Source organism: Ceratotherium simum, chromosome 13, assembly GCF_057802395.1.
Source record: "Ceratotherium simum simum isolate JZ-2026a chromosome 13, ASM5780239v1, whole genome shotgun sequence".
NCBI classification, from domain to species: Eukaryota; Metazoa; Chordata; class Mammalia; order Perissodactyla; family Rhinocerotidae; genus Ceratotherium; species Ceratotherium simum.
The window spans coordinates 29,374,890-29,446,978 of record NC_141912.1 but is presented as its reverse complement, the minus strand read 5'-3'; the positions used below and the strand labels follow the sequence as shown (position 1 = coordinate 29,446,978).

The window sequence follows — 72,089 nt, the reverse complement described above, 5'->3', positions numbered from 1 at the left end:
GTTTCAACTGAGGGGTCAGACAAAAAGGATGAATAAGTAGATACATGTCTCTTTCAGAAGGTAAAACACATGGAATGTAAGGAATAATCAGCATACCAAAGTGGTCACTCTTTTATATGGTTGGGTCAATGAAAGCTTGTGAAAGACATGACATTTGAGCAGAATGCTGAAGGAAATGAGGGAGTTAGTTACGCAGACATACGAGAATATAACATTTTATGCAGAAACAACAGCAAATGAAAGAGCATTGGTACAGAGTGTGCTTCTCATATATGAGGAAAAGCGAGATGTCCAATGTGCTTGGAGCCCAGTGGGTACTGAAGAGAATGGCAGGAGGTGAGGACAAAGAACTGGTGGTAGTCATGTCATGGGCATCATGTTGCTCATCTGAAGGTTTTCAGTACATACTGTGGGTGATATAGTATGATATTGGGACATTTGAGCAAAAAACGGACTTGAAATAACTTCTGTGGTGAAAGAATCACAATTTTTACTACATTGAGAATAGAGAGTAGGGGAGAAAGACAGAATCTGTCAGCATTCCCTTATGATCCTTTGAATGAGAACTGGTAGCAGCTTAGACCAGGGTGATAGTGGTGAAAGAAAGAGAGGTAGTTAGGCTCTGGATGTATTTTGAACACAGAACTTTTGATACGTGCTGATAGCTTAGATGTGTGATATGAAGACGAGAAGCATCAAGGATGATTATCAAATTTTTTATCAGTGTTAACTCCAAGACATATCTATAGTATAGATAAATTAGGCTATAAACATAGCAAGGGAGTGATAAAGCTTTCAATTTGCTTTTCTCATAATAGGAGTGGTTTGAACTATTTTCATTCCTATTAATTAATCCTCTTTGTGTCCAGAACAATATATTTTTAAAACTTAATCTTGAGGTAGTATGCAGGCTTTACTGTCAAAGACAATCTCATTTGTGACAATTGATCCTCTCAAGGCATGATTCAATTCCATTTTTCTTGTAATATGAGAAATAATAACTAAAACATAACCTTCACCATTGGAGAGTTTATACTTTACTAGAAGAATTAGATAAGAATGTAAACAACAAACAAGTAAGGAAGAATATGGCAGGTGAAGAAGATACTATAGAGGGTAATTGGAGGTAAAATCTAGGATGAATAGAAAGTGTTTGTCTAAAGTAGAAGCCATATTTTATTTGATACTTGATATGATTATCACAAAGATATAAAACTCCAAGTGTGCTGGCCCGCAAGATAGTACTGATGTGAAAATAACAATGTTAGGAGAAATGAAAAATTCTCAAATGTTAATTGTGATCTTTTTTCTTTCAATTTTATTTTGATATAGTCGGCATACAACAATGTATAAGTTTAAGGTGTATAGTATAATGACTTGACTTACATATATTGTGAAATGATTATCACTATGAGTTTAGTTAACATCCATCATCTCATACAGATACAAAAAGAAAAAAAATGTTTTTTTCCTTGTGATAAGAACTTTTACGATTTACTTTCTTAAAAACTTTCAGTATACCATACAGCAATGTTAACTATAGTCACCATGTTGTACATTACATCCCCAGTACTTATTTATCTTAATATTGAAAGTTTGTACCTTTTGTCCACCTTCATCCCATCCTCCCACCACCCTTGCCTCTGGTAACCACAAATCTGATCTCTTCTATGAATCTGAATTTTTAAATTTTATATTCCGCATGTAAGTGAGATTATACAGTGTTTGTCTTTCTCTGTGGGACTTACTTCACTTACAGTAATGTCCTCAAGGTCCATCCATGTTGTCACAAATGGCAGGATTACCTTCTTTTTATGGCTGAATAGTATTCCATATATACCACGTTTTCTTTATCCATTCATCTGTTGATGGACACCTAGATTGTTCCATGTCTTGGCTATTGTAAATAATACTGCTATGAACATGGGGGTGCAGATATTTCTTTGACAAAGTGATTTCATTTCCTTTGGATATATACCTAGAAGTGGAATTACTGGATAATATGGTAGTTCCTTTTTTAGTTTTTTGAGGAACCTCCATACTGTTTTCCATAGTGGCTGCACCAGTTTACAATCCCACCCATAGCACAAAAGTGTTTCCTTTGCTCCACATCCTTGCCAGCATATATCACTTGCCTTTTTGATGATAACTCTTCTAATAAGTGTAAGGTAATATCTCATTGTGGTTTTGATTTGCATTTCCCTAATTATTAATGATGTTGAGCACCTTTTTATGTACCTATTGGCCATTTATATATCTTCTTTGGAAAAATATCTGTTCAGGTCCTTTGCACATTTTTAGTTAGATTTGTTTTTTTGCTGTTGAGTTGTATGAGTTCTTTATATACTTTGGATAATAACCTCTCATCAGATATATAATTTGCAAATATTTTCTGACATTCTGTAGGCTTTTTTTCATTTTGCTGACCATTTCTTTTGCTGTGCAGAATCTTTTAATTTGATATAGTCCCCCTTGTTTATTTCTTATTTGTTGCTTATGCTTGAGGTACCTATGCACCCCCATGTTCACTGCAGCATCATTCACAGTAGCCAAGAGGTGGAAACAACCCAAGTGCCCATCAACTGATAAAGGGGATTTGGCATATATATACAATAGAATTCTTCTCAGTCACAAAAAAAGACAAAATCGTCCCGTTTGCAACAACATGCATGGACCTTGAGGGTATTATGTTAAGTGAAATAAGCCAGACAGAGAAACATAAACACCGTATGATTTCACTCATATGTGGAAGATAAGCAAACACATGGATAAAGAGAATAGGTTAGTGGTTACTAGAGGGGAAGGGCGTGGCGTGGTGGGCGAAAGGGGTAAAGGGGCACATATGCATGGCGATGGATAAAAACTGGACTATTGGTAGTGAGCATGTTGCAGTCTATAGATAAACTGATATATAACAATGTACACCTGAAATTACACAATGTTATAAACCAATATGAAGTCAATAAAATAAAAGATAAATTAAAAAAAGAGGTGTCATATTCAAAAAGTCATTGCCAAGACCCATGTCAAGAAGAAATTTTCTTATGTTTTTTCTTGGAGTTTTATGGTTTCTATTCTTACATTAGGTCTTTTATACATTAAAAGTTAATTTCTGTGAGTGCTGTAAGATAATGGTCTAATTTCTTTCTTTTGCATGTGAATATCCAATTTTCTCAACAACATTTATTGAAAAGATTGTCTTTTCTCCATTGTATATTCTTGGCTCCCTTGTCAAATATAATTGACTATGTATGCATGGGTTTATCATGGGGCTCTTGATTATGTTCCGTTGGGCTTTGTGTGTTTTTATCCCAGTACTATATTGTTTTGATTGCTAGTGTAGCTTTATAATATAGCTTGAAATCAGAAAATGTGATTCTACCACTTTGTTCTTCTTTCTCAGGATTGCTTTGACCATTCAGGGTCTTTTGTGATTCCATATAAATTTTAAGGTTGTTCTCCTACTTCTGTAAAAAAGGTCATTTGAATTTTGGTAGGGATTGTATTGAATATATGGATGGCTTTGGGTAGTATGGACATTTTATTATTAATTGTTCCAATTCATGAACATGGGATACCTGTCCTTTTATTTCTGTCTTCTTTGGTTTCTTTCATCAAAGTTTTTTACTTTTCAGTATAGAGATCTTTTACCTCCTTGATTAAATTTATTCTTTTTTTTTTCCTAAGGAAGATTCCCCTGACCTAACATCCATTTCCAATCTTCCTCTTTTTTTCCTTTTATGTGAGCCACCATCACAGCGTGGCTGCTAATAAACAAGCGGTGTAGGCCAGCACCCAGGAAACGAACCCAGGCCATCGAAGCGGAGCATCCTGAACTTAACCACTAGGCCACTGGGGCTGGCTCAATTAAATTTATTCTTAAATATTTTATTTATTTATTATTATTAGTTTTTTTTTAGAAAGATTGGCCCTGAGCTAACATCTGTTGCCAATCTTCCTCTTTTCTTCTTTTTTCCCCCCAAAGCTCCCAATAGGTAGTTGTAGATCCTTCTAGTTCCTCTATGTGGGATGCTGCCTCAGCATGGATTGATGAGCGGTGAGTAGGTCTGCACCCAGGATCCAAGTCAGCGAACCTTAGGCCACTGAAGTGGAACATGTAAACTTAACCACTGCACCACCAGGCCAGACCCAAATATTTTATTGTTTTTGATGCTATTGTAAATGGGATTGTTTTCTTTATTTCCTCTTCAGATAATTCATTATCAGTATATAGAAATGCAACTGACATTTGTATGTTAATTTTGTATTCTGCAATTTTACTAAATTTGTTGATTAGTTCTAGCAGTATTTTTGTGGAAGATTTAGCATTTTCTATATATAAAATCATCTGCAAATAGAGACAATTTTGTTTCTTCCTTTCCAATTCTGATACATTTTCTTTGTCTCTTTTTACCACTTTTAGTTTAAAGTCTATTTTGTCTGATATAAATATAGCCATCCCTGGTTTTATGGGTACCAGTTGCTTGAAGTATTTTTTTCCCTCCCTTTGCTCTCAGTTTATGTGTGTCATTAAGGCTAAAGTGAGTCTCTTGTAGGCAGTATATGACTGGATCTGGTTTCCTTATCCATTCAGCCATTCTATGTCTTTTGATTAGAGAATTTAATCCATTTTCATTTAAAGTAATTACTGATAGATATGGACTTACTATTGCCATTTTGTTAATTGTTCTCTGGCTGTTTTGTAGATCCATCATTCCTTACTTCTTATCCTGCTGTCTTTTTTGTGTGTTTTGATGTCCTTTGGTATCAGTATGCTTAAATTTCTTTATCATGTTTTTTTGCATAACTACAGGTTGTTCATTGTGATTACCATGAGGTTTACATAAAATAACTTAACATTATAACATCCTATTTTAAATTGATAACAACTTTACTTCACTAGCATTTCTAAACTTGACACTTTAACTTCTATTCCCCCTCACATTTAGCTTGTTGATGTTCCAGTTTACATATTTTTTTATATTGTGTGTCCAATAACAGATTATTGTAGTTGTGGCTATTTTTAATACATTTGTTTTTTTAATTTTAAACTAGAGTTGTAAGTGCATTATGCACACAATTACCATATTACAGAATCTACCTTGGACTATATATTCCCCATTACCAGTGAGTTTTATGCTACCTTCTTATGTTTTTATGATGTTAATTAGCACCATTTTACTTCCATTCAAATAATTCCTTTTAGCATTTCTTGTAAGGAAGGTCTAGTGATGGTGACTTCCCTCAGTTTTTATTTGTTTGGGAAAGTCTTTATTTTCCCCTCATTTCTGAAGGATAGATTTGCCAGGTTAGAATTCTTGGTAGACAGTATTTTTCTTTTAATATTTTCTATATATAATACCATTCTCTCCTGGCCTGAAAAGTTTCTGTTTAGAAATTCACCCATAGTCTTACATGGATGCCTTTGTATGTAATTTCTCTCATTTTTTGTTTTTGCTGCTTTAAAAATTCCTTCCTTATCTTTGAGTTTTCCCAATTTAATTATAATGTGTCTCTGTGGGGAGATAAGTGTTGGGAACTCCTAGTCTGCCATCTTGCTGACAACTTTCCAGGTCAGAAGGGAGTGAGATATATATTCAAACTGCTGAAAGAATTAAAAACCTGCCAACCAAGAGTACTATACCTAGCAAAGGTGTCCTAAATAAATGAAAGAGAGATAAACACATTCTCAGACAAACAAAAGCTGAGGGAGATCATCACCATTAGACCTGCCTTACAAGAGATGCTATAAGGGAGTTCTCTGAGTTGAAATGAAATGACACTAGGTAACAGCATGAAAACATATGAAATTATAAAACTCACTGGTAAACGTAAATGTATAGTCAAATTCAGAATACTCTAATACTCTAAGAGTAACATTCATGTATAATCCACTTTTAACTTTAGTAGTATAAAAGTTTAAAGACACAAGTACTAACAATAAGTATAGCCACAATAAATTTTTGATGGATACACAATATAAAAAGATATAACGTAACATCAATAGCATAAAATGCATGAGGGAGTAGAAAAGGTAAAATGTAGAATTTTTGTACACAATTGAAGTTAAGTTCTTATCAGCTTAAAATAGACTTGTCAAAACTATGAGATGTTTTATGTAATCCTCCTCAGGACCACAAACCAAAAACCTATAGTAGATAAGCAAAGGATAAAGAGAAAGAAATCAAAGCATACCATTATGGAAAATCAACAAATCACAAAGGAGGACAGCAAGAGAGGATGAAAGGAAGAAAAGAATTATAAAACAGTCAGAAACAATTAACAAAATGGCAATAGTAATTCCATACTTATCAATAATTACTTTAAAGTAAATGTATTCAATTCTCCAAACAAAAGACACACAATGACTCAGTGGATAAAAAGAAACAAGATCCAACAACATCCTGCTTACTCAAGGTTCAATTTAACTTTAAGGACACACCTAAGCTGAAAGCAAAGGCATGGAAAAATACTCATGCAAATGATAACCAAAAGAGTGCAGAGGTGTCTATACTTATATCAGACAAAATAGAATCAGTCAAAATAAGTCACAAGAGGAAAAGATTACTATAAAAAAACAAAGAGTCAGCTCATCAAGAAGATATAACAATTGTAAATACACATGCACCTAACATTGGAGCATCTAAAAATAAAAAGTAAATATTAACAGAACTGAAGGGAGAAATCAATACAATAATAGTGGAGGACTTCAATATCCCACTTTTCATCACTGCATACCTCATTCAGACAGAAAATCAATAAGGAAACAGTAGACTTATAATATTGTAGGCCAAATGAACCTAACAGATATATACAGAAAATTCCATAAAACAGCAGCAGAAAACATATTCTTAAGCACACACAGAACATTCTCCAGGAGAGATTGTATGTTTGGCAACTGAACAAATCTTAACAAATTTAAGAAGATTAAAATCAGATCAAGTATCTTTCCCAACCACAAAGGTGTGAAACTAGAAATCAATAATAGGAGGAAAATTGGAAATGTCCAAATACATGAAAATTAAACTACATTCTAATGAAAAACAAATGAGTCAAAAAATACATCAAAAGAAAAATCAGAAAGTATCTTGAGACAAATGAAAATTAAAACATCACATTCCAAAACCTATTAGATGCAGCAGAAGTTGTTCTAAGAGGTAAGTTTATAGCAATACATGTTATATTAAAAAAAAAGGAAAGTTTCAAATAAATGACCTGTATTTACACCTCAAGGAATAAAAAAAAAAAAAAAAAAAAGAAAAAACTAAGCCCAAAGTTAGCAGAAGGAAGGAAATAACAAAAAGCAGAAAATAAATAAACAACAGAAACTAGTAAGAGAATAGAAAAGTCATTGAAATTGAGTTGAGATTTTGAAAAGGTAAACAAAATTGACAACCTTTGCCTAGACTAACCAAGACAAAAAGAGAGAGACACACAGTCAATAAGTTTCCTTGGCACTTATCCAGAGTAGCTATATGATTCTCTTGATCGATTCAGAATGTATGACATACTAAAGTTGATAAGGGATAATAAATCAAGAGATAATAAAATATCAAGTCAGAGAAAAATATCAGGATATAATCAATCTGTACCAAAGTCTCTTGAATAAGATTTTGAAGGCTGTTTTTAATTAAGTCTTTGCTGACAGCTAGGGCCCTACAGAGATAAAAAACAATTCTATGATGCATATGGACCCAAACAAGTCACTTAAGCTCTACTGTCATTTTCCTTGTCATAAAGTGGAAATAATGGGAGAATTATCTCATATATTGTGAGGATCAGATGAAAATTTCTGTAATTCATAGTGTAGCTATTGGAACATAGTAAAAACTGCCTAAATTAATATCTTTACTTATTATTTTTCATTATTATGACTAGATACAGATGCACAAAAATTTGTAGACTTCTCAGGGTTCTAATTTCATAAAGACCCTCACTACACAGTATTGAGCCAAGAATTTGGAGATCACTGGAAAATTTAACATTTGAACACGGTACTTGGGATACATTGCCAAGAATTTTTAATTTTTTTCTTGTTATTTTTTACCAGATCCTTCGCTAGGGATATTTAACATCTGAATGCTCCCATCTTATTTTTCTGCGAACATACTTGACAAAGCCCATGAACTGAGGTTTGAAGATGAGATGCATCTTGACCACAAACACCAGCTTGATCGCACAGTTGTATTAGTGATGAAGATTCTCGGCTTCCTCATCCAAGGATATTTACCCACAAATTTCATTTGCCTGCATCTTCTTAAATAATGCTTTTTAATAGAACTTTTTTTTGTGGTGGGAACAATCTAAATCTGAGCTGTACAAAATGATAGCAGTAGCCACATGTGACTATTGAGCTCTTCATTTGTGGCTAGTGTGATAGAGGAACTGAATTTTTTATTTTATTTAAATTTAATTTAATTTAATTTAAAATGTGGCTAGTGGCTATAACATTGGACAATAAAGCTCTAAAATATCAAGACAGTACTAACCTAAGAAATATTAGTAATGAAACTGATGTCAAGTAGTGGCTGTAGGTCCTAATAATTGAACTCGTAGTAGTAAGGCTGTTCATTGTTCTATGGTCTTTACATGTATTATTGCATCCTGAAAAAATCCCATTGAGGAGTTAAGTGATTATTGGCATGTTTTAGGACCAACAGCTGATAGCAAGGACTCATGTTTTGAGGACTCCTGGCTTGGCTTGAATGTGTATTTCTCCTCCTCCAGGAACAAAAGAGGGGGTGAGGAGCTGGCCTGATGGCACAGTGGTTAAGTTTGGCGCTTTCCGCTTAGGTCGCCCTGGGTTCACAGGTTCAGATGCCAGATGCAGACCTACACCACTCATCAAGCCATTTTGTAGCGTCCCACTTATAAAATAAAGGAAGATGGGCACAGATGTTAGCTCAGGGCCACTCGTTCTCAAGCAAAAAAAAAGTGGGAGTGAAGTAGACACAAATGTAGCAACTTGTCCACTTTGCTTCTGAGCTTTGGGCTTCAGATATTTATGCCTGTGTCTAACAGCAGAATTGTAGAATTGATTCATATCCAGATCTATTCTAGGTCTGGATAAATAGTTGGAAATAAATAGTGTACTGGACTTCTGACAAAGTTTTTTGTTGTAGACATGATTTACACTGATATTGAGTTATCACGCTTTGTGAGGCCACCATTTCTAGAGCTCTGTGCTGTCAGGAAGTCTTAGTAATTGTTTCAGTCACAACAGCCTAGGTTATATTTTCACATGTTAGAAAATAGCAAAAATCTATTTTTTGTTCACACTACCTGTCCAGAATGGTTTGGTGAGGAGCTCTGCTTTACGTACTGATACTTTGTCTAGTTGTTATATTGGTAGCTGAGATGGGAGTGTTATAGAATCTTCTACTATCAAATTTACTTTGTATAATGGGAGGGTATGTTATAATTACATACAAATTTAGAATTATTATGCCTTTCTGGGGAATAAGCCATTTTATTCATATGAAATATTCTTCCTCATCTTTAGTAGTAATGCTTTTATCCTTACAGTTCACTTTGCCTGTTACCATTGTAGCTCCATCAACTTTATTTTGAGTGCTGTTGGTATGATAGTTGTTTCATTCCTTTATTTTTATTCATTCCACTTTTATCCAGTTAAGGTTTATATCTTACAGACAAAATAAAATTTGTTATCAATGATGTATTCTAAAAATCTTTGTTTTGTTTTGTTTTTAAGGAAAGGAGGCCACCTTGTCCCTTCCTTTCACCGTTTCTTTAATTAATTTATTTTTTTGAGGAAGATTGGCTCTGCCCTAGCATCTGTTGCCAATCTTCCTCTTTTTCTTTTTTCTCCCCAAAGTCCCAGTACATAGTTGTGTATCACAGTTGCAGAGTTGTAGCTCTTCTATGTGGGACAATGCCTCAGCATGGCTTGATGAGCGGTGAGTAGGTCCACACCTGGGATCCAAACCAGCAAATACTGGGCTGCCGAAGCACAATACGTGAACTTAACCACCACACCATCAGGTCGGCCCCAAAAATCTTCATTTTTCAATTGAAGTATTTATTCTCTTTACATTTAAAATATTAACAGATATGTTTATATTTACATATATCATTTCCCAGTTCACTTTGTATTTGTCTTTCAAGTTCTATGTTCCTTTCTCTGTCTCTTTTCTTGTATTCTTTAGAATAAACTGTGTATATTTTATAAATTTATTTTTATATTTATTTGGTATTTATTATACACCTGTTAAAATTTTTTTCATTCAGTAGTTATATATACCCTCTTAATTATTCTTTTAGTAGTTGTCCTAGAAAGTATATCATTCATCTTTTTCTTATTTAAATATTGTATGAGTTAGTATCTTCACCACTTCCTTGATAACAAAATTATGTTAGCATACTTTAACTCTATTTGTCTCTATCCTGATGCATGTGTTATTTTCATCACTTAAATTTTGTCATTTAAATTAATCGTATATGTGATTATGGACATTATTACGTGGACATTATTATAATTTATATGTCATTATTAATTTACATTTCCAATTGAATTTCCTATTATTTTTATTCATTCCTGTAACTATGAGATTCCTTCTGGGATCATTTCATTTCTTTTCTTAAAAATCCTCAGAAGCGTGGGTCACTTGTTGGGATATTTTCTTAATTTTTGTTTGAAAATATCTTAGTTTGCCTTCATTTTAGACAGTTTTTTGTGGGAATAAAATTAAAAATTGGCAATTATTTTCTCTCTGCATTTTGTAACTGGCAACAATTGCCTCTGCTTTCCATTGTTTCAAGCCAAAAATTTCTGCTGTTATTCTAATTGTTGCTCATTTGTAAGAGCAACTTAGTTCTACCATATTAACACTGAAAGTTTTATTTGTGGATTGAGATGGTCTCTAAGATAATTTCCATGGTTAAAGTTCTGTGAATATAAAAATAAATTTCTTTACCATGAAAACTATCTGAGATTTAATTGGCTACAAATATCTACAGAATGACTGGAACTATGGTACGTGTTGCTTGACATTATCATCCGTTGATTACAGTGGCTATGGTAACATTTTACAGAGGGAGGTAAGGAGCAAAACTTTCAAATATTATGCTGTCTTTTATGGTTTAACTTAGTTGAGCCTCTCTTATATCTTTGTACTTATCACAATGACCTAGTCTGTCACTTCTTGGATGGAAAACAACGAGAGTTGCAGAAGGGTAACCACTGCTTTGGTAATAAGTTGAAATTGGAGTGAAGTCAGCTATGGTGTAGTGAAAGGAGTGCTAGACTTGGAAAAGTGTTTGGAACCTGATTCAGTGGACTATTACCTAGTTGATTTTAGATAAATTTCTTAATTTTTTTCTGGGTTCCAGCTTGTTTGTTTTTATTAATTTATAAATAGAATAGCCTTCTCACAAGATATCGGGAAATATTAAGATAAAGGTATATTATAATGTAAAGTGCTATGCAGTATTGCGTTATTCCTATTAAGAGTTATTAAAATCTTATCAAGATTTATATGGTAATATAAAATAGATAACATTGGTGCTTACTATATTGTAGTTCGTGGTTTTAGTTTGCTATGATGTCATTATCTCAATTTACAGTGGTGAAAGCCAGAAATTGGAGATGTTCAGCAACTAGCTCAAAGTTGCAGTGCTAGCAACTGGGGGAGCTGGGATTTCAAACCCAGACAGCTGACTACAAATGCTGTGCCCTAAGCGGCCACATTATACTGAGAGAGACTCTGGAGAGTCAACAGAATATTGAAAGTGTGAAATCATGTAATTTTGAAATTTCATCAGTTTAATCCAGATTATTTAATAACAGTGAAAAGGAGGATCTTGAGTTTGTGAAGTCAAATCTCTCTGGGCCAGGAGAGAAAGGAATGTGTTTAACTGTCAAGGTCCTTACAAGGCATATTCTCTCTGCAACCACGCACCGCAGCAGTGACCACTGTGTTGCAGGCTTTTGCTTCTTGAGACATGAACTAAGCTATGATGTCCTGAAATTGGACAACTATTTTGTGTGAAGACCTGTTGTCTTGTAGTTTCTGTGCAACTAAAGCCAGAATATTATTGTATGTCACACAGCCTTCATTAGAAAGGAAGTATGTAACTGTGTATTATACAATTGTGTATTACAAGTTAATTGGTTTCCACAAGGTCATAATATCAATCATTTTCAGTGTTAAGGCTGTTTACTCTGAAGAGAGCCATCAGCCTACTGGTCGCACTAAACTCCTTCTCAAGACATTTTACAGAAGTTACTGAAATTTCCCTCATGGTACCAACCAAAGTCTGACTAACAGTTTAACCAATCTCTGCCTCTATGGGGAAGGCTACATAACAAACAACTTCCTGAATAAGGGAGCAAGCTCATCACTTGCACACAGCACACATGTTTTGTAATTAAGAAGAGAGTCACGCTGTTAAAAAGGGAGAGAGATGTGAGAACTTTCCTAGACGTGTATTACGTCTCTAGTCAGATCCTAAAAGCTCCACAACATGCTGATAATTCTTAGAATACACCTTGACTTATTGATATATTGAGTTTTGTCTGCTCTACCAGATCATTTTTATAATGATGCTATTACAAAATAGCTTCTTATTTGTTTTGCTCTAATTGAATTAAAGACTAAATTCTGTCCAGTTAACACTAGACAAATATTTCTTGTGTTTTTCTTTTGATGTTTATATTGTAGTATTTACAATATGAAAAGTTACTGTACTCTCGTTCGATAAATCACTTCATGCTGTTTCAAAATTGTGGAGGAGAATTTTCAAACTCGTTTATATCGTTTTCTCTCAACTGTTCTGGTCTATGTCTAATGACGGGTCTGGTCTATTCACAAATGATTGCCAATGACTTCTATTTAGCTGAGAAAGCCATATACATGTTATAGATTTATGCATTCATAATTATACAAGTCAGAGTCAGATTCAATGTTTGATGTTTTTAAGGTCTTAGGCTAATAATAATGTGTCTTTTTCAGACACCAAGAAATTTGATGGAGGAAGATAATATAAGCTCTTTTAGGATTATAAACAGTTAGTAGTGTTAAAGTACTTTTATTTTCCGATGACAATGTTATATATAAATATGTCATAATGTTGCATATAATATTTAATTACATATATATGACGTGTCTTTACACATATATTGTTTTATATATAATATAATGTATAATATATATATAAGTCCTATGTATTTCAATACTTGTATTACAAATGTATTTATCCTTTTACAATATAGAGTAACTGTAAGCTTTTCAACTCCAAATAAGAGGCTTTATGTCAAATGTCTGCTATTTGATATTTTTTAATTAAACTTACTTCTGACATTTGTCTAATGAGATATATATCTATTTAGAAAGAGAGAAAATAGTTTATTCATTGTAACTGTTACACAGAATTTTTTTTGTGTGTGTGAATAAACAATTGTCTTTTCTAGGTAGGAGGTTGGTTATTTCCATTTTCTTCCTGTGATAAGCATTGCAGCAATGAGGCTCTTTGTGCCCTTGTGTAAATATATAGGAGTTTCTTTAGAACATGGTCTTAAATGCAATCACTGAGTTTTAGGGTATGCACAATTCTCATCCTCTTAGATATTACTGAAATGCTCTCCAAAGTAATCAGATCAGTGTGGGCCCTGCCAAGAGTGTATGAATTCTTATCATTCACTTCTATCACTTTTGATTTTCACTAAACTTATGGACATTAAATCATATTTCAAAGCTGTTTTAATATGAATATTTCTGTTTTCAGGGAGTTAAGTCTATATTCATATATTTATTGGTCATTTGGTTTCCTTTCTCTGAATTGTCTCTTTGTTGTTCTATGTAAGCTTTTTCCATTTGTTGGTTTCTTTTTTATTAATTTAGCCTAGCCCTTTATATATGTAATTTCCTTTGCATTAGAAAGAATACTTTGTATATTCTAGTTCCCAATCTTCCTTTTTTGCTGTATGTACAGCAAATATCTTTTTTTATTTTGTCTTTTTACCTTTGTTAATGATGTCTCTTTTATAAGAGAGATTTTTGTTTAATTTTATCGTGGTTCAAATGTAGCCATTTTTTCCTCAATGATTTTGATTTTTTTGTACAATTAGGATATTCTCCTATGTATCTTTCAAAATATTTAAAACTTTTACTTTTTACGTTCACATCTCCAATACATCTTATTTTCATGAGAAGAGAAGAGATGATATGAAACAGTAATCCTTTTTTAAAAATTCTTTTTGTTTTTTAATTAAATAGTATCGATTTTTTCAGCACAACCTTTCCCTACACAGCCACCTCTGATATACAATACCATATCTCTCAAATACCAACATTTAAAAATAACTATTTCTGTTTCTATGCTACATAATCTGCTTTCTTGGTTTTATTGCCCACACCTATGTTTATAGCAAATGGTTTTGCTCACAACAGCTTTGACAGGATACAAAGAATAAAAAACCCCTTCCACCAATTATTATTAATTTTTATTAAATCGCTTTGATATTACTTGGATCTCTATTCTTTTCTTATTGACATAAAATTGACATATAATGTTGTATTACTTTTAGATGTACAACATAATGATTTGATACACATATATATTGTGAAATGACTTCCACAATAAGTTTATTTAACTACCATCACCACTCCTAGTTATCATTTTTTTTCTTGTGATGAGAACTTTTAAGATTTACTCTCTTATCAACTTTCAAATATACAATACAGTATTGTTAACTATAGTCCCCATGCTGTAAGCTACATCTCAGGACTTGTTTGTACCTGGAAGTTTGTATCTTTTGACCACCTTCACCCATTTCCCCCACCCCCTGACCCATGGCCTCTAGTAATCACCAATTTTTTCTCTTAACCTATAAGTTGTTTGTTTCTTTTAAATTTCACATATAAGTGAGGTCATACAGTATTTGTCTTTCTCTGTCTGACTTATTGCACTTAGTATAATGCTCTCAAGGTCCATCCATGTTGTCACAAATGGCAGGATTTCCTTCTTTTTTATGGCTGAATGATATCCCATTGTACGTATATACCACATTTTCTTTAACTATTCACCCATGGATGGACACATTGTTTATTTCCATATCTTGGCTACAGTAAATAATACTCTGATGAACATAGGTGTGCATATATCTTTTCAAATTAGTGTTTTCATATTCTTCACATAAATATTAGAAGTGGAATTGCTGGATCATATGGTAGTTCTATTTTTAATTTCTTAAGGAAACTCCATATTTTTGATAGTGGCTGAAAAGATTTTTATTCCCACCAACAGTGGACAAGAGTTTCCTTTTCTCTATATCCTACACAATATTTGTAATTTCTTGTCTTTTTGATAATAGCCATTCTCACAGGTGTAAGGTGATATCTCATTTTGATTTGATTTGCATTTCCTTGATAATTAGTGATGTTAGCAACTGTTCATGTGCCTGTTGTTCATTTGTATGTCTTCTTTGGAAAACTGTCTGTTCAGATCCTCTGTCCATTTTTAAATCAGACATTTTTTAGTAAGTTCTATGCATTCTTTATATATTTTTGATATTAACTTCCTATCTGATATATGATTTATAAATATTTTCTCCCATTCCATAGGTTGCCTTTTCATTTTGTTGATGGTTTAATTTGCTCTACAGAAATTTTTTAGTTCTATGTAGTTCCACTTGTCTATTTTCTGTTTTTGTTGCCTTTGCTTTTGGTATCAAATCCAAAAAATCATGTCCAAGGCCAATGTAAAGGAGTTTGCCATCTATATTTTCTTCTGGGAGTTTTATGGTTTCAGATTTTCCATTCAAGTCTTTAACCCATTTTGAATTGACTTTTGTGTGTAGTGTAAGATAGTGGTTCAGTTTCATTCTTTTGCATGTGGCCATCCAGGCTTCCCAATAAACACCATTTATTGAAGAGACTGTGCTTTTCCAATTGTATATTCTTGTCTCCTTTGTTGTAAATCAGTTGATCATATTTGAATGCCTGTATCTCTGGGCTCTCTACTCTGTTCTATTGATCTCGGTGTCTGTACAGTACTGTTTCTTTTTTTTTTTTTTTTTTTAAATTTTTTGTTTATTGCAGTAACATTGGTTTATAACATTGTAAAAATTTCAGGTGTACATCATTGTACTTCTATTTCTGCATAGATTACATCATGTTCACCACCAAAATACTAATTACAACCCATCACCACACACATGTACCCAATTATCCCTTTCACCCTCCTCCCCCCCCCCTTCCCCTCTGGTAACCACCAATCCAATCTCTATCCCTATGTGTTTGTTTATTGTTGTTATTATCTACTACTTAATGAAGGAAATCATACGGTATTTGACCTTCTCCCTCTGACTTATTTCACTTTGCATCATGCCCTCAATGTCCATCCATGTTATCACAAATGGCTGGATTTCATCGTTTCTTATGGCTGAGTAGTATTCCATTGTGTATATATACCACAGCTTTTTTATCCATTCGTCCCTTGATGGGCACTTAGGTTGCTTCCAAGTCTTGGCTATCGTGAATAAGGCTGCAATGAACACAGGGGTGCATGTACCTTTGCAAACTGGTGTTTTCAAGTTCTTTGGATAAATACCCAACAGTGGAATAGCTGGATCATATGGTAGTTCTATCGTTGATTTTTGAGGAATCTCCATACTGTTTTCCATAGTGGCTGCACCAGTTTGCACTCCCACCAGCAGTGTATGAGAGTTCCCTTCTCTCCACAACCTCTCCAACACATGTTGTTTCCTGTCTTGTTAATTATAGCCATTCTGACGGGCGTGAGGTGATATCTCATTGTAGTTTTGATTTGCATTTCCTGATAGTTAGTGATTTTGAACATCTTTTCATGTGTCTGTTGGCCATCTGTATATCTTCTTTGGAGAAATGTCTGTTCAGGTCTTTTGCCCATTTTTAATTGGGTTGGTAGTTTTTGTTGTTGAGATGCATGAGTTCTTTATATATTTTGGAGATTAAGCCCTTATCAGATGTATGGTTTGCAAATATCTTCTCCCAATTGTTAGGTTGTCTTTTCGTTTTGTTGATGGTTTCCTTTGCTGTGCAGAAGCTTTTAGTTTGATGTAGTCCCATTTGTTTATTTTTTCTATTGTTTCTCTTGCCCGGTCAGATGTGGTGTTTGAAAAGATGTTGCTAAGACTGATGTCGAAGAGCGTACTGCCTATGTTTTCTTCTAGAACTTTCACAGTTTCAGGTCTTACATTCAAGTCTTTAATCCATTTGGAGATAATTTTTGTGTATGGTGTAAGGTAAGGATCTACTTTCATTTTTTTGCATATGGCTATCCAGTTTTCCCAACACCATTTGTTGAAGAGACTTTCTTTTCCCCATTGTATGTTCTTGGCTCCTTTGTCAAAGTGTACAGTACTGTTTCAATTTCTCTAGCTTTGTAATATAGTTTTAAATCAAGAAGTATAATGCCTGTAGTTTTGTTCTTTCTCTAGATTGCTTCTTTCATTTAGGGTCTTCTGTGGTTTCACATTTTAGGACTGTTTGTTTTATTTTTATGAAAAACGCCATGGAAATTTTGATAGGGATTGCATTCAATCTATAGATTGCTTTGGATAGCATGGATATATATATATATATATATATATATTTTTTATGAGGAAGGTTAGCCCTGAGCTACCATCTGTTGCTAATCCTCTTCTTTTTGCTGAGGAAGATTGGCCCTGGGCTAACATCTGTGCCCATCTTCTTCTACTTTCTATGGGACGCCGCCACAGCATGGCTTGATATGTAGTGCATAGGTCCACGCTCAGGATCTGAACCTGCGAACCCTGGGCTGCTGAAGAGGAGCGAGCAAACTTAACCAGTATGCCACCAGGCCAGCCCCCGGACATTTTAACAATATTAATTCTTCCAATCCGTGAGCACAGAATATCTCCATTTGTGTCTTCTTCAATTTCTTTTATCAGAGTCATAGTTTTCAGTGTACAGGTCTTTCACCTCCTTGGTCAAATTTATTCTTAGATATTTTGTTCTTTTTGTGTGTGTGTCTGTGAGGAAGATTGGCCCTAAGCTAACATCCATTGCCAATCTTCCTCTTTTTGCTGAGGAAGATTAGCCTTGAACTAACATCTGTGCTCATCTTCTTCTATTTTATATATTCGATGCCACCACAACATGGCTTAACAAGTGGTGCATAGGTCTGCGCCCGGGATCCGAACCAGTGAACCCTGGACCGCCACAGTGGAGCACGCAAACTTAACCACTACACCACAAAGCCAGCCCCCTATTCTTTTTGATAATACTATAAATGGGATTGTTTTCTTAATTTGTCTTTCTGGTAATTCATTGTTAGTTGTAGAATTGCAACTGATTTTTTTATGTTGATTTTTTATCCTGCAAATTTATTGAATTCATTTATTAGTTTCAACAGTTTTTTGGTGGAGTCTTTAAGACATTCTATATGTATGATCATGTAGTCTGCAAATAGAAACAGGTTTACTTCTTCTTTTCTGCTTTGGACCACTGTGATTTTTTGTTTTTTCTTTTTTTGTCTTGCAGTGTCTAGCACTTCTATGTATTATGTTGAAAAAAGTGATGAGAATGGGCATTCTTGTTTTATTCCTGATCTTAGTGGAAAAGCTTCTAGTTTTTCACCATTGAACATGAGGTTTGCTGTGGGCTCGTCATATATGGCCTTTATTTTGTTGAAGTATGTTCTCTTTATACTCATTTTGTTGGGAGTTTTTATCATAAATGGATGTATGATTTTGTAGAATTCTTTGTCTGCACTAATTGAGATCATCATATTATTTTTATCCTATATTTTGTTACCTTTGTGTATCACATTGATTGATTTGCAGATGTTAAACCATCTTTTCGTCACTGGAATAAATCCTCCTTCATCATGTTGTATGATCCTTTTATATATTGTTGAATTTGGTTTGCTAATATTTTGATGAGGATATTGGATCTATGTTCTTCAGGGATATTGGCCTGTATTTTTCTTTTCCTGTAGTGTCCTTTTCTGGATTTGCTATCTGAATAATACTGGCCTCAGTGAAGCCATCTGGTCCTGGACTTATGTTTGTTGAGAGTTCTTTGATTGCTGATTCAATCTCCTTACTACTAATCAGTCTGTTCACATTGTCTTTTTGTTCATGATTCAGTCTTGCTAAGTTGTATGTTTCTAGGAACTTATCCATTTTGTCTAGGTTGTCCAATTTGTTGGCATATAATTGTTCATAGTATTCTCTCATGATCCTTTGTATTTCTGTGGTATTAGTTGTAATGTTGCCTCTTTCATTTCTTATTTTATTTATTTGAGTCGTCTGTTTTTCTTGGTGAGTCTAGCTAAAGTTTTGTCTATTTTATTTATTTTTTCACAGAAACTTGCTCTTAGTTTTATTAATCTTTTCTAGTGTTTTTTTTTTGTTTGTTTTTAGTTTCTATTTTATTTATTTCTGCCCTGCTCTTTGTTATTTCCTTCTATCTACTAATCTTGGTCTTAGTTTGTTCCCGTTTTCCTGTTTCTTCAGATGTAAAGTTATGTTGTTCATTTGACACCTTATTTCTTGATATAGGTGTTTATTGCTGTGAAGTTCCCATCTAAAAGTGCTTTTGCTTAATCTCATAATTTTTCAAATGTGGGATTTCCATTTTCATTTGTCTCAAGATATAGTGAATATCAGATATTTTTTATTTCTATTTTAATCATTTCCTTGACCAATTTGTTGTTCAGAAGCATGTTGTTTAATCTCCACATATTTGTGAATTCTCCAGGTTTTTTTTTTTTTTCCTGTCATTGCTTTCTAGTTTCATAATATTGTGTTGGAAAAGATCCTTGATATGATATCAGTCTTCTCAAGATATTAAAACTTGTTTTGTTGCGAAACAAGATTTATCCTGTAGAATGTTCCATATGCACTTGAGAAATATGTGTATTCTGCTGCTTTTGGATGGAATGTTCTGTATAAGTATGTTAAGTCTATCTAGTCTAATGTGTTATTTAAGGCCATTATTTTCTTATTGATTTTCTCTCTGGATGATCTATCTATGGATGAAAATGGGGTATTAAAGTTCCCTAATATTATTCTATTTCTGTCTATTTCTCCATTTAGATCTGTTGATATTTGCTTTATATATTCAGGTTCTACTATGTTGGGTGCATAAATATTTATGAATGGTATATCCTCTTGTTGGACTGAACCCCAGATGAGACCTGCCCCAGATTGGAAGGCACTCAAACAGTTACCGGGGAAGAGCAAAGAACAAGTACAAATAGCATTGTTGCTCCTGATGCAAATAAACTAAAGCCAGAAGAACATCTATTGGCTGAATTGCACAAAGGTAAAAGGAAAATCTGATGCTGTACAATGCATACAATTAGAACACAGAACATGAGAAGCATGAACCAAGGTAAACTAGAAATTTTAAAGCAAAAATCGGAATGTTTAAATATTGCAGTGCTTGATGTTAGTGAACTAAAATGGACTAGAATGGGACATTTTCAGTCACATAACTACAAATTGTTCTACTCTGGAAATGACAAACTCAAAAGAAATGGAGTGGCTCTAATACTGAGGCAAGATTTAGGACAGGCACTGAGGGGCTACAATGCAAGATCTGACTGAATGATATCAGACTTATGAAAAAAACTGCTAATATAAATCACTATTCAAGTCTATGCTCCAGCTACAGATGCTGAAGAAGATAAAATTGAAAGTTTTTACACAAGGATCCAAGAAGAAATTGATCATGCACCAAAACAAGAGATGCTGACGATTTTAGGTGACTAGAACACAAATGTTAGAAAATAAAGTGGAATCAAATGTGATAAAAAATTTTGGACTAGGGGTCAGAAATGATGCAGGAGATTGGCTTGTGGATTTCTGCAAAGCCAACAATCTATCCATCGCAAATACATGCTTCAAGCAAACCAAAACATGACTACATGCATGGATAACACCAGGTGGCCATTATAAAAATCAAATAGTCTGTGTAATTGGAATCAGGAGAAGTAGAAGCTCTAGTTTCTCTGCCAAAACAAGACCAGCAGAAGATTGTGGAACTGATCATAAACAATTAGTGTCAAATATCAGAGAAAAGCTGAAGAAAAGCACTAAAAATCATAGTCCCAAAGTATAATGTAAACAGCATTCCCAATGAATTTAAAGTCCATAAAAAAAAAAACAAAACCAGGTTCGCATTGTTCAACTTAATTGACCAAGAATCAGAAGAACTATGCACTGAAATAAGAAATATTACTAAGGAAGAATGTGAAATGACAATGCCTAAAGTAAAAAGAAAAATAAGAAAGAAAGAAAGAGAAAGAAAGGAAGGAAGGAAGGAAGGAAGGAAGGAAGGAAGGAAGGAAGGAAGGAAGGAAGGAAGGAAGGAAAGAAGGAAAGAAAGAAAGAAAGAAAGAAAGAAAGAAAGAAAGAAAGAAAGAAAGAAAGAAAGAAAGAAAGAAAGAAAGAAAGGAAGAAAGAAAGAAGAGATGGAGGACAGACGAATCGTTAAAAATTTTTAAGTGAGAAGCAAAAGTAAAAGGTGACAAAAATGGGACTAGAGTCCTGAACATAGTTTTTCAGTGACTATCACATAGAGGTAAAGAAAACTACTCTAATGGCCAATGCAAATAGTTAGAACAACACAAAAGGAAGAACAAGAAGTCTCTTCCAGAAGATTCAAGAAATCAAAGGGAAATTTAAACCTAGATTAGGACAGCTGAGCTACCAAAGGGGAAGCACACTATCTCATCAGGAGAAAATAAAAGGAAGTTGGAAATATTATAATGATGATCTACACAGAGGAGACAAAAGGGTGACAGATTCGTTTGAAGAAGATTGCTATGAGGAAGAACCTGTAATTCTAGAAAGTGAAATGAAAGCTGCCTTAAAAGCACTGGGAAAAAAAATAAGTTACCAGGGGTAGATGGGATATCAATAAAATTATTTCAAGCCATAAAGACTCAATCTGTCAAAATCCTAAGAAGAATATGTCAACAAATATGGAGAATAAAACAATAGGCTACAGACTGGAAATGCTTGATCCCAATCCTAAGAAAAGAGATGCCAAGGAGTACAGTGACTTCAGGACCAATGTTCTAATTTCGCATTCAAGTAAAGTGGTGCTCAAAGTGCTGCAACAAAGATTTTTATCTTATATGGGGAAAAAAATGCCTAATATTCAAGCTGGATTTTGAAAAAGGAGAGGCACATGAGATCAAATTTTGACTAATCATTGGTGACTGGAGTGCTCCAAGAAGTTCAGAAGAAGGTTAGTCTATGTTTTATAGACTACCATTGAGCCTTTGACTTTGTGGTTGATTAAAAAACTATGGGTTGCTGTGAAAGAAATGGGTGTGTCTCAGCACTTGATTGTCCTGATGCATAACCTATACTGTGGACAGGAAGCCACTGTCAGGACAGAATATGGAAAGACAGAATGGTTTTCTATTGGCAAAAGTGTCAGACAAGGGTGCATTTTACCTCCCTGTATGTTCAATATGTATACTGACCATATTAAATGAAAAACTGGGGTAGACTCAGATGAAAGAGGAACAAAAATTGGTAGACGTATCAGCAATTTAAGATATGCAAGTAATACCATCTTACTGGCAGAAGGCAGCAATGACTGGAAACAACTTCCAACAAAAATGAAAGAAGGAAGTGCCAAAGTTGTACTGAATTTGAACATCAATAAGACAAAAATCATGACTACAGAAGAACTATACAACTTAACATAGACAACGAAGACGTTGAAATTGTTAAAGATTTTGTTTACGTTGGTTTAGTCATCAATTGAAATGGAGACTGCAGCCAAGAAATCAAGAGAAGACTAAGACTTGGAAGAGCAGCAATGAAAGAATTAGAAAATATCATCAAGTGTAAGGTAGTGTCATTAGACACTAAGGCCAAGATTATCTACACCCTCATATTCCCAGTTACTATGTCAAGTGTGAAAGCTAGACAGTGAAGAAGCATGACAGGAAAAAAAGATTAATTCATTTGAAATATGGTGTTGGATGAGAATTCTAAGAATACCCTGGACTGTTAAAAAGACAAAAAAGTGGGTTCCAGAGCAAATTAAGTCTGAACAATTGCCGGAGGCAAAAATGATGAAACTGAAGCTGTCTTATTTTAGGCACATCATGAGAAGGAACGGTTCTTTGAAAATGACAACAATGCTGGGAAAATATAAGGCAGCTAGAAAAGAGGAAGACCAACTATGAGATGGATTTACTCCATAAAGAAAGCCACAGGCATGTGTCTATAGGAGCTGAGAAGGGCTGTTGAAGACAGGGCATTGTGGACATCATTAACGCTAGGGTCACCAGGATTTGGAGCCAACTTGATGAAATGTAACAAAAATGAGTATACTTAAACCAGTTTTCTTTTGGTTCCACTTCCACAGCATGTTTTTCCATCCCTTCAATTTCAGTCTGTGTGTGTCGTTACATCTGAAGTGAGTGTCTTGTAGGCAGCATATGGATGGGTCTTGTTTTTTATCCATTCAGCCATACTATGTCTTTTGATTGGAGAATTTAGTCCATTTACATTTAAAGTATTTATTGATAAATATGTCCCTATTGCCATTCTGTTAATTGTTTGATGACTGTTTTGTAACCTTTCTTTCTTTCTTCCTTCCTTCCTTTCTTTCTTTCTCTCTATCTCTCTTTCTCTCTCTTTCTTTCTATCTCTCTTTCTCTTTATTCCCTTTCTTTCTTTCTTTCTTTCTTTCTTTCTTTCTTTCTTTCTTTCTTTCTTTCTTTCTTTCTTTCTTTCTTTCTTTCTTTCTTTCTTTCTTTCTTTCTTTCTTTCTTTCTTTCCTTCCTTCCTTTCTTTCCTTCTTTCTTTCTTCCTTCCTTCCTTCTTTCCTTCCTTCCTTCCTTCCTTCCTTCCTTCCTTCCTTCCTTCCTTCCTTCCTTCCTTCTTTCCTTCCTTTTCTTTCTTTGTTTCATCTTCTCTCACCCCTTTCTTTTGTGATTTGACAATTTTCTCTAGTTGTATGCTTGGAATTCTTTATCTTTTGTGTTTCCACTACTCATTTTTGTTTTGAAATAAAACATATTAGAGTTGTAACAGTCTATTTTAAGTTGACAACTTAAGTTCAAATGCATTAAATCTCTACATTTTTACTCTCCCCAAACACCTTTTATGTTTCTGATATTGCAATTTACATCTTTTTATCATATACATCTGTTAACAAATTAATGTAGGTAGTTATTTTTACTACTTTTGTCTTTTGACTTTCAAGCTAGATTTATAAGTGATTAACCCACCACTATTACAACATTAGATTATTCTGAATTTAACTATATATTTACATTTATCAATAAGAGTTAAACTTTCATGTGTTCCTGTTACTAATTAGTGCACTTTAATTTCAGCTTAAAGAAGTCTCATTAATATTTTTTGTAAGACTTGTCTAGTGGTGCTGAACTCCTTTAGTTCTAGCTTGTCTGGAAAACTCTTTACATTTTCTTCAATTCTGAGAGGCAAATTTGCAGAGTAGCATTTTCTTGTTTGGCAGTTTTATTTTTTCATCACGTTGAATATATCATGCCACTCCCTTTTGGCCTACAGTTTATGATGAAAAATCTGCTGATAGTCTTATGGGGGTTCCTTTGTACATAACAAGGTGTTATTCTCTTGCTGCTTTTAAGATTCTCTTCTTGTTTTTATTTTTGACAAATTAATTGTAATATGTCTTGGTGTAGGTCTCCTTAGGTTCATCTTATTGGAGGATCTATGGGCTTCCTGGATCTGGCTGTTTGTTTCCTTCTCCAGCTTAGGGAATTTTTCAGCCATTTTTTCTTCAAGTAAACTTTCTGCCCCTTTATCTCTCTTTATTCTCCTTCTGGGATCTTTATAATGAGAAAATTGGTCCACTAGGTGTTGTCCTATAAATCCCTTAAGCTATCTTCACCCTTTTTCATTCTTTTTTCTCCTCTGATTGAATGAATTTCATGGCCCTGTGTTCGCAATCATTGATCCTTTCTCCCACATCATCTAGTCTGCTTTTGACCTCCTCTGTTGAATTTTTCAGTTTAGTTAGTATATTCTTCATCTCTATGATTTGCATTTGGCACTTTCTTGTATTTTCTATTTCTTCATTGAAATTCTCGCTTTGTTGAATTTTTCAGTTAATGCTTTTTTTTCCTGCTTTATGAGCATCTTTGTGACCTTTATTTTGGACACTTTATTGGATAAATCACTTCTCTCTGTTTAATTAAGATTTTTTTCAGAGATCTTTATCTTTTTCTATCATTTGGAACATAGTTCCCTGTTTCTTCATTTTCCTTGACTCTGCATTGCATTCTATGTATTAGATAAACCAACCACCTCTACCAGTCTTGAATAAGTCACCTTATGTAGGGGATGATCCTTATCATTCAACCTTGCCCTATCTTGGGTGTCTCATAAAATTTTGTGTTTGGCCAAGCAGCCATTTTTATTCATACTGACTCCCCATTTGTGGGTGTGCCAAGATCTATCAGTGTCCCAAAAGGGAGGATCTGAGTCAGAACCTAGATGTAGGATTACTGGAAGCCAGATTCCCAGGCAGCAGCTTTTAATATATACTTATATACCTCTGTCAGGGGAAGTCTGTGCAATAAGTGTTTCTCTCTACTCCTTCTGCACTGAGCCCTGGGGTAATAGCCAGTTAAGAACTCTTTCTTTATTTTTTGACTGTTCTGGTAAACCTATGAATACAATCCATGCTGGCCACCAGAGCTAGGCTATCAGGGAATGTGTCCTCTAGGTAGCAGCATCAAAAGCCAGGGCACCAAAACTGTACACAAGCTTCTTTCTCAGAGACATTGGCATCCTGCGCCAGGACAGAGGGAGAACACAAAGATTGCATCCCTTGGCCTTCCTGGTCTCTGCAGAGGATTGCAGTTGCCCCCTGGATGTGTGTTAGATTAGAAGCCTGCCCATTAGACAGTAGCTTTTAAGAGAAGCAAATAGGCCTCTTTCACAGAAAGACTGTGCATTTCTGTTTGATGCCTGTATGCTGTTTCATGGCAGGGTCACTGGTTAAGAAATATTTCTCTGTTTGTTACAGGCCTGTGGGACCTGAATATGTAAGCCCTGCTGGATACCAGAGCCAGGTGATCAAGGGGCAGCTCCTGGATGGTGGTGGAGGATATTGTGACCTGGATGAGCCAGAGGGAGAGTATAAAGATGGCACCAGCCTGGCCCCTGGGTCTATGCAGAGTGTTGCAATCTGTCCCTCCATGTGTGTTAAAGAAGCCTGCTCCTCAGGCCAAACTTTTAAGATAAGCAGATAAGCCTCTTTCATAGAAAGACTGGATGCATTTCAATCTGCTGCCTCTGTGCCCGTTCCTGGGAGTTAGCCACAATGAGTCCATGTGAGACCTTTAAGAGCTGTTTCAGTTCTCTACAGCCTCATGAGTCTCACGGATGCAAGCCCTGTTGGCTTTCAAAGCTAGTTGTTTGGGTGCCTGTCCCCCAACTGGAATTCTTTAAAGTTGGGGTGCCAGATCTGGGGTCCAAACCCTTTTGTCCTCAGTGAGTTGCTGGGATATGTGAGTTCTCCCCAGGTTGTGTGAGGCCATGCTGGGGATGGGGTTACCAGCCAGACTGTGTCTCATCCTTTCCTACCCATTTTGATGTGGGTTTTTTTCTCATTCATCTAATGTGTAGGAGTCATTCAGCTAGTTTTTGGTGTTCTTTTAGAGGGACTTGTTCCCTATGTAGCTGTAGATTAGGTGTGTCCATGAGAGGAGGTGAGTTCAGGAGACTAACTTTGCTGTCTTGAACCAGAACTTTCCCTATTCTTTTCTGTTAATTTAGAATAAGCTTGTCAATATTCACGGGAAAAAAAATTTTTGGATTTGATAAATGTGATCCTTTTGCAGGCGTCCTTCTGCAGTAGAGCTGGATAAAATTCTGGAGATAAGTGATTTCCATTATTATGATTCTTAACGTCACAGATTCTCTTCCTGTTCTTTGCAAAAGGACTTCATACTTCTTATTCAGAATTCTTATCAGCCATCGTTGTGTGTTTGCGTGTGTATGTAATCACTTATATAGAGTTTATTCACTTACAAATACCATCCTATTTATTCTTCATATCAATTAAATGAGCTTGCTTTCATTATTATCTTCAACTTACAAAAGAGAAAACTGGGGCCCACAAAGGTTTAGTATCTTGACCAAGGTCACACTGCTAGCAGAGTCAGGATTCTATCTCCAGGAGATCTTGCTCCAGAGTCTGTGATCTTCAGTGTATGCATCTATAAACTAATCAATATTGAGAATGTTTGTGGCTCAGGCAGATTTTAAGAGAAATTGTTAGTGCTGCCTAAGTAGCAAAGATAAATACAGCCAATGGTAAACATAGGTTAGCATAAGGGGTGCCATATGACAGAGGAGAACCATGTTGAAATTGTAAATGACTGATCCACAAGACACCCCCTTTCCTTGTCAGCAATGTTTTAGCTTGCATGTAGCCTAGATAAGTACACACCTGCTTGTGAGAAATATGCATGTTCTGCTATTTTCATAGCCTTGGCTTATACATAGACCTCCCTATTGCGATAAGGCAATATCTTTGTTCTTTAAGTTTTCCCAGGGATGTAATGACCTCTAGAAAAGAGCCCTATGCTGGTATCCGTCACTGGTGACAAGAGAAAGGGATGATCTGGTGTTTCAAGGACTACAACACCAGATGGTCAACATTCTGAGACTCCCCTGTTCAGCCCATTTGCCCTATATAACTGCTTCAAAATTTTGTAGTTTTAAGATGGCCCTTTAGGACATTAGTCTGCCAGCTTCCCCCTTGCTAGCAAGCTGTAATAAAAAGACCCTTTCTATCCTACCACCTTGCCTCTTGACTGTTGGCTTGTCTTTGTGGCGAGTAGAGGACCACTTTTGGTGGTAACAAAATCTGTCAGTTTCTCTTCCATTCCTAGCCAGGATGTATTTTGAGTCCAAGAAGATAATCTTTCATTTTGGTGGCTATAAAGCTCTTATCTGTTTCGTTTTTCATTGTTGTTCTCTTTGTGTCTCTTTGACATATCTCAAGTTAAATTAAGCACCTTGTCTATGCCCAAATGGCTCAGTTTAAACTTTATCTTTCAGTTTCTCAATACAGTTCTCTAAATGATGATACACTTTGTATCCACTAGCTCTTAGAGTTTCCAAGGGTAGGAACTGTGTCCTTTTTGTTTGTTGTTATATACATTCTTTTCTTTTCTCTTTTAATGAACAACACTGGCTCTGCATGACTATTCTTTTTTTGTCTTGTTAGATGTAGCAAAATATTCCCATAAGTATGCCAAACAAATGAAAATAATTATTTATTGAAAGATAAAAACATAGAATAACCCTTTGTGATGAAATCCCAAGACATCTATGCCTGGGGCATCTCTAGGGAAAGTCAAACGGGATTCAGATTATTTATTTTGTGGTCAGAATGGGAATGAAGATCAAGTCTTCTGTGATTTATTCTTACATTTAGGTATAAGATGTTTGTCATATAAGACTTTGAGTAGCCAAGAATATTTTTATTAATTCTATTGAAAGTGGCAATCAATACACTACAGTCCTGATTCTTCCATTTCCTTATGCGCTAAAAATATATATTAATTCCAAGGTGGGTATACAAAGGAGTAAAGAGGAGGGTGAATTGGCACAGTTAGTAGATAGAACAAAAGAGCTTAGATTAAAAAGAGATTTTTTTGTTGTTGTTGGAAAGGAATTGACACCATTAGACGGGTGAGTGAAAGTAACTGGGAAATCTCTTTGAATTTAAGTTGATGACATTACAGGACGGAGGAAGTAGGCTTATGTCATATGTCCTTGGCTGGAAAAGGCTTGAATTTCTTGATCTGTTTAATTATTCCATCTTTCCTTAAAATAGGTGTAACTGCATATATGCATTTATACATGTGTTTCTGTGTTTTTTTGTGTAAGTGACTAAGTACAGTATAGAGAGACCTGCCTTGTTTACCATTTTTCATGTATTGAAAGTTATTTAACTAGTTCCATAGGGTCATTTATTTTGTTTGCAGTCTTTTGTATGGCAATGCTTAAATGAATATCGTAGGAAATATACAATTTTGGACATTTGCAAATACATCTGAAGAACAATGAAGGAAGTGGAATTGCTGGTTTAGAGTCCGTGAGCATTTTCATTTTTGATAGTTATTGCCAAATTGTCTCTTAGAGGTTAAATCAATTGACATCCCCACCTGCGTGTAGCTTATTACCCTCAAGAAAATATACTGTTTTGTCAAACATTTTAATCTTTTTCAAAATAGCCTATCATTGTATTTTAATTTGAATTTCTGTTAAATTAATAAAATTGTGTTATACCTTCAATTTCTTCAGTTAGGAATATTGTGATGCAGTTTTTCTTTGTTTCAATGCAAACATGTTTTCAATTGAGATTTGTTTTGTTGAGAAATCATGATTTTCTTTTTTTTTTTCTTAATGTACTTTCACATAGATGTAGAAGTTTTCCTATTTATTGTTTATGTATGAACAAGTTGGATTTGGGGGGACAAGTTATTAACAGGAGCTTTATGTGAGAAAAAGGGATAGGATACTTTTCCCAGATTCTTGACTCACTGGTTCTCTCTTCTGTTCCTAAACCTTTAACATCTTTGCAGTAACGCCTTTCTCTTGCACACTAACTTGCTCTTTTCTGATATTCTCAATAAGTTCACTCTTAAGGTAAGGCACTCTCTGTCTGGAACTGATTATTTTCTACTGTTTGTCAACGTTGTCTTGCTGCTAAGACTTCTAGTGCTTTGGATTTTTGCATCCTGCATGAACAGCCCTGCTGCTCTGGCATCCCCTTGTGACTGCTGACACCAATTCTGCTGATTTGTTTTCCCTCAGCCTACACATTATTTGAAGTTTGTGGATTTTTAAAACTGTCTTCTACTATCATGAAGGTTTAGGTTATGGGGCTGTATTCTTTCTTTTTTCTTTTTTTTTTTAAGGGAAGTGAGAAGATTAGTCTATTGCTGTGCTTCTAGTAGTATCCAAAGTAAGAACTGTACCTACTACCTCCATTTAAAAATATTTCAACTTTTCACACCCAACTGACAGACTTTTAAAAAATATATTAATTTTAATGCTATCAATATAGGTAAAATTAAATCGTATACTCTCATTTTTTAATAAGAATTCGCTTGTTATCTGTCTTTATTCTGTATGAATGGCTTTTTGGGTTTAACTCAGCACTCTGAATATACTTCTTAGTTCTATTATCACATATATCACACTGACTCAATATTTATCACATATTTCTGTTTTCCTTAATTATATTGCAAATGAATTCAAAGCTAGCATTCCTGATCATTGTCCTCACCATAGATCATCCTTATATACTTTCAAATGACAAACTTGCTTCATTTAACCCCTACATTACTGGAATAGTTTACTAATTGTCACTATTTTATTCCTTTTCAAAGCAATGGAGAACATCACTACAGTGAATGAGTTTCTTTTGCTGGAACTGACCTCTGTTCAGGAGCTGCAGCCTATACTCTTTATGACCTTCCTCATTCTATACATGATAGACCTGTTTGGAAACGGGTCCATGTTGGTGATTGTCATTTCAGAGCCAAGACTCCACTCCCCTATGTATTTTTTCCTGGGAAATCTTTCTTGTCTGGATATCTGCTATTCTTCAGTGACACTGCCCAAACTCATGTCAAACCTCCTCTCCACTCATAAGGCCATTTCTTTCCTAGGCTGCATCACTCAGATACACTTTTTCCACTTTCTGGGCTGCACTGAGGCCCTCTTGCTGGCCATTATGGGCTTTGACAGATTTGTGGCCATCTGCTACCCACTTCGCTACACTGTCATCATGAACCCCCAGGTGTGTGTTCTCTTCACAGCTGTGGGCTGGTTCACCAGCTTCTTTTATGCTCTGATGCATTCTGTTGTGACTGCACGCCTGAACTTTTGCCATTCTCGGAAACTCAACTACTTCTTCTGTGATGTGAAGCCCCTCTTAGAATTGGCCTGTGGGGATATACGGCTCAAACAGTGGTTAATTTTTATTGTCACTTGCAGCTTAGCAATGGTATCATGCTTCTTCACCCTCCTCTCCTACTTCTATATTATTGGCTTTCTTCTGTTGAAGAACAGGAACTGCAGGGTGCTCCACAAAGCTCTGTCCACTTCTGCCTCTCATTTCATGGTGGTATCTCTCTTTTATGGAACTGTGGCACTCACCTACATAACCCCTACCTCTGCCACCTCTGTAATACAGGAGCAGTTTGTGGCCCTCACACACACCACTGTCACTCCAGCGCTGAATCCACTGATATACACCCTTAGGAATAAGGAAGTGATGTTAGCTCTGAGGAGAGTCTTTGGGAGGAAATTGAAGCAGTTTGCCTAAATAAAATCATTGGCAACACTAGAAGAATTGGAAATCACGTTATTTTTATGAGATTTATTTTCTCATCTATAATAAATTGATTCATATCCTAAACTTTATTTTCCTTTAAGAAATGCATACCATTGTAACTGTGTTCTTCATGTATATGATTCCAATTAGAATCCAATGATTCCAACGAAATTCCTCTTCATTTAGTCATTCATTCAGTTGAAATATTTTTTCATCAATTAGTGTTCAACTTGCAGAGGATATTACAGTGTAAAAGATCCATGAGTGCCTAAGATGAAGACATGGATCTCGTTTCATTTGAAGGGGCAGACAATAAAATAAATAAGTAAATTCATGTCCCTTTCAGAAGGTAAAACACATGGAATATAAGTAAGAATCGCAAATCAAGATGGACATTCTTGTGTATAGTTGGGTCAATGACAGCCTCTCTAAGAAATGACATTTGAGCAGAATGCTGAAGGAAATGAGGAAGTGAGTCATTCAGGTATATGAGAATATAGCATTTTATGGAAAACTAACAGCAAATTAAAGAGCATTGGTATAGAGTTTGCTTCTTGTATGTGAGGAAAAGCAAGATATCCAATGTGCTTGGAGCTCAGTGGGTAGTGAAGAGAATGGCAGGTGATGAGGGTAAGAACTGGTGGTAGTCTCGTCACGGACATCAAGTTGGTCATCTGAAGGTTTTCAGCAATTACTCTGGGTGATATAGCATGGTATTGGGGCATTTGAGCAAAAAAACTGACTTGTAATAACCTCTGTGGTAAAAGAATCACAGTGTTTACTATGTCGAGAATAGAAAGTAGCAGAGAAATGTGGAATCAGTTGGGATTCCCTTATAATCCTTTGGATGAGAATTTATGGCAGCTTAGACCAAGGTGATAGTGTTGGAAGTAGGAGAAGTAGTTAGATTCTAGATGTATTTTGAACACAAACTTTCAATACTTACTGATAGCTTAGATGTGTGGTATGAAGATGAGAGGCATCAAGGATGATTATCAATTTTTATTTATCAATATTAACTCCAAGACATGTCTATAGTATAGATAAACCAGCCTATGAACATAACAAGGGTGTGATGATGGTTTTGATTTGCTTTTCTCATAATAGAAATTGTTTGAACCGAGTATTTTTTCCTGTTAATTAATCCTCTTTATGCCCAGAGCAATATATTTTTAAAACCTAATCTTGCAATTAGTATGCAGGCTTCACTATCAAAGACAACTTCATTTCTGACAATTTATCCTCTCTAGCTGTGATTCAATTCCGTTTTTCTGGTAATATGAGCAATAATAAATAAAACATAGCCTTCACCATTGGAGAGTTTATACTTTACTAAGAATTAGATAGGATATAAACAACAAACAAGAGAGTATGGTAGGTGAAGAAAATATTATAGAGGGTAATTAGAGGTAAAATCTAAGATGAATAGAAAGTATTTGTCTAAAGTAGAAGACATATTTTATTTGATATTTGATATGATTATCACAAAGGTATAACAGTCTAAGTGTGTTGGCCCACAAGATAGTAGTGATGTGAAAATAATATCAATGTTAGGAGAAATAAACAATTATCAAATATTTTCGTTTGATCTTTTTTGCTTTCAGTTTTGTTTCAATATAATTGACATACAGCACTGGATAAGTTCAAGGTGTACATATATTGTGAAATAAATTCCACTATAAGTTTAGCTAACCTCTATCAACTCATATAGATACAAAAAGAAAAAGAAAAAAAATGTTTTTTTTCCTAGTGATAAGAACTTTGGATTTACTCTCTTAGTAAACATTAAGATATACCATACAGCAGTGTTAACTATAATCATCAAGTTGGACATTACATTTTCAGTACTTATTTTTCTTAATACTAAAAGTTTGTATCTTTTTTCCACCCTCATTCAATTCTTCCACTCATACCTCCTGCCCCTGGTGACCATAAATCTGATCTCTTCTTCTATGAATTTGATTTTTTAAATTTTAGATTCCACACGTAAGTGAGATTATACAGTATTTGTCTTTCTCTGTCTGATATTTCACTTAAATATAATGCCCTCTAGGTCCATCCATGTTGCTTCAAATGGCAAGCTTATCTTCTTTTTACGGCTGAATTGTATTTCATTATATATGTGTGTGTGTGTGTGTGTGTGTGTGGAGAGAGAGAGAGAGAGAGAGAGAGAGAACACATTTTCATTATCTGTTTATCTGTTGATGGACGTCTAGATTGTTCCATGTCTTGGCTATTATAAATAACCAACAACAAATGCTATGAGCATGGGGGTGCAAATATCTGACATAATGATTTCATTTATTTTCAGGTGTATACACAGAACTGGAACTAATGAATAACATGGTAGTTCTATTTTTACTTTTTTGAGGAACCTCCATACTGTTTTCCATAGTGGCTGTATGAATTTACAATCCCACCAACTTTGCATGAGAGTTTACTTTGTTCCACATCATTGTCAGCATTTGTTATTTCTTGTCTTTTTGATGATAGCAATTCTAACCAGTATGAGGTGATATCTCAGTGTGGTTTTGATTTACATTTCCATAATTATTAGTGATGTTGAACACTTTTTCATATACCTATTGGTAATTTATATACCTTCTTTGGAAAAATGTCTATTCAGGTCCATTGCCCATTTTTTAATTAGATTTTTTGTTGTTATTGAGTTGTATGTGTTCTTTATGTATTTTGGATATTAGCCCCTTATCACACATATAATTTACAAATATTTTCTCACATTCTGTAGTCTGTCTTTTCATTTTGCTGATCTTTTCTTTTTCTGTGCAGAATTTTTTAGTGTGACCTAGTCCCACTTGTTTATTTTTTACTTTGTTTCTTATGCTTTAGGTGTCATGCCCAAAAATTCATTGCCAAGACCCATTTCAAGGAGAAATTTTCTTATATTTTCTTCTTGGAGTTTTACGGTTTACAGTCTTACATTTAGGTATTTTATACATTAAAAGTTAATTTTTGTGAGTTCTGTAAGACAGTGATCTAGTTTCATTCTTTTACATGTGAATATCCAATTTTCCCAACACCATTTATTGAAAAGACTGTCTTTTCTCTATTGTGCATTCTTGGCTCCCTTGTCAAATATAGTTGACTGTGTATGCAAGGGTTTATTACAGGGCTCTCAATTCTGTTGCATTCATCTCTGTGTCTGTTTTTATGCCAGTACTATACTGTTTTGATTACTATAGCTTTGTACTATAGCTTGAAACCAGAAAGCATGATTCCTACCACTTTGTTCTTCTTTCTCAGGATTGCTTTGTCTATTCAGGGTTTTTTGTGGTTCCATACAAATTTTAGGGTTATTTTTCTACTTCTCTAAAAAATGCTGATTGTATTTTGATAGAGATTGCATTGAATCTATAGACAGCTTTGGGTAGTATGGACATTTTAATATTAATTGTTCCAATTCATGAACATGGATACCTTTCCATTTGTGTCTTCACTTTCTTTCATCAAAGTTTTATTTTTCAGTGGAGAGATCTTTCACCTCCTCGGTTAAATTTATTCTTAAATATTTTCTTGTTTTTGATGCTATTGTGAATGGGATTGTTTTCTTTATTTCTTTTTCAGATAAATCATTATCAGTATAGAAACACTACTGACATTTATATGTTAATTTTGTATTCTGCAATTTCCCTGAGTTTGTTGATTAGATGTAAAAGTTTTTTTGTGGAAGCTTTAGGATTTTCTATATATAAAATCATGTCATCTGCAAATAGAGACAATTTTACTTTTTCCTTTCCAATTCTGATACCTTTCATTTATTTTTGTTGCTGGATTGCTCTGGCTAGGACCTCCAGTACTATGTTGAATAGAGGTGGTGAGAGTGGGCACCCTTGTCTTGTTCCTGATCTTAGAGGAAAGCTTTCAACCTTTCACCATTGAGTATGATGTTAGCTGTGGGCTTTTCACATATGGCCTTTATTATGTTGAGGTATGTTCCTTCTATACCTAATTTGTTAAGAATTTTTATCACGAACAGGGGTTGAATTTTGTTAAGTGATTTTTCTGCCTCTATTGAGATAATTATATGATATTTATCCTTCATTTTTTTAATGTGTGTCACGTTGATTGATTTGTGTATGTCAAACCACTCTTGCATCTCAGGGATAAGTCCCACGTGAACGTGGTGAATAACCCTTTTAATGTGCTGCTGAATTTAGTTTCCTATATTTTGTTGAGAATATTTGCATCTATATTCATCAGGTTTATTGGCCTGTAGTTTTCATTTCTTGTAGTGTCCTTTTCTGGCTTTGGTGTCAGGGTAATGCTGTAAAATGCGTTTGGGAGTGTTCCCTCCTCTTTGATTTTTTGGAAGAGTTTGAGAAGGATTGGCATTAACTCTTCTTTAAATATTTGGTAAAATTCACCACTGAAGCAATCTGATCCTGGGCTTTTCTTCATTGGGAAGTTTTTGATTACTGACTCAATCTCCTTTCTATTAATTGGTCTGTTCAAATTTTTGATTTCTTCCTGATATAGTCTTGGTAGGTTGTATGTTTCTAAGAATATTTCTATTTCTTTTAAGTTGTTCAGTTTGTTGGCATATTGTTGTTCATAGTAGCTGCTTATTATTCTTTGTATTTCCGTGGTATTGTTTGTAATGTCTCCTCTTTCATTTATAATTTTGTTCATTTGTCTAAAGTTTTGTCAATTTTATTTATCTTTTCAAAGAACCAACTCTCAGTTTTGTTATCTTTCCTATTGTTTTCCTGTCTATTTCTTTTATTTCTTCTCTAATCTTTTTTATTTTCTTCTTTCTGTTAACTCTGGTCTTAGTTTATTCTTCTTTTTCTAGTTCCTTGAGGCGTAGAGTTAGGCCATTTATTTGATATTGTTTTGTTTTTTAATGTAGGTGTTTATTGCTATGAACTTCCCTCTTAGAATTGCTTTTGCTGCATCCCATAAGTTTTGATATGTTGTGTTTCCTTTCATTTGTCTTAAGATATTTTTTTTTATTTTCCATTTAATTTCTTCTTTGTTCCATTGGTTGTTCAAGAGAGTGTTGTTTAATTTCCATGTATTTGTGAGTTTTTCAGTTTTCTGCCTATTATCAATTTCTAGTTTCACATCCTAGTGGTCAGAGAAGATACTTTGTATGATTTTGATCTTCTTGAATTTGCTAAGACTTGTTTTGTGGCCTAACATATGGTCTATCCTAGAAAATTTTCCATGTGCACTTGAGAAAAATGTGTATTCTGTTGTTGTTGGATAGAATGTTCTGTATGTGTCTGTTAGGTATATTTGGTCTACAGAGTTGTTCAAATCTATAGTTTCCATATTGATTCTCTGTCTGGATGATCTATCCATTGTTAAGAGTATGGTATTAAAGTCCCTCCAAATTATTGTATTGCAATTTATTTCTTCTTTTAGTTCTGTTAGTTTTTGCTCTATATATTTAGGTGCTCCAATGTTGGGTACATAAATATTTACAATTGTTACATCTTCTTCATTGATTGGCACCTATGATATTGTGATTTATAATAAGAAATGTATGTTTGGTCTTTATCCCCATTTCTGGCACAGAGTTCCTGAAACCCTTGGAATTTCCAAAGTGATGAGAATGATAAGGGTGGCTTTTGTTATATTAATGAGTTTGGAAAGCACCTAAGGATGGGGGCTGGTTGCCAGTGGAGCCAATCATGTGATTAGAGGGCTGGAACTTTTAGTTCCACCTGCTAACCTCTGAGGAGGGTAGAGGTGCTGGAGGTTGAATCAATAAGCAATGACCAGTGAGTTTATCAATCATGTCTATGTAATAAAACCTCCATAAAAACACCAAAGGACAAGGTTTGGAGAGCTTTTGGATTGGTGAACACATGGAGATATGGGGACAGTGTTATACCTAGAGAGGGCACTGGAGGACAAATCTTGCCCTATGAATATCTTCCATCTGGCTGTTCTTGAATTATATCCTTTTAAAAAAAAACTGGTAATCTAATAAGTAAAATGTATCTCTGTGTTCCATGAGCCACTCTAGCAAATTATTAAAACTCAAAGAGAGGGTTTGGGGAACCTGTAAATTGTAGCCAGGCAGTCAGAAGCACAAGTAACAACCTGGACTTGTGACTAGCATCTGAAGGAGGGCGAGCAGTTTTGTGGAACTAAATTCTTAAACTGTGAAATCTGATGGTATTTCTGGGTAGATATTATCAGAATTGAATTGAATTGTAGGACACTCAGTTGATGTCAGGAATATCATTTGTTGGATGCATGAGGGTAAGCCCCCCCTCACACACACATCAGAATTTAGTCTCAGAAAACCCCATTGAACCACTTCATCATTATATAGTTACCGTTGTTTTCTCTTTTTATCATTTTTAGTTGAGAGTCTATTTTGTCTGATATAAATATAGCCATCTCTGTTTTTTGGGGTATCATTTGCTTGAAATATCTTTTACCATCCCTTCACTCTCACTTATGTTTATCATTAACTCTAAAGTGAGTCTCTTGTAGACAACATATCATTGGATCTTGTTTCTTTATCCATCAGCCATTCTATGTTTTTGATTGGATAATTTAATCAATTTACATTTAGAGTACTTATTTGTTTGTATGGACTTACTATTGACATTTTGTTAATTGTTTTCGGGCTGTGTGTAGATCCATTGTTCCTTACTTTTTATCCTTCTATATTTTTTGTGTGTTTTGATAACATTTAGTATTAGTATGATTCAATTTCTTTATCATGTTTTTTGGGCAGCTGCAAGTTTTTCCCTTGTGTTTACCATGAGGTTTACATAAAATATCTTAACATAACATCCTATTTTAAACTGATAACAGCTTAACTTCAACATCATTCCTAAACTTTGCACTTTTACTTCTACTCCTCCTCACATTTACTTAATTGATGTTGCAGTTTACATATTTTTTATATCATGTATCCAATAACAAATTATTATAGTTGTGGTTATTTTTACTACCTTTGTTTTTTTAACTTTTAAACTAGAGTTGTAAGTGAATTATGCACACCATTAACATATTACAGAATCTAACTTTGATTATATATTTTCCATTACCAGTGAGTTTTATACTACCTTCTTATGTTTTTATGATGTTAATTAGTGGCTTTTTACTTCCATTCAAAGAATTCACTTTAGCATTTCTTGTAAGGCATGTTTAGAAGTGATGAATTCCCTCAGCTTTTGTTTGCTTTGGAAAGTCTTTATTTCTCATTCATTTCTGAAGGACAGCCTTTCCAGTTTAGAAGTCTTGATTGACAATATTTTTCTCTCAATATTTTCAATATATCATACCATTCTCTTATGTCCTGAAAGTATATGTTGAGAAATTTGTCCATAATCTTATGGGGATATCCTTGCATGTAACTTCTCTCTTTTTTCTGTTACTTTTAAAATTTTTTCTCTGTCTTTGAGTTTTGCCAATTTAATCATAACATGTTTCTGTGGGGAAGACAAGTGTTGGGAACTCCTAGACTGCCTTCTTGCTGACTACTTTCTAGGCCAGAAGGGAGTGGAATTATATTTTCAAAGTGCTAAAAGAACAAGAAACCTGCCAACCAAGAATACTTTGCCTAGAAAAGCTGTTCTAAATAAATGAAGGAGAGATAAACACATTTTCAGGCAAACAAAAGCTGAGGGAGTTCATCACCACTAAATCTGCCTTACGAGACATGCTGAAAGGGAGTTATTTGAGTTGAAATGAAAGGACACTAAGTAACTGAATGAAAACATATGAGAGTACAATATTCATTGGTAAAGGTAAATGTATAGTCAAATTTAGAGTACTCTAATACTCTAATAGTGATAGTGATGCATAATTCACATTTATCTCCATTAGTATAAAAGTTTAAAGAAAAAAAAATACTAAGAATTATAGCTACAATACCTTGTTAATGAATACACAATATGAAAAGATGTAACATGGGACATCAATAGCATAAAATGCATGAGGGAGTAGAGAAGTTGTAGTATAGAGTTTTTGTATGCAATAGAAGTTAAGTTCTTATCAGGCTAAAATAGACTGTTATAACTATGAGATATTTTATGTAAGCCTTCTTATTACCACAAAGAAAACCTATAGTAGGGATACAAAAGATAAAGAGAAAGGAATCAAATTATACCACTATGGAAAATTAGCAAATCACAAAAGAGAACAGCAAGAGAGAAAGAAAGGAACAAAAGATTTATAAAACAGTGAGAAACAGTTAACAAAATGGCAATAGTAAGTCCATACCTATAAATAATTACTTTAAATATAAACGGATTAAATTCTCTATAAAAATTATTTTAAATGTAAACGGATTAAATTCCCCAATTAAAAGACACATAATGACTCAATGGATTAAAAAAACACAAGATCCAATTGTATGTTGTGTACAAGATGCTCAGTTTAACTTTAATGACACCTACCAGCTGAAAGTGAAGGGATGGAAAAAAATATTCATGCAAATGATAACCAAAAGAATGCAGGCATGTTTATACTTAAACAAAATAGACTTTCAGTCAAAACTAGTCCCAAGAGAAAAAGATTAGTATAAAAAGACAAAGAGTCAATTCATCAAGAAGATATAACAGTTATAAATATATATGCACCCAACATTGGAGCATGTAAAATTATAAAGCAAATATTAATAGAACTGAAGGTAGAAATAGACATCAATATAATAATAGCAGAAGACTTCAATATCCCACTTTTCATCACATTGTACATCATTGAGACATAAAATCAAAAAGCAAAGAGAAGACTTGAATCATGTTATTGACCAAATAGACCTAACAGATATATACAGAACATTCCATAAAACTGCAGCAGAAAACACATTCTTCTTAAGCACACACTGAACATTCTCTAGGAAAGATTATATATTTGGCCACAAACAACTCTAACAAATTTAAGAAGAATAAATCCTATCAAGTATTTTATCCAACTACAATCGTGTGAAACTAGAAATCAATAATAGGAGGAAAACTAGAAATGTCCAAATATGTGAAAATTGAACCATATTTTCCTGAACAACAAATGGGTCAAAAAACAAATGAAAAGAAAAATAAGGAAGTATCTTGAGACAAATGTAAATAAAAACAAAATATTCCAAAACCAATGAGATGCAGCAGAAGTAGCTCTAGAGGGAAGTTTATAACAATAAATGCTTACATTTTGGGGCTGGCCCGGTGTTGTAGTGGTTAAGTTCATGTGCTCCACTTCGGTGACCTGGAATTCACAGGTTTGAATTCTGGGTGCAGACCTACACACCGCTCATCAAGCCATGCTATGCTGGCATCCCCTATGCAAAGTAGAGGAACATTGGCACGGAGGTTAGCTCAGAGCTAAATCTTCCTCAGCAAAAAGAGAAAGATTTGCAAGGGATGTTAGGTCAGGTCCAATCTTCCTCACCAAAAATAAATAAATAAATAAATGCTTACTTTTTTTAAAAAAATGAAAGTTTCAAATAAATGACCTAAATTTACACCTGAAGGACCGGGGGAAAAAAAAAACAAAAAGAACAAACTAAGCCGAAAGTTCACAGAAGAAAGGAAATAACAATGATCATAACAGAAATAAATGACAGAGACTAGTAAAAGAATGGAAAAGTCATTGAAACTGAGTTGGGATATTAAAAAGGTAAACAAAATTGACAACCTTTGCCTAGACTAACCAAGAAAAACAGAGAGAGGACTTGAAAAAATAAAATTATAAATGAAAGAGGAGACATTAAAACTGATACCACAGAAATACAAAGTATTGTAAGAGACTAGTATGAACAATTATACACCAATCAATTGGATAATCTAGAAAAAAGTAGACAAATTCCTACCAGCATACAACCTAACAAGACTGAATCATGAAGAAATAGAAAATCGGAATAGACCAATCATGAGGAAGGAGATTGTAGCAGTAATCAAAAAGATCTCAAGAAAAGAAAGTCCAAGATCAGATGGCTCGACATTTGAATTCCACTAAAAATTTAAATAAGAATTAAGGTCATTCCCTCTCAAATTCTAACAATAACTTGATGAAGAGAGAACAGTTCCAAACTCACTTTACAGTGCAAGTATTATCCTCAACCAAAGCCAGACAAGGACACTACAAGAAAAGAAAATTATAGGCCAACATCCTTGATGAATATAGATGCAAAAATCCTCAATGAAATACAAGCAAACCAAATTCAACAGCATTTTGAAAAGATCATACATCTTGACCAAGTGGGATTTATCCTGGGGTTGCCAAGGTGGTTCAAAATACGAAATCTGTAAATGTGATGCACCACATTAACAGAATGAAGGATAAAAACTGAATTATCATCTCAATGAATGCAGAAAAAGCATTTGACAAAATTGAACATCCTATTATGATAAAAATTCTCAAGAAATTATGTATAAAAAACAGTAAAAATACTAAGTGATGGATGTGTAATTAACTTGTTTGTGATGATCATTTCACAATGTATACATGTATTAAATTATCACACTGTACACCTTAAAAATCATGTTGTGCAACCTAAATATATACAATTTTTATATTGTCCATCATATCTCAATAAAGTGGAGAAAAGGAAATATATATATAGTAAAAAGTGATATATATTTTCCAAATCCATTTAAATGAAGGACAAAAACAGAAAAATTTAATTTCTGTTGCATGCCTCTAAATATTAGTGGTCCTCAAGGTGAAAGTAGTGAAATAGAGCCATGTCGGGGTGCCATTCCTTCCTTCCTTCTTTCCTTCCTTCCTTCCTTCTCTCATCACTTTCTGTTGTGATTTCATGATTTTCTACAGCGGTATGCTTAGAATTCTTTTCCTTTATCTTTGGTGTACCAACTATAAATTTTTGTTTTGTGGTTACCACAAGACTTACATAAAACATCTTAGAATTATAACAGTTTTTTTAAAGTTCTTAACAACTTAAGCTCAAATGCTTTCTAAAGTTCTATGTTTACTCTCCCGTTACCATTTTTTATGTTTCTGATGTTGCAATTTACATCTTATCTTGTATATCCACTAACAAATTAATGTAGTTATAGTTATTTTTACTACTTCTGTCTTTTAACTTCCATACGAGAGTTATAAGTGATTAACCCACCACCATTACAACATTAGATTATTCTGAATTTAACTATATATTTTCATTTACCAATACGAGTTATACTTTCATATGTGTTCCTGTTACTAATTAGCGCCCTTTCCTTTCAGCTTATAGAAATCCCATTAATATTCCTGTAAGGACTCTCTAGTGGTACTGAGCTCCTTTAGTTCTAGCATATGTGGAGAACTCTTTATATTTTCTTCAATTCTGAAAGACAAATTTGCAGAGTAGCATTTTCTTGGTTGGTAGTTTCATTTTTCAGCACACTGAATATATCATGTCACTCCCTTTTGGCCTGCAAAGTTCGTGATGTGGGTTTTTTCTCACCCACCTAATATGTAGGAATCATTCAGCTTGTTACTTGTGTTATTTTAGAGGGAATTGTTCCCTATGTAGCTGTAGATTAGGTGTGTCCATGGGAGGAGAAGAATTCAGGAGACTACTACATTGCCATCTTGAACTAGAACTTTCTCTATTCTTTTTTGTGAATTTAAAATAATCTTGTCAATATTCATGAAAAAAAATTGGATTTGATAAATGTGATCCTTTTGCAAGTGTCATCCTGCAGTAGGGCTGCATAAAAATTCTGGAGATAAGTGCTTGGGGTTTCCATTACTATGATTCCTAACATCACACTTTCTCTTCCTGCTCCTTGCAAAAGGACTTCATACTTCTTATTCCGAATTCTTATTAGCTATGGTTGTATGTTTGTGTGTGTATGTAATCACTTATATAGAGTTTATTTACTTAAAAATATTATCTTATTTAGTCTTTATATCAATTAAGTGAGATTGCTTCCATTATTATCTTCAATTTACAGAAGAGAAACCTGGGGACCACAAAGGTTAAGTAACTTGACCAAGGTCACATTGCCAGCAGAGTAAGGATTCTATCTCCAGGAGATGTTGCTCCAGAGTCTTTGATCTTCAGTGTATGTATTCACACACTAATCATTATTGAGAATATTTGTGGCTTAGGCAGATTTTAAGAGACATCTCTGTCAGGATCATAGCCAGGATCTATTTTGAGTCTAAGAATGTAGCCAGAAAAACCGGGACCCTGTCATCACAGCCAAATCAATGAACACAATGACCAGGGATCGAGAAAAAGAAAAATGGTTTAATTTTGCCAGCAAAATGAGGCTGCGGTGGGCTCATGCCCCAAACCCACAGTCCTCCTGAGGCGTTATGAGTTGGGGTTTTTTGTGTGTATGTGAGGAAGATTAGCCCTGAGCTAACAGCCGTGCCCATCTTCCTCTATTTTATATGGGATGCCACCACACCATGGCTTGACTAGCGGCGCATTGGTGCACGCCCAGGACCTGAACCTGCAAACCCCAGGCCGCTGAAGCGGAGTGCATGCGCTTAACTGCTAGGCCACCAGGCCAGCCCAGGAGTTGGGGTTTTTAAAGGAAAATCTGTGGGAAAGAATGTACTGTCTGAGTGATTGCAACCATTTGTTGGGGAAGTATTGCAGGGGTCCCAGACATTCTGACATCGGCCAGCTGTTATCTCCATCTACAGCAGGAGGTTCAGGGCTCCATTGATCAATCTTCCCATATCACCCAAAATTGGGCCCCAGGGAGAGGAAGGAAACTGCTGGCAATTATTGTTTACAAAGTTTACAAGGTTTTAGATAGGGGATGGGGAGCTGTGGCTTTGTAGTTCCAGTGTCCTCCTATCAGCCTGCTTGGTAGAGATAAGGGAAGTTGCAGGTGTCCTCGTTTGTCTGTCTCTGTGATGAAGGGTGGATTTGATGCTAGGAAGCCAAGGAGTTGGGGAGCTTCAGCTTCTTGATAATTTCTGAATATCAGTTTCCCTGTCACAAACCTCAAGAACTGGTAATTAGCCAGAGCTTCAGTGTGAAGCCACTTGGGCTTTTAACAATTTATTACTTCCATTTGCCTTGTGTGATTCCAGGATACAGAGGTAAAAACCACTAATATCTACAAGCGAATGTACCTTGGAGAAGCAGGGAAGGGCAATGAGTGCTTTTTGGTTTTTAACCTCATATATGCTGGGTTCAACATAGGGGAACCAATATCAGGGCCGGCATCAAAAGAGCAGCTACAAGGCTTTTTAGTGTCTCCCTGGTTACAAGAAGTTCATCTATCTTTCATTTTGGTGGCTATAAAGCTCTTATCTGTTTTTTGTTGTTGCTGTTTTCTTTTTCTCTCTTTGACTTCTCTGAATTTAAATCATGCACTTTGTCTGTGACTGAATGGCTCAGTTTAAACTTTATCATCCTGCAATTTCTTAATATGTTTCTCTAAGTGATGACACACTAAGTATCCACTAGCTGTTAGAGTTTCCAAGGGTAGGAGCTGTGTCTTTTTATTATTATTATTATTATATACATTCTTTCTTTTCTGTTTTAATGAAAAACACTGGCTCTGCATAACAATTTTTCTTCCTATTAAATGCAGCAAAATATTCTCATAAGTACACCAAACAATGAAAGTACTTGTTCATCGAAAGAGAAAAAAATAGAGAGACTAACCCTTTGAGATGAGATCCCAAGACATCTATGTCTGAGGCATCTCCACAGAGATTCAAAGGGGATCCAGCTTGTTTATTTTGTGGTCAGAATGAGATTTAACGATTGATTTATTCTTACACTTAGATATAAGATGTTTGTCATATAAGACTTTGAGCAACCAAGAATCTTCCCGTTAGCTTTATTTAAAGAGACAATCAATAAATTATAGTCTTGATTCTTGGATTTCCTGGTGCACTCAAAATATATAAACATATTCCACGGTGGGTATATATAGGAGTAAAGAGGTAGATGAATTGATACAGTTGTTAGGTAGAAGAAAGAGGTTGGATTAGATGGAATATTTATTTTTTTTGATGGACAAGAATTGACACCATTAGAAGGGGCGAGTGAGAGTAACTGGGAAATGTCTTTGAATTTAAGTTGTCAAAATCACAGGATGGATCAAGTTGGCTTGTATCATAGATCCTTGGCTTGGAAAAGTTTCAATTTCTTGATCTGTTTAATCATTAAATTTTGGTTCAAAGTAGGTGTAACTGCATGTATTCATTTATACATGTGTGTTTTTTTGTGACTAAGTACAGTATGTAGATATCTGCCTTGCTTACCAGTTTTTATGTACTTAAAATGATTTAAATAGTCCCCTATGGTCTTTTAGTTTGTTTGCAGTCTTTTGTATGGTAATGCTTAAATGAATACCATTGTAAATATATAACTTTTGACATTTGCAAACACATCTGAAGAACAATCTAGAAAGTGGATTGCCACTTTATTGTCTATGAGCATTTTCATTTTTGATAGTTACTGCCAAATTGTCTCTTAGGGGTTAAATCAATTGACCTGTGTGTATTTTATCTCCCTCAAGCAAATATAATGTCTTGACAAACATTTTGGTCTTTGTCAAAATTACATATTATTGTATTTTAATTTGAATTTCTGTTTTGCATATTTGTATATTCTTTACCCATTAAAAAATTCTGTTACAGCTTCAATTGCTTCAATTAGGAGTGTTGTGCTGCAGTTTTGCTATGTTTCTCTACAAACATTTTTTCAGGTTAGATTTCTTTTCTTGAGAAATCAGAGTTTTCTATTTTCCTGGATGTTTTCTGCTCATTGCACTTTCATATGGATGCAGAAGTTTTTCTATTTATTGTTCATATATGAACAAGTTGGATTTTGGGGGATAAGGTATTAGCAGGAAGTTTTTATGGGCAGAGGGAATAGGTCGTCTTTCCCAGATCCTTGGCTTACTCGCCCCCTCCTCTGTTGTCATACCTTTAATGTGTTTGCAGTAACATGATTTTCTCTCCACTTCATCAGAGCCCATATGCTGCCTTACCTTTTTCTGGTATTCTCAAGAAATTCTCACTAGTATGAAGCACTCTCTTTCTGGGGCCAATTGTTTTCTGGTGTTTTCAAATTACCCTGCTGCTAAGACTTGCCAGTGCTTTGGCTGCTTTCTTCTTGCATGCATAACCATGCTGCGGTGATGCACTCTTGTGACTGCTGGCACCGAGTCTGCTCATTTGCATCCCCTCTGCCTCCACATTACTTGAAGTTTGTGGATTTTTAAAAATGTCTTCTAGTTCCATCAAGTTTAGATTGTGGGGAATTTTATTCTCCTTTTTTCCTTTTGTTTGTTTTTTTATTTGTTTGTTTGGTTTGGTCAAGTTGGGAAATTTCGCTCTAGGCTACTGCCACACTCCTACCAGTACCCAGAGTTAATGTGTACTTATTCCCTCCATTTATAAAAAATGTCTTCAAATTTTATAGATGCATCTTTGACACACTTTAATTAAATATACTAATTTTAATGCCCTAGATGCAGCTAGAATTGAGTCCTATTCTCTTACTTTTTATGCCTTCTCTGAGTATCAGTTTTTATTCTGTATGAGCTGCTTTTTAAATTTAACTCAGCATTCTGAGTATATTTCTTGGTACTATGTATCACACATATCACAATGACTCAGAATTTATCAAATATTTCTGTTTTCCTTATGTTGCAAGTGAATTCAACTCTAGCACTCCTGTTCATTCTGTTCATTAAATCATCCTTAAGTCCTTCCAGATGATAAACTTGTTTCAGTTAACCCACACAGTATACTGGAAAATATTTACTAATTGTTGTTGTTATCTTTCCTTCAGCAATGGAGAACATCACTACAGTGAATGAGTTTCTTTTGCTGGGACTGACCTCCATTCAGGAGCTTCAACCTGTCATCTTTATGATTTTCTTCATTCTATACATAATAAATCTGTTTGGAAATGGGGCTATATTAGTGATCGTCATTTTAGAGCCACGACTCCATTCCCCTATGTATTTTTTCCTGGGAAATCTTTCTTGTCTGGATATTTGCTATTCTTCAGTGACACTGCCTAAACTCATGTCAAACCTCCTCTCCACTCATAAGGCCATTTCTTTCCTAGGCTGCATCACTCAGATACACTTTTTCCACTTTCTGGGCTGCACTGAATCCATCTTGCTGGCCATGATGGGCTTGGACTGATTTGTGGCCATCTGCTACCCACTTCAGTACACTGTCGTCATGAACCCTCAGGTGTGTATTCTTTTGGCATCTGTGACCTGGCTGACCAGTTTCTTTTATGCTCTGATGCATTCTGTCATGACTGCATGCCTGAACTTTTGCCACTCGCAACAACTCAATTACTTCTTCTGCGATGTCAAACCCCTTTTAGAACTGGCTTGTGGGGATATACAGCTCAATCAGTGGCTCATTTTCATTGTCACTGGCAGCTTAGCAATGGCAGCATGCTTCCTCACCCTCCTCTCCTACATCTATATTATTGTTTTTCTTCTGTTCAAGAACCGGAGCTGCAGGGTGCTCCACAAAGCTCTGTCCACTTGTGCCTCCCATTTCATGGTGGTATCTCTCTTTTATGGGACCGTAGGGCTCACTTACATTCCCCCTATCTCTGCCACCTCTGTAATACAGGGTCGGTTTGTGGCCGTCATACACACTACTATCACTCCAGTAATGAATCCATTGATATATACCCTCAGGAATAAGGAAGTAATGTTGGCTATGAAAAAAGTCTTTGGGAGGAAGCTGTTTAACTAAAGAAAATCAGTGGCAACACTCAAACAAATGAAAACTGCACTGATCTTTATGATATTCATATTCTCTTTATCATAGATTGATAATTTATTGAGTTTTATTTTCCCTTCAGAAATTGGTACAATTAGTAACTATGTTCTTCACTCATATGAATCCAATTACTTTTCATTTAGTCATTCATTCATTTGAAATAATTTTTGAGCAAGCAGTGCTCAACTTGTGGAGAATACAGCAGTGAAAAAGATCCATGAGGACATGGATCTTGTTTTAGTTTGGGGGGCAGACCATAAAAAGATGACTAAATAAATGCATACCTTTTTCAGAAGGCAATGCAAGTTATGGAGAGTAAGGAAGAAACAGCATTCCAAGGTAGGCACTGTCTTGTGTATTTGGTTCAATGAAAGCTTCTCCAAAAAAGAGTCATTTGAGCAGAAACTGAAGGAAATGAGGGAGTGAGTCAGGCACGTATTTGAGGATAAAACATTCTGTATAGAAACAACCTCAAGTGCAAGAGCATTGGAATAGAATGTCTTTCTTGTGTCTGGGGAAAAGCAAGATGACCAATGCGCCTGGAACTCTGTGACTAGTGGAGAGAATGGCAAGAGATGTGCATCTTGTTGGTCATCTGAAATACTTCAGCATTTACTCTGGGTGATATAGCATGATAATGGTGCACTTGAACAAAGAACTGACTTGAAATAATTTCTGTGGTGAATCACAATAAAGGCTGTGTTAGAATAGAGAGTAGAGGAGCAAGAACGGAATCGGTTAGCATTTCTTTATAATACTTTGGATGAGAATTGATGGCAGCTTAGACCAGGATGATAGTAGTAGAGAAAGGAGACGTAGTTAAATTCTGGATGTATATCGAACGCAGAATATTTGCTAATACCTTGATGTGTGATGTGAAGGTGAGAAGGATCAAAGGTGATTATCAATTTTTATGTATGTATGTTAACTCCAAGAAATGTCTATAGTATATAAAAATTGAGCTATGAACATAGCAAAGGTGTGATATAGGTTTGGATTTGCTTTTCACATAATAGGGATGGTTTGAACTGAGTTTTTCTTCCTATTAACTAATCCGTTTTATGCCCAGAACTCTATGTTTTTAAGACCTAATCTTGAAATTAATATGTAGGCTTTACTATCAAAGACAACTTCATTGGTGACAATTTATCTTCTCTGAGAATGAGTCAATTCAATTTTTATGGTAATAAGAGTAATAATAAATAAAACATAATCTTCACCACTGGAGATTATACTTTATGAAGAAAAATTAGATAAGAACATAAACAACCAGCAAGTAAGGCACAATGTGGCAGGTGAAGAAGACCTCCACAGAGTAATTGGAGGTAAAATCTAGGATGAATAGAAACTGTTTGTCCAAAGTAGAAGCAATATTCTATTTGAAATCTGATACTATTTTCATAAATGTGTAACAATCTAAGTATACTGGCCCATACAATATTAGTGATGTGAAAATAATCATTAATATTAAGAATAATGAAAAATTCTCAAATATTTCTTTTTCTCAATAAATCATGTTGAATAGTTCTTACATACACTGAATGTATCTTTACACACGCACATACACACAATTAAACTTTCACAGTTATTTAGTGGTTCAGCATACCTGATACTGAATGATAAATTCAGCTGTTTTTTTTTTCCAGTAAGTGTATTTACCTGCATAGATACTTAACCATGATGAATACCCAAGATTTCTGGTTCTCTCTCGTTTTCAGCTTCTTTCTCAATCTCTCTCTCTCTTTTTTTGTGTCTCTCTTGGTGTCTCTTGCTCTCTCTCTCTCTCACATACTGTGTTCATTTTTAGAAAAGTCACGGTCTTCATTACTGTTAATAACCTGATATAGATTTTTCTATATAACTGTTGATGTAGAGGGGCTTTGTATAGTCATAGAAATGTGATTTATTGAACTCTGGAAATTTACCAAATATATCAATGTGTATCTCAACTAAAGTGGTCAGGAAAATAAATAAATATTTCTTTATATTAAAATTTTCTTTTGTATTGAGTTTTGTTTTGTTTGCATGTGAGTAAAAAGACCTGAAAAAATCCATTATACATGCGACATACATATGCACTTTTGAAGTGCTTTATACAACTTATTGCTAATTTTGGTTGTATTTCTTCAACTATATGTGATTCAAAATATTTTTTTAGTTCTATGGTAACTATATGAGGTGATGAATGTGTTAATTATCTTGGTTGTGGTAATGATTTGACAACGTATACATCTATTAAATCACCACATTGTACACCTTAAATAAATCATGTTGTAAAACCTAAATGTATACGATTTTTATTTCAATAATTCCTCAGTAAAGGTAGAAAAAAGGTATTTATATACATAGTGAAAAGAGATATTAATTTTTAAAAAGCCAATTAAATAAAGGATAAAAATAGGAAAATTTAATTGCACTGTTAGATCCTGAATATTGTTTGTCCTTGAAGTGAAAATTGTGAAAGAGAGCACAAGAAGGACTTTTGGGGTGCTTTTAATGGTTTGTTTCTTGATCCCATGACTGGTTACATGGATGTGTTCAGTTTATGAATATTCGCTCACCGAAAAATGAAAAATTGCCGGTGCTGGCCCCGTGGGATAGTGGTTGAGTTTGGCACTCTACTTTGTGGGGCAGCCTGGGGTTCACAGTTTCGGATCCCGGGCCTGGACTGATGCACCACTCATCAAGCCATGCTGTGGCAGCATCCCATATACAAAATAGAGAAAGATGGTCACAGATGTTAGCTCAGGGCTAATCTATCCTCAGCAAAAAGAGGAAGATTGGCAATGGATGTTAGCTCAGGGCCGATCTTCCTCACCAAAAAAAAAAATTCCCCTCCTCCCAGGCTCTGTCTCTCCTTTCCCTGGAGGCAGTTATTCAAGGTGGTGGTAAAATGACAGCTACCATTCCTCCTGTTGGAGTCTCCAGAAGTAATAGTGGACCCGATTTTTAATTTTAAGAATTTATTTATTTATTTTTTCCCCCAAAGCCCCAGTAGATAGTCGTATGTCATAGCTGCACATCCCTCTAGTCGCTGCATATGGGACTCAGCCTCAGGATGGACGGAGAAGTGGTGCCTCGGTGCGCGCCCGGGATCCAAACCCCGGCCGCCAGCATCGGAGCGCGCGCACTTAACCACCAAGCCACGGGGCCGGCCCCCGATTTTTAATTTTGAATGATATGAACAACATGCTTAAGATAATATAGTGGCATCAGCATAACATCTGTTCTTGAGTCTTCTTACTCTGGTTGTGCAGCCACTCACACAGAGTCAGTGGGTTTCCTTGGCACTTATCCAGAGTAGCTATATGATTCTCTTGATGATCCAGAATGTATGATATACTAAAGGTCAATAAGGGATAATAAATCAAGAGATAATAAAATATCAGGTCAGAGAAGAATATGTGAATATAGTCAATATGCACCAAAGCCTCTTGGATAAGATGTTAAAGGGAATTTTTAAGTAATTCGTTGGTGATGGCTAGGGCCACACTGAGATCAAAAACAATTCTGTGACGCATATGAATCCAAACAAGTCACTTAAGCTCTATAACTGTTAGTTTCCTTATCTATAAAGTGGAAATAATGGGAGAATTATCACATATATTATGAGGATCAGATGAAAATTTCCATAATCCATAATGTAGTGATTGGAACATAGTAAAAACTGCTTACATAATACCTCCATTTACTATTTTTCATTGTTGTCATGCATAGATTCAGATGCATAAAAATGTGTAGACTTCTCAGGGTTCTAATTTCAAAAGACTCTCACCCCATGGTATTGAGCTAAGAATTTGAAAGTCACTAAAAAAATTTAACATATGAGCATGGTAGCTTGGGATAAATGATGGCATTGCCAAGAATTTCTCATTTTATTCTTGTTATGTTTTACCAGATCCTCCATTAGAGATAATTGACATCTGAATACTCTCGTCTTATTTTTCTTATATTGCTAGATTGTGTTAGTGATGAAGATCCTCAGCTTCCTCATCTAGGGATCCACCAGCTAGCTGGTAGCAAGACTCACCAGTAGCCTCATGTGACTGTAGAACACTTCAAATGTGGCTAGTGTGAAGGAGGAACTGGATTTTTTATTTTATTTAACTTTAATTAACTTAAGCAAGTGGCTGGTGGCTACTGCATTCGACAGTGTAACTCTAAAATATCAGAATAGTGCAGACTTAAGCAATATTGAGAATAAAACTGATGACAAGTGGTGGCTGTGAGTACTAATAACTATGGTCAATAATAGTTAAGGGCATTTCTCTATGGTCTTTATATGTATTATTGCATCCTAAAAAATTCAGTATGAAGTTAGGTGATTCCTGTGATGGTGTAGTCCATTGGGTGGTGCCAAAGACCTATGTTTTGATGAGTTCTGTCTGTGGCTAGAATGGGTAACTCCTGCTCTGCAAAGAATGAATAGGGGTAAAGCAGAAGACGTAGATGCAAATATAGGGACTTATTGTCAAATTGGCCTTTGAGCTTTGGGCTTTAAATATTTATGCCTGAGTTGAAGACCACAGCTGTAGAATTGAGTCATTCTATTCTAGGTCCTGGATAAGTAGCTGAGAATAAATAGTGTACTGAACTTCTGACAATGGTTCATGTTGTAGACTATGATATACACTAATGTGAGTTATCTTATGCTGTATGAGGCCACTGTTCGTAGAGCTCTGTACTGTTAGGTAGTCTTGGAAATTGTTTCAGTCATGACAGCATAGGTTGTATTTTTTTTTTTGAACATCATCTTTCTTTCTTTCTTTCCTTTTTTTTTTTGAGGAAGCTTGGCCCTGAGCTAACATCTGTTACCAATCTTCCTCCTTTTTTCCCTTTTTTCTCCCCAAAGCCCCAGTAGATAGTTGTATGTCATGGTTGTACATCCTTCTAGTTGCTCTATGTGGGATGCCTCCTCAGCATGGCTTGATGAGTGGTGCATAGGTCTGTGCCCAGGATCTGAAGTCGTGGGCCCTGGGCTGCCAAAGCCAGTGCAAACTTAACCGCTCCACCACCAGGCCGGCCCCAGGTTATATTTTTATATATTAAAAAAAAAAATAACCTTCAAATCTCAGCAGCTTAAAATAACAGAAGTCTATTTTTTGTTCATGCTACATGTCCAAAATAGTTTGGTGAGGAGCTCTCCTTTACATGATCGCTTAGTGATACTGACAAACTGATATACTCCAATTAGGAAAACAGATTGACTGACACGGTTAACGGTACTAATACCTTGTCTAGTTGTTATATTAGTAATTGACAAATGAGTGTTACAGCATCTTCCACTATGATTGTGGGTTTTTAAATTTCTCCTCTTAATTCTATCAACTTTTACTTTATATATTATAAGGATATATTGTATTTAAATTTAGAATTGTTGTGTATAAATTCAGAATTATTGTATCTTCCTAGGAGATTACCTACTTCATCACATGATATATCCTTCTTTATCTCTAGTAGTATTGCTTTTTTCCTTACAGTCCCTTTTGTTACCATTGTAGCTCCACCAGATTAGTTTGGGTACTGGTGTCATGGTATTTCTTTTGTTCTTTTATTTTTTATCTTTCTGTTTTTATCCATTTAAGATTTGTCTCTTGTAAGCAGAATAAAGTTAGTTATTATGATGCATTCTAAAAGTCTTGTCTTTTAATTGGAGTATTTATTCTCTTTACATTTAAAATATTAACAGATATGTTTAGGTTTACATATATCATTTCTCAATTTACTCTCTATTTGTCTTTCAAGGTATATATTATTTTTTTTAATTTTGCATTCTTTTGCATAAGCTTTGTATTTCTTATATATTTTAAATACTTATTTTGTTTAATATTTATTATATATGTTTATAAAATTAAAATTTCATCTTTATTTGCTTGTTAGATATACCCTTTTAATTATTCTTTTAGTAGTTATCCTAGAAATTACGGCATGCCTCTTTGATTTGTAAAATATGATATGAATTAGTATCTTTTTCACTCCCCTGAAAACACAAGGATATTAGAATACTTTAACTCTATTTATCTCCACCAACTTATATGTTATTTTACACTTAAATTTTGTGACTTAATTGTATATATGGTTTAGAATCTACAGAGATTATTGTTACAGTTTTAAACAACATTATTGATCTATATTTACAAATAAATTTCCTATTGCTTTTAATTCATTCCTGTAACTGCGTTCGTTTCTTAAATCATTTTATTTCTTCATTTAGATCCCCCATTAGTACGGGTCTACTAGTGGTATATTCTCTCAGTTTTTGCTTGAAAATATCATCATTTGCCTTCATTTTTGAAGTATTTATATGGGATTAGAATTGAAAATTGACAATTATTTTCTCTCTGAATTTATAGCTAGCATTTAATGGCCTCTGCCTTCCATTGTTTCTTTTCAGAAATTTCTGCTGTTATTCTAATTGTTGCTCATTTGAAAGAATGTTCTTTTTCTCTGGCTGGGTTAAAGAATTTCCCTTTATCTTTCATTTTCAGCAGTTTGACTATAATTTGTATTTACCTAGCTTGGATTTGAAGAAATTCTGAAATGTCACTTGCTTTTTTGGGATAATTTCATTATTTGCCTATATCTTTTAAATATTCCTTTTGCCTATTCTCTTTCTCCTCTTTGCTATACCTTTATACATATTTTGTATCCTTTTACTACAATATATTTTTTTACTATAATATATATAGTATATATACATTGTGAACACTTGCCTCTGATATTTCTCTATTATCTTTATACTTATCACAATGACCCCTTCTGTTATTTCTTGGATGAAAAATAGCAGAGACTTGTGGAGGAAGTAACCATTGTTCCTATGTGGAAATAAAGAATTATGTTGTCAAATAAATGTGTTTTAATACTTTAAGTCATATGTAAATATATATGTAATACTGGGAAACATTGTACAGTGAGAAGATGTAGTTTTGAGTGTCCCTTTTGCATTGTTTATTATTTGTAAAACTTCTCATATAAAAATGATTAACCCCACTGTGTTAGTTTTCTATTGTTGTGTAACTACAAATTTAGTGGCTTAAAATAACAACCATTTGTTAGCTCACAGTTCTGTAGTTCTGTAGAATTCCAGGCACAGTGTGGCAGGGTTTTCTGCTCAGGTTATCAAAAGGCTGAAATCAAGGTGTTGGCTAGGCTGCATTCCTTTCTGGAATCCATGAGGAAGAATCTACTTCCAAGATCATTCAGGCTGTTGGCCAAATTCAGTTCCTTGTAGCTGCAGAACTGAGATCTCTGTTTCTTTCCTGGCTGGCAATGGGGCTGCTCTTGACTGTTAGAGGCTGCCTGCATGTCTAGCCATGTGGCACCCTCCATCTTTAAGTAATAGCAGAGAACTTCTCATACTTGAATTCTTCTCCTGCTTCAAATCTTTGACCTTTACACCCAGATTTGAAGGACTGAAGTGATTAGCTCAGCTCCACCTGGATAATCTCCCTATTTTAAGGCCAACTGACTTAAGAACTCAAATTACAACAGCTAAGTCTCTTTTTTTGCTATATAGCATAATTATGGGAGTAATATCTCATCATACTCACATGTTCTGCTCGTACTCAATAAGGGGAGATTATACAAAGGTGAGGATCATTAGGAGTCAGGATAGAATTTTGCCTACCACACACACCCATCTCAAAAGCTGTTTTGTGACTCAAATGTGACAAATATATAATACAAAAATATAGTTTTTTAAATTTAAATTTCTGTAATTGTTTGCTATTTAAATTTCTGTAATTATATAATAAAGTTAACATTAACATCATTTTAAAAACAACAGCAATAATAATTTTCATCCATATCTGATACTAAGGATCTAATATTGTGGAAAATGATAATGGCGGTATTTGTGTGTGTGTGTGGAAAATGATAATAGTAGTATTATTTTTTTTATTTTGCCACTCCAGGCAATTTTACAATGCACCACAATTAGTAATAAGATAACCAAAGTCCCCAAGGTCTTCATCATTGCTATTTAGGGAAAAGTAATTATATTTTCACTACACAGTGTGTGCTTTTTTAAAGAGCTCGTATAAACAGGAAGAAAGAAGAGGATTCCTGTTGTTGGACATATGAATTGGAAGAGAGGAGAGACAGCAGCAGCCTCCTGCCACAGTTAAGGTGGTTCCAAAGATAAGTAGACAAAGATGGTAGTACTGCAGAAGAGAAGTTCATTCTTGTTCATATAAAAATATGAGGCAAAGGCTATTCTTTCTTTGTATAGGTGATGTTTTCTCCATGACAATTCTTGGTTGAACCATTGCTACAGAAAATCAAACTAAATAAAACTGGGTAAGTGGGGCTAACTGAAGTTGTCTTGAAAAAACAGAGTTTCCTATAAGCTTTCTGCAAAGATGAATCAGCTTTCCAAGTTAGTTCCTCATGAAGGGAGACCCTGAAGATTGATTCAACATTTAACAAATATGTATTGTGTCTCACTGTTCTAGATCCTCAAAATGCATCATTAACAGTCAATACACTGACATCATGAAGCTAATATTCTACTGGGAGAACAGACAATAAAGATAATAAATAGGTAAATTATATGGTATATTAGAAGATACTACATGTCATGGGGAAATGAGAGACACATGAGAAAGGGATATAGAGTGTAGGAGAACACATGTAGGATGGTCGGGGCAGCTTCATTGAATAAATATCATTTGAACAAAGACTGAAATGAAGTTAGGACTTTCATCAGATGCATAGCCATGGGGAAGAGCCAGTGCAAAGCGGAATGGCAAAGAGGCTGGTGTGAATTAATTGAGTGAGCTAGGGGGAGAGAAGAAGCAAATTAGATTGGAGAAGTAAAAAGGCAAAGATTTTACAGAGTCTGTAGGCTTTTGTAAGAATTTGAATTTATTATCTGAGTTGGAGTGTGTTGGAAGGTTTATAAGTAGAAGCATGATGAGGTAAGGTGTACAAACAATTGGCTTCTGCGTTGAAAACAAACCATAGGTGGGCAATGTTAGAAACAGGAAGCTATTAATCTAACTGAGACATGATGGGAACTCACTCGGTGATTGTAGAAGGGATGATAAGTGGTAAGACTCTGTGTGTATATATTTCACAGTTGGTCCAACAACTGTGGATTAGTGGAATGTTGGGGTAAAAGCCTAGTGAAGTGTTTTGAAGAGAGACTGGAAGGAATGGGAATGGAGACAGTTAATTTAGACATCATTTTTGAGAAGTTTTGATGTAAATATCAGAGAAATGGCATGAAATTAGTGAAGAAAAATAGTGTTAAATGATTTTTTTTCACTTTTATGGAAGAAATAATAGCCTGTTTTTTTGTTGAAGGGAATGTTTCAGTAGAGAAAGAAAAAAAATTATGGAGGAGAGAGTGGTGTTGCTGGAGTGCATCCTTGATTAAGTGAGGGGAGAGTATCAAATGCACAAGTAAAACTGTTGGCTTTAAAAAGGAGCACAGAGGATTGATCTCTAGCAACATGGAAATAAGTGGGAAAACCGTATGTATAGATAAAACAAATGTGACAGTGGGAATCTGGAAGTTCCCTTCTGTTGCTTCAAATTTCTCATAGACAAGGAAGCAAATCCAGCTGTTGAGAGTAAATATGGAGAAAAAGGAGAGTTCAAGGTTTGAAGACAGAAGAGGAATTTTGGAAAGGTTATCTAGGAGAGTGTGAGAAAGTGAATGGACTTGAAACTGTGCTATGATTTCCAGGAAGAGTAAGAACAGCCCTTGATGTTGATATGACAATTAATTATTTCCTTCTATTCACCTACTTGTGTACTTCACTCTATACCTCATAAATTTACTTCAACACTTATTAAGAACCTGCTAACTGCATTAAAGCCCATATAAATTTAAAATTATTCTGGCTTTCAAGAAGTATATAAAGTTTGAATGAGATAATTATATTGAAGGGACTCTGAATTTAATAACAGTTCCTATTATCTTCACTCTGATATAGGTTTTTAATTTCTATCTTTTATCTTTCTTCCTCTTTTTCTTTTCTCTCTCTCTTTTTTTTTTTTCTTACCATCGCTGGGACTTTGTCTTGGGTCTGTGATGCTAACTGGGGCAAATTCAACAAACAATCAAGTCACTGAAAAAAAACTTCTGTTCTCCCTGCAAAAATTTTCACTAGTAATCTAGCTACATGTATTTTTTATGTTTAAAAATTAATTTTTATTTTTAGACAATTTTATTTAAGTTAAATTCTTAAAATCTAAATCTAAGATGCATGTACAGGTGCACAAATTATAATCTTGATGAGTCATCTGGATCATAGCACTGAACAGTTTCTATGGTTGCAGAGAGAATGAGAGATGGTAAAGATCAATGAATCACTCTTCTAATGCTATTCCATTCACTATTTCTGAATTAGCATTTCACCTGGAATTTCTCATTGGAGTATAATCTCCTAAAATCATAATATTGAACATGAAGAAATAAATTAACCCAGGTCCACTATTACCTTTTCAAAATAATTGAATGAAAAGTGAGAAATTGATTTAAACATTTGATTTTTAAAATTTTTTATTACGCTAAACAAGCAAAGTGACTAATTTGTGTCATGCAATTAGAATAATTTTCTAGAATTCTGGAGTCAGCACAATTCTCTAATTTTTTAAATGAGTCCACTAAGTACCATAAAATCTAAATGACTTTCTGAAGCTCAAAAAGTTAGTTGATGGCCAGGCTAGGAACAAATACTCAGGTTTCCTTACTCTATTGCTTCCGTCCTCTTTCCTCTCTGATATATTGTCAGACCGATCAACCAAGATGATCTTTATGTTATCCTTTTTAGTCCAATATCAAATGATTGCAATATGACCATCAGTATCAAAATCTTAGAAGTCACTTCTACTCTTTCTGGGAAGTTATTCTCAAGAAATACTTAGAGAAATATCTAAACATATTTTGTTAAATATAATTTAGATGTATATTATATACATTTTAATTACAAAACTTTGTATAAACCAAATATTTATTGAGAGATATGATACTTCAATATAATTGAATAATATAAAACTCAAAAAATATATGTTTGAAGAGAATACTTATTGACGTATGCCAAAGTGACTGTAAAGATATAAACCAAAATACTAACAGCAGTCTTCTCTAGCATTTTGGTTATAGATTATTTAACATTTTATTTTTCTATATTATCCACACAGTCTACAATAAACATGCACTACTTTTATAATAAGAAAAATTACAAGTCAATTAAATTGGGAGACACAAACTAAGAGTGCCTCTTGGATAGTTTTTGTATCGTAAAAGTGAAAATCATCTTCCTGTGGTTTATACTCACTTCTATCTTGCATATTAATATAAAAATAGTAATTTTCCTTTTCATACTTTATAATCTGAAAAAATATTCTAAAATGATTCCAATTCTTATGACAATATAAGTCATAGGGAAAGACACCAACAAATAATGAATTAGACATTTATATAGTCACATAAAACTTAATTTCTAAAAAATTTTTTTAATTAAAAATATTTTTTAATCATGATAATTTATGTATTTATCTCATGAGGCAGTTGGTGGTTCTGAGTTCATTACAGTTTTTGAGTATCCTTTATCTTCTTTACTTTTACTAGTATAGCTATGAAGTTACTAAATAGTTGTAATACAACTTGATGCTGCTATGTGTTACTACTGATATATGATGACTCAGCATGCTCGACCCTTGCACCAGGGCCTATTGGTCTCATGGTCCCCATGATTTGGCAGAAGCTAGTGAAGATCTAAGGAACAACCTTCAAAAACTAATTCTATTGATTGTATCCTCATTATCCAAGTCCTGTTTTTCTTGGATGTAAAAATACAAGTGTGTATGCTTGTGTGGAGGGACAGGGGTAGAAGCTGTGCTCTAGCGAATTTTCAAAAATCATGTTCTAGTATTTATACCATGAATGAAAAATGGTAGGATGGTATTCTATAGGTTGACAAATGGAAGGCTTGTATGCCATCACTATCATCTCATTTCCTATGTTTGAAATTGGTCAATGATTTCTGAGTTGGGAGATATCTTCGCTTAATTTATCTTACAGTGCTATTAGTCAATCCCTACCAATAAATTAGAATTGGTGTGCAGAATGAGACATACTTCCCACCTTAAGTTGTTAAAACTGCTCAGACTATGAGCTCAGATCTAACCTGCTTTGTATCCTCACATTGGTGCTGACTAGCTATGTGATTTTGGGCAAGCTATTTACTGCTCAGAACTGGTTAGGTCACAAAATAGTAGAAGAAATACTTTCAAGAGCTGTAGCCTGTGGTGGGTTGCTAAATGTTTAACAACTGTTTTTTCATGAAAAAAATGTGTAAACACACACGTATACACACACATACACACAAGTTTATTTATAAATGTCACTAATATAAAGAATGTGCAACATACAATTTAAAAGTAATTATAAAGTAAACAAAACTTTTTATTGTCAGTTCCATATAGCAGATTGATGGTCACAGAAAGCTTATGTTGATTTTTGACAAATATTTGAATTCATAGCCAAGCTATAGCTAAAATTCAACCACTATTTGATCAAATTAGACTATAAGCCCTTGAATACTACCTGATTCAACAAAGAAGTCTCTCAAATCATTGACGAATGCCATTAATGGTTGACGTTTTTGTCTATGTTAATGAGTATGACAAAAGTGAATCAATGAAGATATATGTCTGAATTTCACTCATTTGTCAGTGACAATTTTCCTAAAGTAGGTAACAGTTTTTGAATACTGGAAGAAAATTTCCTCCTCACAATATAATGACTACAAACATGACACACTTTTAAGTTTATCTGCATCATTAACATTTTTCCATCACTTTCTTAAGCCTAGACAATCAACAAAACCATGAATCAAGCCATAATTTGTAGCATTTGTCAATTTCCATGGCATAAATACTTTCACCAAGACCAATTGCAAGCTATCAATGTGATTCCCTAAACATTAATTTGGGAAGAGATGTTCAGTAGCACACCAATTTATGGCATCTCCATTATACAGATACCTTAAAAGTAATAATCTCAAAAGCACAGATAATAGGAACATGTAGAATGATTAGGGAGTAATAATTTTTGTATTTGTTACTTCCATTCTTAATATAATTCATTCAATTAGAAGGGTATGTAATTTCATTTTTAATAATGGCTGTGTTTAATAACTGGCTTACAAAATTCCTGAAAATTAACAATGGACTCTTATGAGCCAGTAAGAGCTAACTCAAGGACAACCTGGCTGTAGCGATTTGTAAGGGCATAAGGTATAGAATAAACTTCACACAGTAAATGACCTAAGGAATATTAATTTGTTCTCCTTGTACAAAAAAAGTTCTTTTTTTCTTATAAGGGCTTTCAATAGCCAGAGCTTATTTATACCACCTGAATATCTAAGTCTCAGAGCCTTGAACTGTAGCATCTATGTGTTATGATTAACTGTAAATTTCCTCTATGTTTTATGGAATTGCTCCAAAAATATAATATCAACCTCTGGTATCACTATGTCTTTTTCCACCCTCTTCTTCCTCCATAATATATAAAATGTGACTGACTAATTCTACACACAATCTACAAATGTCAGCCTCCAAAAGTGTGCAGGGCAGCATAGTTGATTGACCCACCAATGACGACTGTATCTAATAAGCCTCCAAATTACTGCAACCCCAGGAAGACAAAGCAGATAGGCCTTTCCTTCCTCTCATTAGAACTTATGGTGCATTTGGACTTTTGTGGCTTCCTTTAAAATTCAAAACTGCCTGTAGTGTTCATTTTAAGAGATTTTACCTACAGATGAAAGGCTGAAAGTGTTTATATTTATGCTGGCTAAGGCATAGAGTTTATTTATTGTGCAATTGTGCATTTTTATAGATACATCTAATGTTTTTGTTGATAATTTTACTTTTTAATCTGTGAAATTATTATTTTCTTGTTTTGTAGACTGTTTCTGGAGCAGTACATGGTTATAGAAATCTATACTTACTTGTTCCTAATTTCAGAAGGAAAACAAGAGCCATATTATGGAAGGAGAAAACCAAACAGCTCTGTTTGAGTTTATCATCTTGGGATTCTCCAACTTAAATGAATTGCAATTTTTACTTTTCACCATCTTCCTTGTAACTTATATCTGTACCTTGAGTGGCAATACCTTCATAATTTTGGTGACCATGACTGATCCACACCTACACACACCTATGTATTTTTTTCTGGAAAATTTAGCTTTTCTTGACATCTGCTACACCACCACCAATGTTCCCCAGATGATGATGGATCTTCTATCAGAGAAAAAAAGCATTTCCTATTTGGGTTGCATGGCACAACTTTTTGCATTTATTTTTTTTGTTGGGTCAGAGTCCCTGCTCTTGGCAGCTATGGCGTATGACCGTTACATTGCAATCTGCAAGCCCTTAAGCTATTCAGTTATTATGAACAAGGCCCTGTATGGCCAGTTAGCAGCCTCATGCTGGACTGGTGGTTTCCTCAACTCAGTGGTGCACACAATACTGACATTCCACTTGCCCTTCTGTGACAACAACCAGATCAATTATTTCTTCTGTGACATCCCTCCTTTGCTGATCTTGTCTTGTGGGGACACTTCTGCCAACGAGTTGGCATTACTATCCATTGGAGTCTTCATTGGTTGGACTCCTTTTTTGTGTATCATACTTTCCTATCTTTATATCATTTCTACCATTTTAAGGATCAGTTCTTCAGAAGGGAGGCAAAAGGCTTTTTCTACCTGTGCCTCCCACCTGATCATTGTCCTTCTTTATTATGGCAGCTCCATCTTCACATATGTACGGCCCATCTCAACATATTCATTGGAGAAAGATAGGCTGATATCAGTATTGTATAGTGTTGTTACCCCCATGCTAAATCCTATAATCTACTCTTTGAGGAATAGAGATATTAAGGAGGCTGTGAAAGTTATGGGGAGAAAGTGGCAGGCTTCAAGTTCCCTCTCTTTTGATGTATAAGCTTTTCTCTTCTCAGAAACTGATATGTTACAAAATTGTCTGTCTTACTTATAGGAACTGATTTTTGCTAATTACTCTCAAACAAAATTAAAAGTCAATTACAAATTTTCACATCCAGTAAAGGTGGGCTAGTTGCTTTATACAAACATTCCTGCTAAAACGTCTATATGAAATATTTTTTAAATGTTTTATAAAGATGAGGAATTAAAAAAACAGTGAGGAATCACAAGGCCAAGATTGAACAGAAGTTGATAATACAAAGATGTAAAATTGGCATTTGGTACTCTTTTTTGTGAGGACTTTTGTTAATCTTGGAGAAGTGTTTGAGGTTCTGAACAGCATTTTGACATCCTTGTAAAATTAGGTGGCTAAAGGTAGAATCTTGAGCTAGCCCAAGAGAGGGGATCCCTAATAGCTGACACTATGCTTGGGGATGGCAATCTGAAGGGCTTCACACCCATTATAAGAATGACCAGAAGTAAACCAGTTTTCACATGGATTATACCCAGTATTTAAATCATGTGAATGACCCAGAAAATCTGACATCTAAAATTGTATTAAAGAGATATCAGATTGTTAATGTCCTGAGAACCTAGAAGAATCAAATGAAAATCCTCTCTGGAGGAAAGTATCGTCATCATAATGCTCACCAAGAAAATCAAAGATAAGTAGTGACATGAGTAGATAAGAAAAACTGAAAATCATCAGTATAAATAATAGACAAAAGAGACATAACCGCAGTTATTCCTACTTATTGAACTATCAGAAGCAGACTATAAGATAAATAAACTTTCAAACTTCAAGGAGATCATTTCCAGAATTAAAAAATTTAGCAGGGAATTAGAAACCATCAAAAATGAAATTTCATATTTAAAAAAACAAACAAATAAGAACAACAACAACAACAAGAAACAACTAGAAATTCCAGAATGGAAATTATAAGAACTCAAATTAGGAACTGAGTGGATGGATTTAATAGCAGATTAGACATGGTTGAAGAGAAAATTGGGAACTGGATGTTATCAAGAATAAAGCAAAGAGAATAAACAATATGCTGTAGTAGATAGTAAATATAGAGAATACAGTGAAATCTAGCTTAAATATAATAGTAGCTCCAGAAGTAGAAAAAATAGGCCTTAAGCAATATTTGAATGGATGAGGGATAAAAACATCCAAACCTTGAAAATACTAATCCATTATTCAAAAGCCAGGTAATCCCAGGTATGAAAAATAACAAATTCCAAACACAGACATGTTATATTAAAATTGGAGAAAACAGTGGTAAAAGAAATTTTTAAAACAAGAGAAGAACAAATAGATAACCTCCAAAAGAACCATAGTAAGACTGAAAGCTGGTTTTTCAACAGTAACGACAGCATAGAATCCTTAAGAGAGGAGAATAATATCTTCAGTGTGTGAAAAAAAGATAACTAGAAGCCTAGAATTCTGTACTTAACAAAATATTCCTCAAGAACAAAAGTTAAATAAAGACAATCTCAGATAAACAAAAATTCATGTGTTTCACCACCAGGAAACACACAGTAAATTATTAAAGGGAAGAACGAAAATTATCATAGATGGGCGTTTCCAGGAAGGAATGAAGAGAATTAACAATTATGAATACATGAGTAAATCTAAATGAATCTGTGCTGTAAAAATAATAATATAGGCAATATGCTGTGAAGGTTAAATATTGATAGAATTAATTTCCATTAGAGCAATAGTCTACAAGTTGGGAGAAATTAAGTTGAATTAGAGAGTGTCCTAAAGTGCCTCTATTGGAGGCAGGTAAAATACCAACTAACAATTGACTTTTATTAATCAAGGATGCATCTTGTTATTTCAAGTATAACCACCAATGACTAGTTAAAGAATACATAACTTTGAAATTAATAAAAATAAAAAAATAATAAATAATCCTAAGTCAATAAAAAGAAGAGAACAAAAGAGAGAAAAGAACATGGAACATAGGACAATAGAAAATACAAAATAAAATGGTAGACTTAAAACCAAAAATATTAGTTCAGACTTTATATTTAAATGTATTACATGCTTCAGTGAAAAGGCCAAAATGTCATACTGGTAGGAAAAAAGAATGACAACTATATGCTGTTTATAAGAACTACATTATCTAAAACATAAAAGTATAGAAAGATTAAATGTAAAAGAATGCAAGTTATATCGTGCGAACACCAAAGGGAAGCTTGCACATCTATATTTATAGTACAACATAATTTTTAGGATGAATGATATTATCAGAGAGTGATGGTTAATTTTATGTGTCAACTTGACTGGACCATGGAGTTCCCAGATATTTGGTGAAATATTATTCTGGATGTTTCTATGGGGATGTTTTTGTATGAGATTAACATTTAAATCGTTAAACTGAGTAAAGCAGATTGACCTCCATAGTATGAGTAGGCCTTATCCAATCAATTGAAGGCCTGACTAGAATAAAAGTCTGACTTTTCCCTGAGTAAAAGAGAATTCTGCCTGACAGCTGTTGAACTGGGACATCAGCTCTTCTTGGTTCTACAGCAGCCTATCGGCCTTCAGACTTGAACTGGGCCATTAACTCTGCAGATTTTGGACTTGCCAACCTCCATAATCACATAAGCCAATCCCTTATAATAAATCTATTTTCAAATATATATATGTGTGTATATCTCTTCTCTGTTCTGTTTCTTTGGATAACCTTGATTAATACCCAGGAACAAAGAGAATCATTAAAAATTAATGTGTTTCAATTCACCTGTGAGTGAAATAATTCTTAATTTACAAGCTCCTGTTTTTAGGTGGCCTCAAAATATAGAAACAATTTACAAAGCCAAAATGAAAAATATACAAGTTCATAATCATATGGTGAAGTTGTTATACTTTCCTCAGTAACTAATAAAATGAGCAGACTAAAACCAATAAAGATAAAGATTTGAACAATACTATAATTACAAATGACCTAATGGTCATCATAGAACACTAAAGCCAATGATTCAGAGTACACGTGTTTTTCAAGCCCCACATGGAATATTTGTAAAAACTGACTATAGATTTGACCATTACAAGTTTTAACAAATTCAAAGAATTGAAACCATACAATATAGTTAAGTTAGTCATCATCAACAAAAAACAGTGTAATGTGGAAATCCCCATATATATATTTATTTGATAATTAAGAACTACATTTCCAAATAATACATAGGTTAATATAATATCGCATTGGAAATTAGGAAACATTTTTAAATGAGAGATAAATGACAACATTTAAAACTTATTAGATTCTGTTACAGCCATGCTTATGAGGAATTTATAGCCTTAAACACATATATTAGAATAAAAGAAAAGCTAAAAATTTACATCTAAGTATCCTTCTCCATAAGTTAGGAAGAGAAAAATAAACTTAAAGATAATAACAACAATAAACAAACACATAGGGACAGAGATTGGATTGGTGGTTACCAGAGGGGAAGGGGGAAGGGAGGAGGGTGAAAGGGATAATTCGGTACATGTGTGTGGTGATGGGTTGTAATTAGTATTTTGGTGGTGAACATGATGTAGTCCATGCAGAAACAGAAGTACAATGATGTACACCTGAAATTTTTACAATGTTATAAACCAATGTTACTGCAATAAACAAAAAATTAAAATAAATAAATAAATAAATAAATAAATAAATGCAAATTTATATAGGAAAAAAAAAAAAAAAAGAAAGTAGAAAATTGGAAACAATGAATATAAGACCAGAAGTTAATAAAATACATGACAGACATAGCAATAGTAACAATTAACAAGGCAAAGTGTTGGTTCTTGAAAATGTTAATAAAATCCTTGGCAAGACTGATCAATGATAGTGAGAAAAGGCACAGAAAATCAATATCAAGAATGAGGCAGGGCTGGCCTGGTGGCATAGTGGTTGGGTTTATGCATTCCACTTTGGCAGCCTGGAGTTTTCAGGTTAGGATCCTGGGTGTGGACCTACATACCGCTCATCAAGCCATGCTGTGGTGGCATCCCACACACAAAATAGAGGAAGGTTGGAATGGATGTTAGCTCAGATACAATCTTCCTCAAGCAAAAGGAGGAAGATTGACAACAGATGTTAGCTCAGGGCCAATCTTTCTCACTAAATTAAAAAAAAAAAAGAAGAAGGAAGAAAGTCCTACCACTAAAGTTTCTGCTTACATAAGGAAAATACAACTTGACTCCAAGAGTCTCAGAGAAGCAGTGTGACCTAAGCTGGATAGCAATGACGTGCATGGCAGTAGCAGTGGGCGCATTCACAGTTATTCAAACCACTGACTCTCTTCTCTTTCTTCTGCTCACACCATGGCTGATCAGAAGACCAAAGAACCGATTGCAGAATTCATCTCTCTCAAAAATGGTGATGGCACTATTACAACAAAGACAATTGGAGTTTTCTTACATTCTCTCAGTTGGAACCTAGCAGAAGTATAATTATAACGTATAATGAGAGAGACAAATGTACCATTGATTTCCCAGAAATATTACCATGATGATTATAAAAATAAAAGATACAGAAAGTGAAGAAAAATCCATGAGGAATTCTGAGCTTTTGACAAGATTAATAACAGTTAGGTGATGCTAAGGCAAAACTACACACATAATGACAAACTTAGAGGAAACATTACCATCTGAAGAAGATGATGAAATCTTCTTCAGAAAGGCAGGAACTGATGGAAATGGAGAAGTTCATAATAAAGAATCAATAGAAATGATGATTTCAAAATAAAGTACTTTCAACTCATTCTCCTTCCCATTAGAATAAAATTAAATTGTTTAATTATCTCTTGCAAATAATTTCTGTCTAAAGACCCGAGGTAGCTGCATGAATTATTTGACTGGTGTCCTATCCCCAAATGATCAAGCTAAAATGAGTTTTTGGTTACTTTAAATATAAGAAAGACTTCATGGACTCTTCAAATTATATTTGGTAATAAATATTGCACTATTGAGCTGGCTATTTTTTCATGCCTATGTTTAACCATTGAGCATACTAGGGCAGTTTTATTAATAATGAAAACAAATGAAAACTTATTCAAACAAGTTGTGTAATTTGTTAGTATAAAATTTCATATCTGTTCACTAAAACCAAAATACATGAAATAAAATGAGCTTAGGATCTGGATGATAACTGGATGCAAAATTTTTTTGTATAATGGTTCTTTTACACTTCAGTGTGTTTGACCACCAGCGATTATTTTTAAGTCTGCCTGGCATGCCTATCCAGTGTTGGGTCAACACTGTCTGCACTGCACAATAAGAAATTAAAATTTATGTTGTTTCCAGATTGTCAATGTTATTCTTTTACCCCAATTAAAAATTTATTCTAAAAAATATAAAGCCCTGTTATGAATAGCTTTATGTCAACTCTTTTGAAAATTTGGATAAAACAAGAATAAATCCAACTTAGCAAAACTAATACAAGAATAAAAAATAACTTGGACATTCATACATTCATCATTATACATTAAATGAATTTACTCTGTAGTTATAACTTTTTCCACAAAGAAAACTCAAGAACTAGATGGCTTTACTGGAAAATTTCATCAAAAATTAAAGAAGAAATATTATCAATTTACCAATATATTCCAGAGAATAGAAGAAGTATGAAATATCATCAAAACATTCAATGAGGCTATTATTGCATTAATATAAAAAAACTAACAAGGATAGTCTGAGAAACAAGACCTACAGGCCTCTATCAGTCATGAACATCAAAGTAAAAATCCTAAACGAAATGAGATCAAGCTGATTCCAGTAAAAATACACATCATAACTAAAATTGCCTTATATCTGGTATGTAAAACTGATTTAATAGTAAAACTCATCAATGTAATTTACAACCTGGACAGAATAGGAAGATAAATCATATTATACACAAATAGATGTAGAAAAAAATTGATAAATCCAATGTTTATTCACTTTAAAAAAAAACTCAAGGGACGAATGGATAAAGAAGATGTGGTATATATACACAATGGAATACTACTCAGCCATAAGAAACGATGAAATCCAGCCATTTGTGACAACATGGATGGATATTGAGGGTATAATGTGAAGTGAAATAAGTCAGAGGGAGAAGGTCAAATACCATATGATTTCCTTCATTAAGTAGTAGGTAATAACAACAATAAACAAACACATAGGGACAGGGATTGGATTGGTGGTTACCAGAGGGGAAGGGGGGAGGGAGGAGGGTGAAAGCGATAATTCGGTACATGTGTGTGGTGATGGGTTGTAATTAGTATTTGGGTGGTGAACATGATGTAATCTATGCAGAAATAGAAGTATAATGATGTACACCTGAAATTTTTACAATGTTATAAACCAATGTTACTGCAATAAACAAAAAATTAAAAAAAAAAAAAACTCATAGCAAACTAGGAATAAGAGAGAGCTTCCTTAAACTGATAAAGAATCTCTACATGAAACCAACAGAATACATGGTTCTTTATAGTGAAATGTTGAAAATTTAACTTTTTACTGGGAGAGCAAGACAAAGATTTCTGTTAACAATACTTTTGTTCTACATTACATTGAAGATCCCAGCAAGTGAATTAAAATAAGAAAAATAATAACAGTTTTAAGGATTAGACAGGCAATTATTCTAAAATTATATGAAAATCTAGGAAAGAAATGTCTAAAACATTGAGAGTAAATTAAAATGATAAAAATGAAGAAATAAACCATATTTATGCATTGAGGGTTTTATATTTTAAAGAGGTCACTTCTTCCCAAAATATATATAGATTAAACTCAATCAAAGTCCCAACTATTTTTGTGGAATCTGAAAATATTATAAAATTTATGTGGAAATAGAAATGGCCAGATATAACTAAGACACACTACAACTGCATGTTCCAATGCCATCCACTAACTACATGTTTAAATTTAAATGTAAATTAAATAAAAAAAGCAAAATTTATAAATTCAGTTCTTTTGTCACTCTATCTAGATTTATGTACCAGATTAGCAAATAAAAATACAGATGCTAGTTAAAATTTAATTTCAGATAAACAATGGGTAATTTTTAAGTATCAATATGTCCCCCAAATTGAATGGGGCATACTAATATTAAAAAATTAGAGACTGACCCAGTGGTGTAGTAGTTAAGTGCGCGTGCTCCACTTTGGCAGCCTGGAGTTCGCAGGTTCAGATCCCTGGCACACACCGACGCACAGCTTGTCAAGCCATGCTGTGGTGGCATCCCATATAAAGTAAAGGAAAATGGGCACGGATGTTAGCCCAGGGCCAATCTTCTTCAGCAAAAAGAGGAGGATTGGCATTGGATGTTAGCTCAAGTCTGGTCTTCCTCAAAAAAAAAAAAATTATTTGTTGCTTATCTGCAATTGAAATTTAACTGGTATCCTCTATTTTATCTGGCGACATTATCAATATCCCATGTGCCTACTGGCTACCATATTGGACAGTGCATATATAGAGAATTATAAAACTGGGAGAGATGATCCTAATATATTGATGTTGGAGGGTTCAAGGAAATTTTGTGTTAATTTTCGAACCATGGTTAGAATAAAGGTGAGATTTATGGAATTTGTTCTTAGTCTCAGATATGGAATATTTTTGTCTTAAATCAGTTTCCAAGAAGCAGATTCTGTGATGAGGATTTTCATAATAATCATTTATTGGGGCGGTGCTCTTAGCAGAATTGGAGTGAAGGAAGCAGGATAGGGCAGAATAAGAAAGCTAAGCAAGGATGAATATTAGCTTTGGTCTTGTCCCACAGGGAGCGCTGAAGTACAAGTTGCCTCGCAGAATTTAGGTAAGGGGGCTAGCCTTTGACACCCTAGTGGTCAGTCAGTCATTGGCCTCTGGCTTCTCTGGAGAGAGAAGGCAGCTCATTTTCTAATGAGAGCAATTCTCCAGAAAAGGGGGTGACTGTGATCAACATTAGAAATCTGTCAATGTAATTCAACACGCTAGTAGATTACAGGAACAAAAAAATATAGTTGGTTCAATTGTCACACAAAAAAGTATTTGTTAAAGGTCAACATGTATTAAAGACTACAAAAACTCTAGTGAAGTAAGAATAAAAGAGAATTTCACTGAGTTACTAAATGTTATATACCAACAAACTAGAGCAATCATCTGTAATGGAGAAACTACAGATGCTCTCCTTTAGGATAAAGAAGAGGGCAAGGATGTTCGCTATCATTGTTGCTGTTTAATGTACGTCTGCAAATATTAGTCCACCCTATCAAGTAAGACACAGAAACGTGTTATGTAATGATTGAAAAGAGATAAAACTCTCTTTATTTGTACATGCCATGAGCCTTTATATAGAAAAACAAAGAGAACAAAAAGACAAACTTTTCAACTAAAGAGTCCACCAAAGTTGCCAGATAATGATATAGTAAAGAAGAAAATATAATTTATATCACAATGAAAGTTATATAATAGACAGAATTGATTTAATAAAGATGCATAGAACTCTATGGAAAAAGCATTAAATCCTTTTAAAAAGCATAGAGATTTGCAAAAATTAAGAGTTATCCTGTGCCTTTGGCTGGTGAGATATCAAAATATATCAGTTTTCCCCAAAATAATTTATAAATTTAATGCAATGAACTTAACAAATGCGTAAAAATTGTGTGAAAGTGGCATTTTCTAGCAATTGTCTAGTTTAATTTTGGAGAAATATTTTAAAAGAGAGAATTGTTAAATCTCACATTAAGACATGTTATAAGACCTGCTAATGGAAAGTCAAATTCATGGTGCAAAAACAAACAAAAATACCATGGGACAGAGATCTCAGAGACAGACCCAAGTGTTTGTATGGAAACTTAATAGATAGTAATACAACACTACAATAAATGGTGAAAGTTTAGTAGTAGTTTGGAAAAATTAGATCAGTAAATGCAAAAAAATAAAATTAGATTTCTAATTTCTACTTTGTAAAGAGATGGACTCCAAATGGATTAGGAAACAAAATTTGAAATTTAAAAACTATAAAGTTAATATAAAAGTATAAGAGAATATATTTGTGACCTAGCAACGGGGAAACACTTCTTAAACAAACCTCAAAATACACAACCTAAGAAATTATGGACTTGATCATGACAAAATTAAGGATTTCTT

General features: G+C 34.3%; 3 protein-coding genes across 3 annotated transcripts; all 3 read left to right on the top strand.

The window, feature by feature from the left end:
* The first annotated feature begins 30,386 nt into the window (after nt 1–30,386).
* Nucleotides 30,387–31,340, top strand: LOC101402930 (olfactory receptor 12D3-like). The gene has a single exon (XM_004441785.2). It carries the CDS (start codon nt 30,402–30,404, stop codon nt 31,338–31,340), a length of 939 nt encoding a protein of 312 aa, XP_004441842.2. The 5' UTR covers nt 30,387–30,401.
* A 15,714-nt stretch (nt 31,341–47,054) lies between these two features.
* Nucleotides 47,055–47,987, top strand: LOC101403193 (olfactory receptor 12D3-like). The gene is given in 1 exon segment (XM_014796261.2): nt 47,055–47,987. A coding segment is annotated over 1 exon segment (933 nt).
* Nucleotides 47,988–61,979: 13,992 nt separating this feature from the next.
* On the top strand, nt 61,980–62,975 carry LOC101403461 (olfactory receptor 5V1-like). The gene has a single exon (XM_004441786.2). The coding sequence runs from the start codon at nt 62,019–62,021 to the stop codon at nt 62,973–62,975; it is 957 nt and encodes a 318-aa protein (XP_004441843.2). The 5' UTR covers nt 61,980–62,018.
* The last annotated feature ends 9,114 nt before the right edge of the window (nt 62,976–72,089 follow it).

What these genes read in the sequence shown, in the direction of transcription:
- LOC101402930 (XM_004441785.2), top strand. Translation starts at nt 30,402, where the DNA reads ATGGAGAACATCACTACAGTGAATGAGTTTCTTTTGCTGGAACTGACC.
- LOC101403461 (XM_004441786.2), top strand. Translation starts at nt 62,019, where the DNA reads ATGGAAGGAGAAAACCAAACAGCTCTGTTTGAGTTTATCATCTTGGGA.